Source organism: Symphalangus syndactylus, chromosome X, assembly GCF_028878055.3.
Source record: "Symphalangus syndactylus isolate Jambi chromosome X, NHGRI_mSymSyn1-v2.1_pri, whole genome shotgun sequence".
NCBI classification, from domain to species: domain Eukaryota; kingdom Metazoa; phylum Chordata; class Mammalia; order Primates; family Hylobatidae; genus Symphalangus; species Symphalangus syndactylus.
Genome location: NC_072447.2, coordinates 101,112,502 through 101,184,590, shown reverse-complemented (window position 1 = coordinate 101,184,590; position 72,089 = coordinate 101,112,502). Strand labels below are relative to the sequence as shown.

Here is a 72,089-nt window from a genome sequence, read left to right as displayed (position 1 = left end):
CTTAAGGATTGTATCCAGAATATATAAAGAACTCCTGAAACTCAACAATAAGTAAACACACAGTCCAATAATACAATGAGTGTGAGAAAAGAGTTAACGAGACCCAGTAGGTCTCATTGCTAACTTCTCACACACCTCCAAGAGAACTTGGAGCTGTTATTGATCACTGGACATCCTCTGGGAATGTGGTATTTGGCTGATTCTTCATGTTAACGATTGAGGATTTTATTGTATGCACCTAGAGCAATGTACTATATTATACCATCTTGCTTTGCACTAAATCAAGATTGATGATGTGAACCTGATTTCATGTTGGGGTCTTGAGTTTTGACTGCCACAGCTGGCTGCAGAGCAGAATGTGCTGTGTGACCACCTTTCCATAGAAACTTCAGATCCTGAGACTTAAATGGCCTTCCTCATATAGAGTCTTCACATATGTTTGTCCCATACAGTTCACAGCAGAGATAAAGTATATTCTCTGAGACCCCATTTGGGAAAGTGTTGGTAACCTGTGCCTGACCACTCTGGACTCCACCCAACAGATATTTTGTTACCCTTGTCCTTGCACAGTACACTTTTTCTTTAACAAATGTTAGTCGTGAATAAAACCTGCTATTGAGTTTTGTGAGTCCTTCTAGTGAGTTATCGAACTTGAGGGTGGTCTTAAGACCACTGAGACAATAGAAAAAGTATTTGAACAAACACTTTACCGAAGAAGATAAAAGGATGACTAGGATGACTAGTAAGCACATAAAAAACTGCTTAATAAGATTAGTCATCTGGGCAATAAAAAAATAAACTACAATGAGATACTATTACATGCCTGTTAGGATGACTAAAATTAAAAAGATTGATCATACCAAGTGTGGCAAGGTATGGAGAAATTGAAACTCTCATGCACGGCTGACATTAACATAAAATGGTACAACCTTAGGAGGCTGAAGTGGGCAGATCACCTGAGGTCGGGAGTTTGAGACCAGCTTGACCAACATGGAGAAACCTTGTCTCTACTAAAAATACAAAAATTAGCTGGGCGTGGTGGCGCATGCCTGTAATCCCAGCTACTCGGGAGGCTGAGGGAGGAGAATCACCTGAACCTGGGAGGCAAAGGTTGCCATGCCTGAGCCGAGATCACACCATTGCACTCCAGCCTGGGCAACAAGAGTGAAACTCTGTCTCAAAAAAAAAAAAAAAAAAAAAAAAAGATAAATAAAAAGGTACAACCACATCAGAAAAACAGTTTGGTAGTTTCTTCTAAAGTTATGCATACACCTACCATACAATCCAGCCATTCCATCTCTATGTGTTTACCCAAGAGAAAAGAAAGCATGTGTTCATACAAAAGCTCATATATGAATGTCCATAACAGATTTATTTGTAATAGACAAAACTGAAAACAACTCAAATATACATAAAGAAGTGAATGGATAAACACATTGTTGTATATCCATTCAGTGGACAATTACTGAGAAACCAAAATGAAAGAACTATGGATCCACACAACAATATGAATGAATCTCAAAATAATTATGAGTGAAAGAATCCAGACTAAAAGAGTACTTATTGCCTGATTCCACTTATTTAAAACTGTAGAAAATGTAAATTAATCTATAGTGTCAGAAAGAAGATCAGTGGTTTCCAGATTGGGGACAGGGTATGGGGAGAGGCAGGATGACAATGAGAAAACATTTTGCAGTAATGAATGTATTCATTACTTCAATTGTGGTGGTTTCACAGGTGTATATTTATTTTAAAATTTTCAAAATGTACAGTTTAAATGTGTGCAGTTCATTGTATGTCAATCATACCAAAAACATAAAACTAATCTATGCTGTTTATGAAAAAACGAAGCTTAATGTTATAGACTCTACTTTCTCTACTATGTTCCCAGCAATTGAAATTGTTTCCTCTGCAAACAACAGAGGAAGGTAGAGTTTCTAGACAGTGAGCAAGGAAAAAAGGGCTGGACAGTACAGCTAGAAGTTATACTTGGCGTCTGCTCCAAAGACTGGTTAGAAGGGAGAAAAAAACAGAAACATAAAGGAGCTTCAGGAAAAAATGGGAGGGTGGTGTGTCTAGATGAAGCATGATTGACAAAATGTTCATAATTTGTGGAGTTGGATGATAGGTATATGGGTTTTGTTATAGAAAAAGTGATATTAGCTTAACATGTGACTTAATAGAAGAACTAAAACCCAAAATATTTGAAAGTGATTGTATCCTGGGAATGAAAATGTGGGAAAGAGGGGCAGCCATTCTTTACTGATTGAATTTATAATGATTAAATTTGTATGTTGATCTTTTTTTTTTTTATTATACTTTAGGTTTTAGGGTACATGTGCACAATGTGCAGGTTTGTTACATATGTATCCATGTGCCATGTTGATTTCCTGCACCCATTAACTTGTCATTTAGCATTAGGTATATCTCCTAATGCTGTCCCTCCCCCCTCCCCCCACCCCACAACAGTCCCCGGAGTGTGATGTTCCCCTTCCTGTGTCCATGAGTTCTCATTGTTCAGTTCCCACCTATGAGTGAGAACATGCGGTGTTTGGTTTTTTGTCCTTGCGATAGTTTACTGAGTATGATGTTTTCCAGTTTCATCCATGTCCCTACAAAGGACACGAACTCATCATTTTTTATGGCTGCATAGTATTCCATGGTGTATATGTGCCACATTTTCTTAATCCAGTCTATCGTTGTTGGACATTTGGGTTGGTTCCAACTCTTTGCTATTGTGAATAGTGCCGCAATAAACATACGTGTGCATGTGTCTTTATAGCAGCATGATTTATAGTCCTTTGGGTATATACCCAGTAATGGGATGGCTGGGTCAAATGGTATTTCTAGTTCTAGATCCCTGAGGAATCGCCACACTGACTTCCACAATGGTTGAACTAGTTTACAGTCCCACCAACAGTGTAAAAGTGTTCCTATTTCTGCACATCCTCTTGTATGTTGATTTTTTAAAAGCAATTTTGCAGAAGGAGGATTGATTAGTCAACATCAGGCATGTGTTAAAAAATGTTCACCTTCCCTTGTGAAGTCACTAAGTTGTATAAATCAATTAATGATTAATGCAGTAGTTTAGCAATTTTGATAATCACTTGTTTTTTGACAGCTGAAGTTTTATCAAAATTCTGATTTATCTTTATTTGTACAGTTTGGGTAGAGAAAAAGAATTCTAAATTTGGCAATTATAAGTACTCAGACATTTGAAAGCTCTTAGGCTGTTATTTAAGAATATATAATTTTGGTAGAGCTTTATGAGCCGAAAAGAATTAACATTATATATATATATGTATGTCTTGGGCTCTATATGTATATATGTATGTCTTGGGCTGGGTCTGGTGGCTCACACCTGTAATTCCATTGCTTTGGGAATCAGAAGTGGGAGGTTCCTTGAGGCCAAGATTGTGAGACCAGCCTGGCAACGTGGCAAAACCCCGTATCTGCAAAAAATAAAAAGAAAATTAGCTTGACGTGGTGGAGTGTGTCTGTTTTTCTAGCTGCTCAGGAGGCTGAGGCAGGGTGATCCCCTGAGCCCAGGAGGCCAAGGCTGTAGTGAACAGTGATGGTGTCACTCCACTTCAACTTGGGCAACAGAGCGAGACCCTGTCTCAAACAAAGAAACAAAACCAAAACAAATACCTTGTACTTCTAGGTGAGAGGCATTTTTATCATATTCCACATCACTATGATCTCTCTTTGCATAATAGGGAGAAAAATTTCAGAAATGAGAAAATTGAAGAAAGGAAAAGAATGTCTTCATATTCCTCTTGTTTCATCACTCTACTATGGGTGAATCTTTGATTAAAGGAATATATATATATATATATACACACACACATACACACATATATATATACATACATATATATACACATACAAATATATATATATATCCTAACATCTATAAATTTGGGAGATTTTGGGTTCTAAGGATTCAGAAAAGGGTTCTGAATTCATTGTGAATTCAAAATAGGTGATCCAAATGGTACCCTCACTTACTAAAGAAATTGGTTGCTTATAAACCAAAGAAGATAAAAACACAAGAAATGCTATACTGGATCATATCAGCATCTCTTTAGAAGTGATACTAAATAAATCTTTGTGGGAGGACCCTGTGCTTCTGGTCAAAGTAATTAACCTCAAAATATTTTTCAAAACACCCTCAATATCCCAAAACATCCTTTCATATCTCATTAGGAATCTATAATCACTGAATTTACCCAAATCTTTCTTTGACCTTTTTGAAGTGGGGGGTGTGCGGCAAAGTGTTAAGGGCCTAAAGCTTCCTCCTTTTAAGTTCAGCCTAAAGGTTTCTCCATACCTAGTGAACTGTAACCTAACTGGATGTGTAACCTATTCTTGTACCAATCTCCAGGGTTCAGCCAATCAAAGGCGGCCAACTGTTCAAACTGTGTGCAGCGTAAATAAGACACTCTAACCAGTACAGCTGTTTCTGTATCTCACTTTCATTTTCTGTACATCACTTTACTTCTTTTGTCCATAAATTACCCCCAACCATGTGGCAGTGCACTAGAGTCTCTCTGAACCTATTCCGGTTGCAGGGAAGGGGGCAAGGGGTGGGGAGAGTGACTGCCTGATTCATGAATCATTATTTGCTCAATTAAATTCTGTTAAATTTAATGTATTTCAAGTTTCTCTCTTAATACGTCAAACAAACCTGGGTCGGACTCTTAGATCTTGGACAAGGAATTTCTCTGAACCTCAGTCTCATCATTTGTAAAATACAGATCATTAAAGTAACTACTTCACAAGTATGTTGTGATATTCAAGGAGAAGATTCATGCAAAACACTTAGTATAGGGTCTGACAGTCAATACTTTATATGTAAGTCATTGCCATTTTGTATTTTCAGCATGTATGTTTTCTTGGTGTTTCCATTATTAGTACCAGATCTATTCTAATCATTAAAAGAAAAATTCTTTTTATAATAAAGGCTGAGCTTTAAAAGGATGAAATAGTCAATCATCTACATAATATGATTTCTAAGAGTATCAGGAAAATACTAACCCCTTTGTTCCCCCAGTCCCCACATGAACACAGCATACTCTTCTATTCACTTCCATTCCACCAATAAAGTGCTATCTCTTTGCTGACTTGGTTGAAATTCAGTTCAAAATTCAAATGTTCCCATTGTACATTGAAACAATAGATTAAACAAAGAATCTAAGGCTGATTTTGATTCTCTGGAAAGGAGAGGCTAGCAAATGACTGAATAGAAGAAGCTGGGTCAAGTAATGCTAGTAACTACCAGGAAAATCTAACTCTCCCCTCCTTTACATCGTGGTTAAGGAAGCTATTTAGTGCACTGGTTCTCAAATAGTTCTGACAAATAGAATCACTTGGGTCATTTGCTCAACACTGGACTCCCAGATCTTTCCCCTGGGATTTTGTAGGTTTAGGATAGGGCTCAGGAATCTGAAGGTTTAATGAGCATTGAAAGGATTCCTAAGAGCTGACAAGTTTGAGAAGTGCTGGAGTGATTAGGAGCCCAGGGTTTGGAATCAGACTACACCTGAATTCAAATCCTAGCTCCCCTTCTTGGAGATGGCTGACCATGGAATTAATTAGCCACCCTCAACCTCAGTTTTCCTCCCCGCAAAATGTTGCATTGGGATTAAATAAGTTAATATATGTAAGACATTTGTCTCACAGTGAGCACCGAAAAAATTGTTGGCATTATTATTGTGTTTAGTTTCAATTCATTTATACTTATATATGAATCCTTAGAGTCTCCTGGGCCAGGTGCCAAAGTGGTCAATGATTTTCAAGAATTTTTTGTTTGCTCTCTAACACGTCCTTATCGTTGAAGCCAGAGTTAGAGAAATAAGCATTGTTATTTTGGTTAGCTGTTGTGGGTCACCTTTTATATCTTTATGCCTTATCATGTAAGTTAAGCATTCAGAGTGTCTGAACATTCCAATTCATACCCTCTACCATAGGCACTGGACATCACCTGTCCCTGGAATGTTGATTTTCAAGCCTTCTCTTTGAGTTCCAACTTGAAAAGACCCAAGAACACTCTCTTATCAGTTTCAGTTTAAGCAGGGCTGTGAAAGAGCTTCAGAGTTTGACCTGCATGTTAGAAGGGGTAGGTGTCAGAGAAACAAGAAACAGAAATGGACAGACAGTAGAAGAGAAAGCAGGGATAAAGTTAAAGACAGAGCTACAGCAACAAGGAAAAGACTGAAAAAGACACTGAAAGGCAGATTGACAGTGCCAGATAGAGGAGGGAAGGAGGTGAGAAGGCAAAGACAATGATGGAGAAAACAGACAGAGGCATAGAGAGAGCTAGACATAGGGTTTTACATAGGAATAGAGATAGGCACGGGCACAGAGAAAGAAACCAAGGTATGTGCTAGGATGAAAGCTTCTCTTGTTACTAATACAAGTAGGTTTCATGTAGGGAATTTCCCTGGCAATTGAGGAAAGGGAAAATTCATTCGTTCCACGCAATTTTAAAGTAATTGCTATAGGAAAGGCACTGCTAGGTACCATGTGGAAAATATGAGCCTTCCATCCCCTAGGTGGGGGAAGTAAAAGTGTGATAAGGCAGAATGCAATAAGCAGCTTTAAAATGTGAGGCCCTTTTTAGTCCTGAGAAGGAAAGAATACATGCAGTTGAAGGATGAAGGAGGTGTTACAGCATTGGTGCTGAACCCAGAGGGATGAGTACAGATTCAACAGATGGAGGGGGAAGGAATTTTCAAACAATAGGAAGAGCATTAGTAAAAACTTTGAGCAAGGAAAACAAGGGACATGTTCAGGAAAGAAGGAATGGTATAATTTGGCTAAAGTTTAGGTTATAAGTAGGGAAACAGTGGGAAAAACTAAAAAGTCATTTTGTGTGCAAGAGGAGGAGCTGAAGGTAAGATTGAGGAGAAAGCAAAGGTTTTGGACGGGGGAGTAACAAGCCTGTGGAAGAATGAGGAGGAGGAGGCCTGGAGGGTATAAGTGGAGACATGAAGGAGACTGTTGCTATTGTATGTTCTGGAAGGTAAATCCTATCAAATGTCTCCTGATCATTCCTCCTACCCATTCTTTACTTTCTTTTCCCCAGTGTCTTAGTCATTATTTGGTTGGATCAGTAATGGTTTAAAGTGTTTTTGTTGTTGTTGTTGTTTTTGTTTTTTTTTGAGATGGCGTCTCGCTCTGTTGCCCAGGCCGGAGTGCAGTGGCACGATCTCGGCTCACTGAAGCCTCTGCCTCCCAGGTTCAAGTGATTCTCCCACTTCTACCTCCCAAATAGCTGGGATTACAGGCACGTGCCACTACACCTGGCTATTTTTCTTATCTTTAGTACACACGCGGTTTTGCCATGTGGGCCAGGCTGGTCTTGAACTCCTGACCTCATGTGATCCACCTGCCTTGGCCTCCCAAAGTGCTGGGATTACAGGCGTGAGCCACTGTGCCCAGCCAGTAGTGGTTTAAAGTCTTAATTGGAGGTAGAGGATGAGGTCAAGGAAGGAATTGAAGGTAGCCTGTAGGTTTCTAGCCTGAGTAATTGGGAAGATGGTAATATCATTAACAGAAATTAGTTTGGAGAAGATAGGTTTAGTTTTTGATATGTAGTGTTAGAGATGCAAGTGAATCATTTAGATTATGTCCAGGAGGTGGCTGGATTGTGGATGTGGACATTTGGAGAGAGTTTGGTGCTATTAATATAAAGCCTAGAGGTGGATTATGATGTGTTCCAGGAGAATGAGTGCAATAGGCTCTTTGGGAAGAGTTCTCATATACTTTCCTTTAGCCATGAGGTCCTTTTTTGTTATACTCTGGAACCATGTGTTAAGGTATCATGACTCTCAGTAGTAGATTCAAATTAGTTTCACTCTTCTACTTGATTGTCACGTCTATGGCTAAGGCACCCTTCCAGACCCAGAGGGAAAAGAGAGAGGGAATTAATAGATGGTCATAGACTATAGACAGTAGGATGGCATGAAAGGTGTTCTCTTTTTCCAGGAGAGCATGGTGCCTGCCTGCTTAGATGCGTTACTGTGACTAACGAGCACAGAGTAATAGCAGATAGCGTGAGAACATTTGCGGCAATGTGACGTGACTATGTATCTATCTAGGCTGTCCTACTCTGCCCCTGGAGCTAGTGAAGTCGTGTTCTGCTGATTTGTACAGAACCAATAGGACTAGTAAAAATGGCTAAGACAAAACCCTACTGTCTCCACGTGGGTACTTGCTTCTTCTTGAAGGACTGTTTTTTTTTTTTTTTTTTTTTTTTTGAGATGGAGTTTCGCTCTGTCACCCAGGCTGGAGTGCAGTGGCGTGATCTCGGCTCACTGCAACCTCCACCTCCAGGGTTCAAGCAATTCTCCTGCCTCAGCCTCCCAAGTTGCTGGGATAACAGGCATGCACCACCACACCTGGCTAATTTTTGTATTTTTAGTAGAGACGGGGTTTCACCATGTTTGCCAGGCTGGTCTTGAACTCCTGACCTCATGTGATCTGCCCTCCTCAGCCTGACAAATTGCTGAGATTACAGGTGTGAGCCACCACGGCAGCCCTTGAAGCATTCTTTAACCACCTTCAGCCCTTCAAGATGGGGTGGGAGGATTGGCGGGCTGGGATATGTTGCTATAAATAGAGAGGGAATGAGGCCATAAACATTTGGCTATCTCAGGACCTGTTATCACCTACTTCCCACCATGGTATCTTTTGCTTCCTTCCATCTCCAAAGCCTGCGGGGTATTTACTCCAACCACATTCAATGTAAGGTATCCCTTAAGCACCGCAAAAATGTATGTATCTTTGTCATTTAAAATAGGTACACTCCAAGAATGGGGAATAGGTTCCTGGGTCTTCAGCAAGTTACCTCTTTTACTCTGCCATTTGCTGGATACCTTGAAGTAATTGATCTGGTACAAAGGATCTCAACTGTTAAAATTTATCAGAACGACCTGAGTCGTTTTAAACATACAGATGCTCAGGCCCTCCTTATGATTATGATTCCTTTAGTTTGGGGTTAGGACCCAGGAATGTGTATATTTAACAAGCTTCCTAAGTGATTCTATTCACATTGTTACCAGCAAATTGAATTATTTCCATCTTGACCTTTTGGGACATTAAGTTGGGTCCTATAGGCCTTAGGTCTCATTCCCTAATTGTATTTGCACCATCAATCAATGAGTCTCAAGGAAATCTCACGAAGTGTAACCTTTGAAAATGCATATCCTCAGGTCTCATCCCATATCTACTCTATCAGAATCTCTAAGAATAGCGCCCTGGAATCTGCATTCTTACAAACACCACAGTTATGTGCAGGACACTTGTCTGGAATCCACACTTTGACAAACACTGATCTACATGTGGGAAGTTAAACTTGGCCTCCATTGTCAGGGGTGACGAGGTTTGCAGCACAGTGGAAAGAGGAGGTAGATCTGATTGGCTGTTGAGTCACTCTGACTCAGTGGACCAAAAAGTTCACGGTTTGAATCTCAGCTTCAGTAATGTACTGAGCTGTGGTTAGGGTCAGGCAAATAAGGCCAGATAACAGCTGGAGAAGATTGCTAATTAGTTAAACCTGGTCTAAGGTCAGGCCACCAACTGGCAGGAACAAGATCTTTTTCAGTTGGAGAATACGGATGAGAAGAATAGGAAAGATCTGAAATGCAAGAACTTTTTTTGACTTCTCAAACACCTCTTGTTGTTTATTTGTCTTAGAGCTTAAGCAGTTCCCCTATAACATTATCAGAATTGACTCTTGAATTATTATTCATTGTTAAATTATGTTAGGAATGCATTTGAAATTCAAGAACAAGGTACACAAAGTAGACACTATTTGAAAAGGCATTTAGAGTTCTTTAAAAGTGAGGAAAAAATATTTTTTCAGTGATATTTGAAAAATGGAGGAAATGTTTGTATTTTTCATGGTGTGTATTTTGTGAAACCATCCCATTATTTTATGGTAACATTTCTTCAACTGTGAAAAGCCATGGAAGGTAGGGCTGGTTTTCTTTTCTATTAATGGGGGCACCAGAGCATAGGTCCTAGTGGCACTTAAACGGAATTTGAGATTTTACATATACAGTGGTTTTCTGTTGTTATTGAAACATTTGACTGTTAATTATGACTGAGAGTACTGTCTCCTCTTCCAGTCAATTAGATGGTTAACTTCCTGAGAGCAGGTACCTTGTCTCATTTTTTTTTTTTTTTTTTTTTGAGTCAGAGTTTCACTCTTTCGCCCAGGCTGGAGTAAAGTGGCGCAGTCTCGGCTCACTGCAACCTCTGCCTCCTGGGTTCAAGTGATCCTCCTGCCTCAACCTTCCGAGTAGCTGGGATTGGGATTATCAGTGCATGCCACCATGCCGGGGTTATTTTTGTATTTTTAGTAGAGGTGAGGTTTTGCCATGTTGGCCAGGCTGGTCTCAATCTCCTGATCTCAGGTGATCCACCCACCTCGGCTTCCCAGTCTCATTTTTTATATTCCTCCATCTAGCACAGGATTGTGCACCTAGCAGGCTCTCAATAAAGATTTAACTTACATGAGAGTAATGAGTTAGGAATGGAAGAATTGCACATGTCCACTCCACTTGCACTTAGTTGTAGTCCTAAGACACAGAGCAGCATGGGGTAAGGGATGGTATACTTTGGCACATCTATCCCAGCACTAGCTATTTATATTATGTATCCTTAAGCTGTCTTCTTACTGACACTTCCACTTAATTAGCAACTGCCACCAGAGAAAATAAGGCAATACTGAGTGTTGTAAAAAATACTAAATTTACACTTTTCTGCAGCTACAATCTTAAGTCAGTAATAGAAAGATTAATAGTAGCCACCATTTCTATGAAAAAGAAAAAGAGTTGTTTGCTTCCTAAGACAGAAAGCATTATGCAAATTAGTCCAGACAATCATATTTAATAAGAATTTGGTTTCATTCAACTATCTGAATATTTCCCACAATTCTTATCAAATGTCTGCTTCCCTCTTTGACACACCAGCTATTCTCTGAAAAAGAGCTCCTTAGGTAAACCCAGCCCCACCCACACGTCAGAACCAGGCTTTGTTCTCACTGATAGAATGGGCCAAAGAGGGAGAAGTTTGGGCTGAGAATCTAAACAGTCTTACAGGTAGCAGGCAACAGGGAGTCAGGCAGCCTAGACATCCCAATAGCAAGCATTAGAAGGAGGTACAGATAGTTAAACAGAGCCCAGATGCTATGTTAAGTCCCGCAAGGCCAATGTTTGGTATAAAAGAGGTATTACATGAGATGGCAAGGAACAAGTCATGAGGATAAGGTTAAAAGCAGACAGACTAGGCTGGGCGCGGTGGCTCACGCCTGTAATCCCTGCACTTTGGGAGGCCGAGGCGGGCGGATCACGAGGTCAGGAGATGGAGACCATCCTGGCTAACACGGTGAAACCCCGTCTCTACTAAAAATACAAAAAATTAGCCGGGCGTGGTGGAGAGTGCCTGTAGTCTCAGCTACTCAGGAGGCTGAGGCGGGAGAATGACGTGAACCCGGGAAGCGGAGCTTGCAGTGAGCCTAGATCGCGCCACTGCACTCCAGCCTGGGTGACAGAGCGAGACTCTGTCTGAGAAAAAAAAAAGCAGACAGACTCAAATCATAAAGAGAAATTTTAAACATGGATTCCAAGTTACGCATGAAGCTAAGATGGGTTATAATAAGGCAATGAGACAGCCAAATAAAAACGGCTTCCCGGAGAACCTCCACCTGGCCTGCACACTGGGAGGATGGGGTGGGGCCTTGGGAAGTTCTTGCCATTTGCAAGGGGGAGGAGCCTGGCCTCTCCTGCTCCTGGGTGGTAACCTGGGATTCAATCAGTGAGATGGGGCCTGTTAACAGGAACCCCTCTAGCTTTGCTGAGTTTTTTTTCCTTTTTTGTTCTCACCCTTCTGTGTGTCCACGAGCCTAATCTTTCCTGGTTGTGTGACAAAAACCCAGTTTTTAACTGAACTGAGGAGAAAGTTCTGCAACGGCAAGAGGTCAGAATGAAACCTAAAATAAAGGTGATAGTACTGATCTTTGAGATTATGGTTTCAGAAAAATTGGGGACAGAGTTTAACCCATAAGCAGAAATTCAATGGCTTTAGCTATTGGAATTCTTTAACTCTCAGGGTTCTAAGCTAGACACTGAGATTAATGTATTCCTGTGCTACCTCTATTTAGATAGATCTCTGCTACTATTCCCCAGCACAGCATGAATTTAATCTTTGTGTCTCTAAATATTTTCACTTGCTTATAAAATCTCATTTTAAAATGTGTTCAATCACATATTCATTCAACAAACATTTACTAAATGATTACTATATTTCAGATACTGTGGAATACTGAGGTAAATAAAGCACAGCTTTGGCCTTAGAAAACTTACAGGTTTGTGAAGGAGTCAGCATCTAAAGGGGTGATTCCATAATAGTGTGCTGAAAGAACAAAGAAGAGAGGGGACTTTCATTCTCATCCCGTTAACCAAACGTATTGAGTGCCTTCTGTTTTCCATGCACTAATCTGGGAAAACAGAGGGTGACCCCGAACCTGGACTTGTGATGTCATGAAAAACTTCCAAGAGAAAGTGAAGCTTGATCTGAATCTTGTAAGAGATAACCAGGTAAAAGGATGTGGCAGACAATATCTATTCTTCCCTTCTTACATACAAACAGAATTCTGAATTTTTTGTAAAATCTGCTCACCCCTTTATACAGCATTCTAGGCCTAGTGACCATATAAGAAAAAATCTACTGAGTAGGGCTTTGTTAAAAGTCATTTTTTTTCCTGATAAACTCAGCTGACAGGTTCTTTGCTCTTCTCTTTCTTTGTTGTTGCAATGCAGATATGAAACCTAGAGATGGAACTATCATCTTGAAGCCTCATTACAATAATGTAAAATAAAAGAGATAGTAGGAGTCTCAGACTCTGATTATATCATGCAACTTCTACTTCCTTTGGACTTGTGTTTAAGCTACTGTTGTCACTTTTCTATTGTGCCTATTATGTGTCATTAAACACAATTCTAAATAATAAAGAAGAATACTGGGGACTGGGCATGGTGGCTCACGCCTGTAATACCAACATTTTGTGAGTCTGAGGCGGGCAGATCACTTGAGCCCAGGAGTTCAAGACCAGCCTAGGTAACATGGCAAAACCCCATCTCTAGTAAAAATACAAAAAATTAGCCAGGCATGGTGGCATGCTTCTGTAGTCCCAGCTACTCTTGGGCTGAAGCAGGAGGATCACCTAAACCTGAGAGGTCAGGGCTGTGGTTAGCTATGATTGTACCACTGCAAAGCATTCCTGGTATGGGAAACAATGGCATGTGCAAAGGTATGGAGTTAATGGAGTTAGACGCCTTCAAGGTGAAGAAACTGTAAGTAGACCAAATTGGTTGGGGTTATGAAGGGAAAGTGGCTAGAGATGAAGTTGGAGAGGTAAGTAAAGACCAGTTCCTTGTATCCCATGTTAGGGAATATGAGCTTTATCATAAAGGTTGTGGAGCATCACTTATAATTTTTTATTTATTTATTTTTTGAGACAGAGTCTCAGTCTGTCACCCAGGCTGGAGTGCAGTGGTGCAATCTCAGCTCACTGCAATCTCCACCTCCCAGGTTCAAGAGATTCTTGTGCCTCAGCCTCCCGAGTAGCTGGGATTACAGGTGCCCGCCACCACACCCAGCTAATTTTTTTGTACTTTTAGTAGAGACAGGGTTTCATCATGTTGGCCGGGCTGGTCTCGAACTCCTGACTTCAAGTGATCCACCCGCCTCAGCCTCCCAAAATGCTGGGGTTACAGGTGTGAGCCACTGTGCCCAGCTGATAAATTTTTTAATGACCTAATATTTGCATTTTAGAAAGATCCTTTTATTAAAATATTTAGGACCATTTTGGGGAGGAGAGACTGATGGTGGCAGGTGGACTAGATAGAACACTTAAATAATCCAGGTGATTAAAACCAAAACTAAGATAGTAGAAATGAGAATATGGAAAAGATTAAAATTACTAATTACAGGTCCTTAGAAAAAATTCAAAATATATCAAAGATGTAGAATCAACATAGATTGGATGTGTGAATCTAAAGAGGTAGCTATCTCAAAAAGGAGTCTTAGGTTTCTGTCTAGGATGATCAGATGATTCACCAAGATAGGAAATACAGAAGGAGACAATGGTTACGTGATTATGCAAGCTCTGATATCTCTGATAACCAAAGCAAGTTTAAGTGTTTTGCCAATTGTAGAAGTATCTATCAGAAGTAGTAATTATACAGCCTGTATTAGTTCATTTTCACGCTGCTATAAAGACATACCCGAAACTGGGCAATTTACAAAAGAAAGAGGCTTATTGGACTTGTGGCTGGGGAGGCCTCACAATCATGGCAGAAGGTGAAAGGCAGGAGCAAGTCACATCTTACATGGATGGCAGCAGGCAAAGAGAGAGCTTGTGCAGAGAAACTTCCATTTTTAAAACCATCAGATCTTGTGAGACCCATTCACTATCATGAGAACAAGAAGGGAAACACCCGCCCCAATGATTCAATCATCTCCCACCAAGTCCTTCTCACAACACATGGGAATTACAGGAGCTACAAGATGAGATTTGGGTAGGGACATAGAGCCAGACCATATAATTCTGCCCCGGCCCCTCTCAAATCTCATATCTTCACGTTTCAAAACCAATCATGCCTTCCCAACAGTTCCCCAAAGTCTCAACTCATTTTGACATTAACTCAAAAGTCCACAGTCCAAAGTCTCATCTGAGAGAAGGCAAGTCCCTTTCATGTATGAGCCTGTAAAATCAAAAGCAAGTTAGTTACTTCCTAGATACAATGGGGGTACAGGAATTCGGTAAATACAGCCGTTGCAAATGGGAGAAATTGGCAAAAACAAAGGGGCTACAGGCCCTATGCAAGTTTGAAATCCAGCGGGGGAGTCAAATATTAAAGCTTCAAAATAATCTCCTTTGACTCCATGTCTCATATCCAGGTCACACTGATGCAAGAGGTAGGTTCCATGGTGTTGGGCAGCTTTGCCCCTGTGGCTTTGCAAGGTACAGCCTACCTCCTGGCTGCCTTCATGGGCTGGCGTTGAGTGTCTGCGGCTTTTCCAGGTGCGCAGTGCAAGCTGCCAGTAGATCTACCATTCTGGGGCCCAGAGAACGTTGGCCCTCTTCTCACAGCTCCACTAGGTGGTGCCCCAGTAGGATCTCTGTGTGGGGGCTCCAACCCCACATTTTCTTTCCTCACTGCCCTAGCAGAGTTCCCCATGAGAGCATTGCCCCTGCAGGAAACTGCTGCCTGGAATCCAGGCATTTCCATATATCCTCTGAAATCTAGGCAGAGGTTTCTAAACCCCAATTCTTCACTTCTGTGCGCTGGCAGGCTCAACACCATGTGGAAGCTGCCAAGGCTTGAGGCTTGCACCCTCCGAAGCCACAGCCCAAGCTCTATGTTGGCTCCTTTCAGCCATGGCTGGAGCAGCAGGGATGCAGGGCAACAGGTCTATAGGCTGCACACAGCGTGGGGATCCTGGGCCCAGCCCATGAAACCACTTTTTCCTTCTAGACCTCCTGGCAAATAATTGGAGGGGCTGCTGTGACATGCCCTGCAGACATTTTCCCCCTTGTCTTGGGGATTAGCATTCAGCTCCTCATTACTTATGCAAATTTCTACAGCTGGCTTGAATTTCTCCTTAGAAAATGGGATTTTCTTTTCTATCACATTGTCAGGCTGCAAATTTTCCAAACTTTCATGCTCTGCTTTCCTTATAAAACTGAATGCCTTTAACAGCACCCAACTAACCTCTTGAATGCTTTGTTGCTTAGAATTTTCTTCTGCCAGATACTTTAAATCATCTCTCTCAAGTTCAAAGTTCCACAAATCTCTAGGGCAGGGGCAAAATGCCACCAATCTCTTTGCTAAAACATAACAAGAGTTACCTTTGCTCCAGTTCCCAACAAGTTCCTCCACTCCATCTGAGACCACCTCAGCCTGGATTTCATTGTCCATATCATTATCAATATTTTGGTCAAAGCCATTCAAGAAGTCTCTAGGGAGTTCCAAACTTTCCCACATTTTCCTATCTTCTTCTGAGTCCTCCAAACTGTTCCAACCTCTGCCGTTACCCAGTTCCAAAGTCACTTCCACATTTTCGGGTATCTTTCCAGCAGCACACTGCTCTACTGGTACCCATTTACTGTGTTAGTCCATTTTCACACGGCTGATAAAGACATACCCAAGACTGGGCAATTTACAAAAGAAAGAGGTTTATTGGCTGGGGAAGCCTCACAGTCATGGTTGAAGGTGAAAGGCAAGGAGGAGCAAGTCATGTCTTACATGGACGGTGCCAGGGAAAGAGAGAGTTTGTGCAGAGAAACTCTCATTTTTAAAACCGTCAGATCTTGTGAGACCCATGATTCAATCATCTCCCACTGGGTTCTTCCCACAACATGTGGGAATTACGGGAGCAACAGGATGAGATTTGAGTGGAGACACAGAGCCAAACCATATTACAGCCTCAACTCTTAAAGTTGACATTTATACAAACTTACTATTTTCCAAAAATTCACAAGTAGATTGAGATCAGGATAACAGTATTTTTTCTTTGCATACTACTATGCTTATGCTGTCCTTTAATATTTCTTAGACCACTGATAGAAAAACTATGTAAAAGATAATACCAAAACGGCTGTACTACAGGAACTATAGTAATGTTTTTTGTTTCTTTGTTTTCTATCTCAGCCCAGTTCAAAACTAGGTAAGGAGAAAATGATGAATGGAAAGAATAACAAGGAAAGAAATGTGCCATAAGAGTCATTTAGCAGATGTTATTTTAACGTGTCTGACATAGCTCTGCATAGTTTTACACCTTTATGAGTTTATTGTGATAATGGTGGCAGGAAGATGCAGGCTCCAGGCATTGCTAAGTAATGTTACAATTCTGAGTTTTACTTGATACTTCCTTCCATTAAAATGTTTTCACAAAGTCTGTGTTCTTTCAAGTCAGCCTAGAGAGTAATAACATAAAGCATTGGCAATGTCAAAGGAGATCAAAACTATCCCGGTTCTTTTCCATTTAGATGTTGTCTCTTTTGTTAGGCCAAGCCTGGATTAAGGACAGAGTATAGACTATCACCTGTTGTCAGCTATGTACCTACTAACAGTAAAAATGCTGATGTCCATAGTCTAGTGACAATGACTGGAAAAGGTTGGTATAGTTCAAACTTCTGAACTTAATGGCATAAACCAGGAGCCCATATTTGGACAAAGTAGCTACAGAGCAGTAATCATTCCATCTTAATAGGACTTGGTTTATTGCTACTTGCATCTAAAGGGGGCACTGTAAAAGACTTGGAAAAGCTGTTGTTACTACATATGTGTTGTTGCAATTCTTTTTTTTTTTTTTTTTTTTGAGACAGGGTCTCACTCTGTCACCCAGGCTGGAGTGCAGTGGTGTGATCATAGTTTACTGTAACCTGAACTCCTGGGCTCAAGCAATCCTCTTGCCTCAGCATCTTGAGCAGCTGGGACGACAGGTGCATGCCACCATGCTTGTCTAATTTTTGTATTCTTTTGTAGAGACAGAGTCTCCCTATGTTGCCCAGGCTGGTCTCGAACACGTGGCCTCCAGCAATCCTCCCACCTCGGCCTCCCCAAGTGCTGTGATTATAGGTGTTAGCCACTATGCCCAACCTGCTGTTCCTCTTCTTAAACAGTGGAAGACTGCTTCTAATACATGGGCAGATACAGGTGTGATGGGAGAGAGATATTTGTGGAATAACTCGGTTCTTATAAGCTAGAAATATGGATTAGAAAGTTGTTGACCGTAGTCACTCTAGCTTTATTGGCATTTCAAAGGAAAAACAAAAATAAAGAATTACCTTCCAAAACTTATTTTTTTTGGAGGCCATGCTCCTAAATGAGTTTGTAAAACACTTCTTGGAGTAAAGTCAGAGACTAGGGTAGTATTTGCTGAATTATCATTTCAAAGCTTAGAAACCTAGGCATCAATTTTATTTTTAGCCATCTGTTTAATTCACATCTTTCTTACACAGTGCTCAACGTGGGGAAGGGGAAAGCATAAATCCTACACTCTATGGGACTGGGTAATAAAACACCCTAAGGGGAATTTTTTCCTGATCCCAGGTTATATTCATCTTATATCCAGAAGGATGAGGACTCATTTATCTTTTAACTTTTCTCTTTCCTTACTACTTCATCACAGATGGTTTTTATACAAATGTATGATATGTTTTTGGTTTATCTCAATTATTGTTTCTACCTTTCATTTTCTAGGTTACTTTGCAGAATCTCAAACTATTTTAATTCTAAAGTAGTCTAGTTATATATCAGTATAGAACAAAAAGCTCACCAATCAGAAAGCCAGGAATGAAATGGGTGTACGTCTATGCAAACATTAGAGTGATTTGGGGCCAGACCAGGTGGTGAGGTAGTGGCCATAATGACAGAAGATATACACTATTGCCACTTTGCATGGAAGCAAAAAGATACAGGAAGGCAATGATGCCTTAAGATGTGTATAACAGTAAGGAAAAGAATAAGAAATAAAGCCAGACTCGTAGAAATAGGCTTTTCGTTTTCATTATATTTAAAGGCTCTAGAATGCCATCTGACATTTCTACTAGGAGAAACACTAAATAAAAGGTATGAATACATTTTATTTACATATATGCTTTATACCTCAAATATGAAAATCAGCCCATTTGAAGATGAGCATGCCTAATTGCAACATCAGTGAATTCAAAGTCAACTGGTCTGTCAACCCAGTTTGAAACATTCTATTTGTTTCAAAATCATGTTATTTGCCCTTGTAAGAAGCAAAATACACAATGTTATTTATTTATTTATTTATTTTTGAGACAGAGTCTCACACTGTTGCCCGGGCTGGAGTGCAGTGGCATGATCTTGGCTCACTGCAACATCCGCCTCCCGTGTTCAAGCAATTCTCCTGTCTCAGCCTCCCAAGTAGCTGGGATTACAGGCATGTGCCACCACACCCGGATAATTTTTGTATTTTTAGTAGAGATGGGGTTTCGCCACGTTGACCAGGCTGGTCTTGAACTCTTGACCTCAGGTGATCCACCCATCTTGGCTTCCCAAATTGCTGGGATTACAGGCCTGAGCCACCACACCTGGCTAAACAATGTAATTTAAAAGAAAGTTATGATATATTCAGGCTAAAATAATTTGGCTTTGTCAAATTCAAGAAATGAAAGAATACACAACTCTTTTAAAAAAAAGATGTTGGGGACAGTCTGTCCTTTTTTTTAAAATTCAGAATCAACAACTAATTTATTAAACAATTATTGAACATCTTGTATGTGTCAATCAGTACATGGGCTAGATACTAGATGTGTTAAAAATGAGAAGCAGGCAGGATCCATTTCTGGTTAGGAGAGGAAAAAGGAGATACCATGACAGAATAGTAGGTGAAATTTTAGGTTAAAAGTAGCCTTTAAGCATCTCTCATATCTCACCATGTAGGTGGCTACCTACCTAAAGAGCGGCCCTACTCCATATGGTGGGGAATAAATAGAGCCTCCCAAGTGCCTACCCAGTTTTGCCTCCAATTCTTACATAATGAAAACAATAAGAACATCGTTTTAATTGAGAAGATGATGGGTCTGTATAAAAGCTTGCATGCTTTAAAAAATTCCTGCAATTACTGGCTTTTTAATACTCATGATAAAATACACAATGGCCACATCCTTAGTGTATCTCTCAGAAACCATAAGCTTTTGCTTTACATATTTTAAAATAGACTTTTTTTTTTAACAGCAATTTTAGGTTCACAGCAAAATTGAGCAGAAAGCACAGAGTTCTCATGTACCCCCTACACCTACACACCCACAGCCTTACCCACTGTCGACATCCTGCACCAGACTGGCACATTTGTTACAAGAAAGGGACTTAAATTGACACAGCATTATTACCCAGAGTGCATAGTTAATGTAAATACTTAGGTTCATTCTTGGTGTTGTATATTCTTTGGTTTGGGACAAATACATAATGCTATGTATTCACCATTATAACATCATACAGAATAGTTTCACTGCCCTAAAAATCCTCTATGTTTTACCTATGTATCCCTCCCTCCTCCCACTTCCTTGAAACAACCAATCTTTTTACTTTCTCTATAGTTTTGCCTTTTCCAGAAGGTCCTATGGTTGGAATCATATAGTATGTAGCCTTTTCAGATTGGCTTCTTTCACTTAGTAACATTCTTTTTTAAAAAATTTCTTCTAAAAAAAACTGGGATACATGTGCAGAATGTGTAGGTTTGTTACATAGGTATATGTGTGCCATGGTGGTTTGCTGCACCTATTGACCCATCCTCTAAGTTCCGTCCCCTCGCCCCCAACCCCCAACAGGCCCTGGTATGTGTTGTTCCCTTCTCTGTGTCCATGTGTTCTCATTGTTCATCTCCCACTTGTGAGTGAGAACATGTGGTATTTGGTTTTCTGTTTCTGTGTTAGTTTGCTGAGGATGATGGCTTCCGGTCTCATCCATGTCCCTGCAAAGGACATGATCTCATTCTTTTTGTATGGCTGCCTAGTATTCCATAGTGTATATGTGCCACATTTTCTTTATCCGGTCTGTCATTTATGGGCATTTGGATTGATTCCATGTCTTTGTTACTGTAAATAGCACTGCAATAAACATACGTGTGCATGTGTCTTTATAGTGGAATGATTTATATTCCTTTGGGTATATACCCAGTAATAGGATTGCTGGGTCAAATGGTATTTCTGGTTTTAGATCCTTGAGGAATCACCATACTGTCTTCCACAATGGTTGAACTAATTTACACTCCCACTAACAATGTCAAAGCATTCCTGTTTCTCCACAGCCTTGCCAGTATCTCTTGTTACCTGACTTTTTAATAATTGCCATTCTGACTGGCGTGAGATGGTATCTCATTGTGGTTTTGATTTGCATTTATCTGATGATCAGTGATGTTGAGCTTTTTTTCGTATGTTTCTTGGCCGCATAAATGTCTTCTATTAAGAACTGTCTGTTCATATCCTTTGCCCAGTTTTTGATGGGGTTGTTTTTTTCTTGTAAATTCGTTTAAGTTTCTTGTAGATTCTGGATATCAGACCTTTGTCAGATGGGTAGATTGCAAAAATGTTCTCCCATTCTGTAGGTTGCCTGTTCACTCTGATGATAGTTTCTTTTGTTGCGCAGAAGCTCTTTAGTTTAAGTAGATCCCATTTGTCAATTTTGAATTTTGTGGCAATTTCTTTTGGTGTTTTTGTCATGAGGTCTTTGCCCATGCCTACATACTGACTGGTACTGCCTAGGCTTTCTTCTAGGGTTTTTATGGTTTGGGGTTTTACATTTAAGTCTTTAATCCATCTTGAGTAAATTTTTGTATAAGGTGTAACGAAGGGGTCCAGTTTCAGTTTTCTGCATATGGCTAGCCAGTTCACTTATTAATATTCATTAAGGTTCCTCTGTGCCTTTTCATGGCTTGATAGCTCATTACTTTTTAGTGTTAAATAACACTCCATTCGCTGGATGTACCACAATCTATCCATTCACCTACTTAAGGATAACTTAGTTGCTTCCAAATTTTAGCAATTATGAATAAATTGCTCTAAACATCTGTGTGCATGTTTTTGGGTAGACATAAGTTTTCAACTCCTTGGGGTAAATACTAAGGAGTATGATTGCTGGATCATATGGGTAAGAGTATGTTTAGTTTTTTGAGAAACTGCCCAACTGGCTTCAAAAGTGGCTGCACCATTTTGCATTTCCACCAGCAATGAATAAGAGCTCCTGTTGTTTCATATCCTCAACAGCATTTGATGTTGTCAGTGTTTTGAATATTAGCCATTCTAATAGGTGTGCAGTGGTATCTCATTGCTTTTATTTGAAATTATCTAATTACATACGATGTTGAGCATCTTTTTTATTCTTATTTGCCATCTGTATATCTTCTTTGGTGAGGCATCTGTTCAGATCTTTTGCCCATTTTTAATTAGGTTGTTAGACTTCTTGCTGTTGAGTTTTAAGAGTCTTTTGTATATTTTGAATAACAATCCTTTATCAGATATGTCTTATGTAAATATTTTCTCCCAATCTGTGGCTTGTATTCTCATTCTCTTGACTGTTTTTTACAGAGCAGAAGTTTTTATTGTGAATTAAGTTCACTGTATCAAGTCTTTCTTTCATGGGCTTTGTCTTTGGTGTTGTATCTTTTTTTTTTTTTTTTTTTTTTGACAGAGTCTCGCTCTGTCTCCCAGGCTGGAGTGCAGTGGAGTGATCTCGGCTCACTGCAAGCTCTGCCTTCCAGGTTCATGCCATTCTCCTGCCTCAGCCTCCTGAGTAGCTGGGACTACAGATGCCCGCCACCACGCCCAGCTAATTTTTTTTTGTATTTTTGGTAGAGATGGGGTTTCACTGTGTTAGCCAGGATGGTCTCCATCTCTTGACCTCATGATCCGCCCACCTCGGTCTCCCAAAGTGCTGGGATTACAGGCTTGAGCCACCACACCCAGCCCCGGTGTTGTATCTTAAAAGTCATTGCCAAACCCAAGATTATCTAGATTTTCTCCTATGTTATCTTCTCAGAATTTTACAGTTTTGCATTTTACATTTAGGTCTATGATCCATTTTGAACTAATTTTTGTGAAGAGTGTAAGGTCTATGTTAAGATTCATTTTCTTTTGATGTGGATACTCAGTTGTTCCAGTACCATTGTTGAAATGATTGTCTTTTCCCCACCTAACTGCTTTGCTCCTATGTCAAAGTTCAGTTGAGTATATTTGTGTTGGTCTATTTCTTGTCTTTCTAGTCTGTTCTACTGATCTATTTGTCTATTTTTCCACCAATACTTGATTACTGTCTTGATTACTGTGTAGTCTTATAGTAAGTCTTGAAGTGTTAGTCTTCTTCTTTGTTCTTCTCCATCAGTATTGTGTTGGCTATTCTGAATCTTTTGCCTCTCTATATAAACTTTAGAATCAGTTTGTCAATACCCACAAAATAACTTGCTCGGGTTTGCTTTGCTTTTAAAACTTTCAATTATGAAACTTGAGCCCGAGAAATGCAATGAGCAGTAGAGATATATCTGAGTAATTCTACTCAACCTGCCTAATTTTACTTAATTTGGATAATCAAAGACTCCTACCATTGTTTCTCCTGTTTTTTTTTCATAAACAAGAAACATCAAGAGACATGCCTTAATAGCAAATGACGATACCCACCAGAATAACTAAAAATTTCTAAAGTATTTATTTTATTTCAATATTGATGGTTGCCATAAAGCAAACGTACAATCTGCCTTGGAAACATATAACATAGAGACATCATCAAGCCTGGTCACTTGATGGAAGCAGAAGTGACATTTACTTTTTCTATATATATTTTAACTGTTTTATTTCCATTCACTTACAGAAAAGGAACCATTATTCATTTTCTGTGATCAGAATATAATTGGGTTTTCACCCTTACGTGATTCAGTATTGTTGTGAAGTTGTTCTGTTCGTGAATCCTTCACAGAAGAATGCATCTCAGTCTGTGTATGTGCAATTCTTTTTTTTTTTTTTTTTTTTTTGAGATGGAGTCTTGCTCTGTCGCCCAGGCTGGATGGAGTGCAGTGGTGCCATCTCAGCTCACTGCAAGCTCTGCCTCCTGGGTTCACGTCATTCTCCTGCCTCAGCCTCCTGAGTAGCTGGGGCTACAGGTGCCCGCCACCATGCCCAGCTAATTTTTTGTATTTTTAGTAGAGATGGGGTTTCACGATGTTAGCCAGGATGGTCTCTTTCATGCGCATCCGTGTGAAGAGACCAACAAACAGGCTTTGTGTGAGCAATAAAGCTTTTAATCACCTGGGTGCAGGCCGGCTGAATCCAAAAAGAGTCAGCGAAGGGAGATAGGAGTGGGGCCGTTTTATAGGATTTGGATAGGTAAAGGAAAATTACAGTCAAAGGGGTTGTTCTCTGGCGGGCAGGAGTGGGGGTCACAAGGTGCTCAGTAGGGGAGCTTTTGAGCCAGGATGAGCCAGGAGAAGGAATTTCACAAGATAATGTCATCAGCTAAGGCAGGAACAGGCCATTTTCATTTCTTTTGTGGTAGAATGTCATCAGTTAAGGCAGGAACGGGCCATCTGGATGTGTACGTGCAGGTCACAGGGGATATGATGGCTTAGCTTGGGCTCAGAGGCCTGACATTCCTGTCTTCTTATATTAATAAGAAAAATAAAATGAAATAGTGGTAAAGTGTTGGGGCAGCGAAAATTTTTGGCAGTGGTATGGAGAGATAATGGGCGATGTTTCTCAGGGCTGCTTTGAGCAGGATTAGGGGTGGCATGGGAACCTAGAGTGGGAGAGATTAAGCTGAAGGAAGATTTTGTGGTAAGGGGTGATATTGTGGGACTGTTAGAAGAAAATTTGTCATTTAGAATTATTGGTGATGGCCTCTATACAGTTTTGTATGAATTGAAAAACTAAATGGAATAAGGGAAGGAGAGAAACAGGTATTAAAGATCTAAGAATCGGGAGGACCCAGGACATCTAATTAGAGTGCCTAAGGAGATTCAGCATAGTCCTGCCAGCAAAGATTATTTATTTACTTCAAGAGTCAAGAGTGGCAGTTTAGGGATAGCACCAGGTGTTATCAGCTGTGATGGCTTGGAGAGATAGTGTAAACCGACAGTGTAAACAAGAGCAGGGCATGTATGAGTAGTTGAGAATGGTGAATAGGAGTATGACTAGACAGAAGATAGTAGGGATGACAAGTTTTTTGGGGCACAGTCCAAGTTGGTCTCGTGTCTGGAATGAGACTGGGGCTTAATAAAAAGGAGCGTCCATGCAGCAGCTCAAATGGGCTGTACCCTGTAGCATTCCAAAGACAGGCCTGAATTCTGAGAAGGAAAAGTGGTAAAAGTATTGTCCAGTCCTTTTTAAGTTGGTGGCTGAGCTTGGTGAGGTGTGTTTTTAAAAGACCATTAGTCTGTTCTACCTTTCCTGAAGATTGAGGACTGTAAGGGATATAAAGGTTTCACTGAATACCAAGAGCCTGAAAAAATGCTTGGCTGATTTGACTAACAAAGGCCAGTCTGCTATCGGACTGTATAGAGGTGGGAAGGCCAAACTGAGGAATTATGTCTGACAGAAGGGAAGAAATGACTGCGGTGGCCTTCTTAGACCCTGTAAGAAAGGCCTCTACCCATCCAGTGAAAGTGTCTACCCAGACTAAGAGGTATTTTAGTTTTCTGACTCGGAGCATGTGAGTAAAGTCAATTTGCCAGTCCTGGGCAGGGACAAATCCACGAGCTTGATGTGTAGGAAAGGGAGGAGGCCTGAACAATCCCTGAGGGGTAGTAGAATAGCAAATGGAACACTGAGAAGTGATTTCCTTGAGGATAGATTTCCAGGATGGAAAGGAAATGAGAGGTTCTAAGAGATGGGCTAGCGGCTCATAACCTACATGGAAGAGGTTATGAAATGACGACAGAATAGAATGGGCCTGTGAGGCTGGAAGGAGATATTTTCCTTGGTCTAAGAACCATTTGCCTTGTGTGGGAAGAGATTGATAGGTGGAAGTTTCAGAGGGGGAGTAGGTGGGAGTGACTGATATGAAGGAGAAAAACTGGCCGTGAGGGACAGAAGTTGGAAAGCTAGTTGCTTGTCTAGCCACTTTGTCAGCATAAGCGTTGCCTAGAGCAAAGGGATCTGATGCCTTTTGATGGCCTTTGCAGTGAATAACTCCAGCTTCCTTTGGAAGTAAAGCGGCCTTGAGCAGAGTTTTATTAAAGAGGCATTAATGATGGAGGACCCTTGCGTAGTGAGGAAACCTCTTTCAGCCTATATAACAGCATGGTGGTGCAGAATATGAAAGGCATATTTAGAGTCACTATAAATATTGACGCGTAGTCCTTTTGCAAGAGTGAGGGCTTGAGTTAAGGCAACTAGTTCGGCTTGCTGAGAGGTAGTGGAGGGGGGCAGAGCGGTAGCCTCAATGATCGGTATGGAAGATACTATAGCATAGCCTGCCTTTGCTGGTGAGTGGCGATTAGGCCTGGTGGAACTGCCATCAATAAACTAAATGTGATCAGGGTGAGGAACTGGAAAGAAGGAAATATGGGGAAATGGGGTGAATGTCAGGTGGATCAGAGAGGTATAGTCATGAGGGTCAGGTATGGTATCCAGAATAATGTGGGAGGCCGGATTGAAGTCTGGGCCAGGAACAATGGTAACTGTGGGAGACTCAACAAAGAGTGAGTACAGCTGAAGGAGCCAGGGAGCAGAAAATATATGTGTCAGGTGTGAGGAAGAAAATAGATTTTGGAAGTTATGAGAACTGTAGAGAGTGAGTTGAGCACAGTTTGTGATTTTAAGGGCCTCTAAAAGTATTAGGGCGGCAGCAGCCGCTGCATGGAGACATGATGGCCAGCCTAAAACAGTAGGGTCAAGTTGTTTGGACATAAAGGCTACAGTATGCGATCCTGGTCCTTGTGTAAGAATTCTGAGTGCACAGCCCTGCACTTCAGCTGTGTGTAATGAAAAGGGTTTGATGAGTCAGGGAGAGCTAGGGTGGGGGCAGTCTCTAAAGCTGTCTTCAAGGAATGGAAAGAGGAGTGGGGAAAGGATTTAGGATCTATGGGGTCAGCTAGGTTTCCTTTTATTGAGTTTATATAATGGTTTTATTAGGATGGCAAAACCAGGTATCTAAAGTCGAAAGTATCTAACCATGCCTAGGAAGGAAAGGAGTTGTTGTTTTGTAGAAGTTGCTGGGGTTTGAGAGATCAGTTGGACATGATCGGCAGGGAGAGCACTTGTGTTTTTATGAGAATTATGCCAAGATAGGTAACAGATGAGGAAGAAATTTGGGCTTGACTGAAGTAATGGGGGCTGTCTGTGAGGCCTTGCGGCAGTACAGCCCAGGTAATTTGCTGAGCCTGATGGGTGTCAGGGTCAGTCCAAGTGAAAGCGAAGAGAGGCTGGGATGAGGGATGTAGGGGAATAGTGAAAAAAGCATCTTTAAGATCAAGAACGGAATAGTGAGTTGTGGAGGAAGGTATTGAGGACAAAAGAGTGTACCGATTGGACACCACAGGGTGGATAGGCAAAACAATTTGGTTGATAAGGCACAGATATTGAACTAATCTGTAAGTCTTGTCCGGTTTTTGGAAAGGTAAAATGGGGGAATTGTAAGGAGAGTTTTATAGGTTTTAGAAACCCATGCTGTAGCAGGCGAGTGATAACAGGCTTTAATCCTTTTAAAGCATGCTGTGGGATGGGATATTGGCATTAAGTGAGGTAAGGGTGATTAGGTTTTAATAGGATGGTAAGGGGTGCATAATCGGTCACTAAGGAGGGAGTAGAGGTGTCTTATACTTGTGGGTTAAGGAGGGGAGATACAAGGGGAGGATGTGAAGGAGGCTTTGAACTGGGGGAAAAGGCGACAATGAGGTGTGGCTGTAGCCTAGGAATAGTCAGGGAAGCAGATAATTTAGTTAAAGTGTCTCGGCCTAATAAGGGAATGGGGCAGGTGGGGATAACTACAAAGGAGTGCTTAAAAGAGTATTGACTAAGTTGGCACCAGAGTTGGGGAATTTTAAGAGGTTTAGAAGCCTGGCCGTCAATACCCACAACAGTTATGGAGGCAAGGGAAACAGGCCCTTGAAAAGAAGATAATGTGGAGTGGGTAATCTCTGTATTGATTATGAAGGGGACGGACTTACCCTCCACTGTGAGAGTTACCCGAAGTTTGGCGTCCGTGATGGTCTAGGGGCTTTCGAGGTGATCAGGCAGCATCAGTCTTCAGCTGCTAAGCTGAGAAGATCTGGGAAGGAGTCAGTCAGAGAGCCTTGGGCCAGAGTTCCAGGGGCGCTGCGAGTGACTGCCAGGTGAGTTGAACAGTTTGATTTTCAGTGGGGTCCTGCACAGATGGGACGTGGCTTAGGAGGAATCCTGGGCTGTGGGCATTCCTTGGCCTCATGGCCAGATTTCTGGCACTTGTAGCAAGCTTTTGGGGGAGGAGGTTCTGGAGGAATGCCTGGCTGCTGTGGTTCAGGCATTTGGAAGTTCTTGTGTGCTGGAGATGTGGCTGGGATTTGTCTCACCGTGGAGGCAAAGAATTGCAACTCAGAAATATGTCGCTACTTGGCTGCCTCTACTCTATTATTATACACCTTGAAGGTGAGGTTAATTAAGTCCTGTTGTGGGGTTTGAGGGCCGGAATTTAATTTTTGGAGTTTTATTTAATGTCAGGAGCAGATTGGGTAATAAAATGTATATTGAGAATAAGACGGCCTTTTGACCTTTTAGGGTCTAGGGCTGTAAAGCATCTCAGGGTTGCTGCCAAATGAGTCATGAACTGAGCTGGGTTTTTATATTTGATGAAAAAGAGCCTAAACGCTCTCTGATTTGGGATAAAGAAAAAGGAGCATTAACTTTGACTATGCCTTTAGCTCTAGCCAGCTTTTTAAGAGGAAATTGCTGGGCAGGTGGGGGAAGGCTAGTCACAGAAGGAAACTGTAAGCCGGACCAGGTGTGAGGAGGGGAGGCTGAGGAAGAATTGGGACCTAGCTCAGCCTGGTGAGGAAGGGAGAGGTCAGATGGGTCTGTAGAAAAGGAAGATTAGAAAGACTCAGCGATGCTTGGGGTTGGGACTGAGGGGACAGGTGGGAGGGAAAGAAGGAAGATTTGGGACGAGTTGCATTGGGCACAGAGACTAGAGAGGGACTGATGTGTAAAAGAATGCCTGGACGTCAGGCACCTCAGACCATTGGCCCATTTTATGACAATAATTATTTAGATCTTGTAGGATGGAAAAAATGAAAGTGCTGTTTCCTGGCTATTTGGAACCACTGTCGAGTTTGTATTGGGGTCAAGCGGCATTGTAGAAGAAAATAAGGCATTTAGGTTTTTGGTCAGGTGTGAGTTGAAGAGGTTTTAAGTTCTTGAGAACACAGGCTGAGGGAGAAGAGGGAGGAATGGAGGGTGGAATGTTGCCCATAGTGAAGGAGACAAGCTGAGAGAAAAGAGAGAGTAGAGACATGGAGGGAAGAGGTTCAGGAGTTCTTACCCTCTAGAAAAGTGGGAAAGGGGTTGGGGCACAGAAATAAGGGGTTGGGGCACAGAGATAAGAGGTCAGGGTGTGGAAATAAGGGATTGGGGCACAGAGTTAAGAAGTTGGGGTGTGGAAATAAGGGATCGGGCGTAGAGATAAGAGGTCAGGGCGTGGAAATAAGGGATCGGGGCACAGAGATAAGGGGTCGGGACATGGAAATAAGGGATCGGGGGGTTCTTGCCCCCCAGAAAAGCAGAGAGGGGATAGAGACAGAGAGAAGGGGTCAGGGTTCTTGCCCCTTGCCCAGAAAAGCAGGACTTGATGCTAAGGGTGAAGGACCAAGGCAGGCATCCCTGTGTGATCAAACACCTCTGAAACGTGGGTGAATAATCAGAGAGGCATCCCTGCAATGATTAAACACCAAGGGAAGGCTGCCTTCCTGAGTCCATGACTGGCGCCGGAGTTTTGGGTCCACTGATAAAATGTGTCTCCTTTGTCTCTACCAGAAAATGAAAGGAATTGAAATTAAGAGAAGGGAGAGATTGAAGGGTGGTGCCAAGATTGAAAGGAGAAAGTTGTTGAGGGATAGTGAGAGAGATTGGAGAAGAGAGTAAGAAGAGGCCACTTACCCAATTTAAAATTGGTGAGATGTTCCTTGGGCTGGTGGGTCTGAGGACCTGAGGTCATAGGTGGATCTTTTTCACGGAGCAAAGAGCAGGAGGACAGTGGATTGATCTAAGTCACGGCACCAAATTTCATGGCACCAAATTTCATGGCACCAAATTTCATGCGCGTCCATGTGAAGGGACCACCAAACAGGCTTTGTGTGAGCAATAAAGCTTTTAATCACCTGAGTGCAGGTGGACTGAGTCTGAAAAGAGTCAGTGAAGGGAGATGGGGTGGGGCCATTTTACAGGATTTGGGTAGGTAAAGGAAAATTACAGTCAAAGGGGTTCTTATCTCGTGGGCAAGAGTGGGGGTCACAAGGTGCTTAGTAGGGGAGCTTTTGAGCCAGGATGAGCCAGGAGAAGGAATTTCTTTTTTTTTTTTTTTTTTTTTTTTAGCTGTATCAGAGGTGTAACTTTATTTTTTATTTATTTATTTATTTATTTATTTTTTTTTGTGTTTTTTTTTTTTATTATTATACTTTAGGGTTTTAGGGTACATGTGCACAATGTGCAGGTTTGTTACATATGTATCCATGTGCCATGTTGATTTCCTGTACCCATTAACTCATCATTTAGCATTAGGCGTATCTCCTAATGCTGTCCCTCCCCCCTCCCCCCACCCCACAACAGTCCCCGGAGTGTGATGTTCCCCTTCCTGTGTCCATGAGTTCTCTTTGTTCAATTCCCACCTATGAGTGAGAACATGCGGTGTTTGGTTTTTTGTCAGGAGAAGGAATTTCACAAGACTATGTCATCAGTTAAGGCAGGAACAGGCAACTTTCATTTCTTTTGTGGTGGAATGTCATCAGTTAAGGCAGGAACCAGTCATCTGGATGTGTATGTGCAGGTCACAGGGAATATGATGGCATAGCTTGGGCTCAGAGGCCTGACAGTCTCTATCTCCTGACCTGGTGATCTGCCCACCTCGGCCTCCCAAAGTGCTGGGATTACAGGTGTGAGCAACCGCACCTGGCCTCTTTTTTTTTTTTTAAACAACAATGTGTTTTATTTTAAAGCAAGTCTATAAAAGTAGAAATCACAAAATATGGATTACTCTGACATGTTGGCAAAGTAGGTTATGCAAAGTAGGTTATAGCTGGACTTGAGTTTGGGAGTTCTGTACGTTTGAGGGCATCCAGAAGTGAGAGTCCTTGACCAGTCCTTGTCAATAATCTGTAAACAATAATTTCAAGTCGAATTTAGCATTTTTTAACTACTAAGAAATTGAAGCTTAATAATTTCCTGTGTAACACTACTTAGGTCTGAGCAGATAAGGGCATTTCATACTATTGTTCCTAACATTAAATTTTTTTTGATTTAAAAGAAAAGTTAATAGGAATGATGAGTTTTGGCTTTTTTTTGTTGCATTTTGAACATATGAGGAGTTCATCAATTTAAACTTTTTTTTGTTATTTTTAAAAAGCAGCATATAATCTTTTTACTTCTATGTACCAGTTTTAAAAAAAATCACTGATGCTATCAAAACGTTCAGTACCTGAATCTTAACTCTTACATAGGTGAAAGTAGTTCTTACTGCTGAAACTGCATGGAACATATACCTATATACCTTCTTCTAGTGTTTTTTTGTTTTGTTTTGTTTGTTTGTTTGTTTTACAGAGTCTGGCTCTGTTACCCAGGCTGGAGTGTAGTGGTGTAATCTCGGCTCACTGCAACCTTGACCTCTGGGTTCAAGCAATTCTCCTGCCTCAGCCTCCCTAGTAGCTCGGATTACAGGTGTGTGGTACAATGACTGGCTAATTTTTGTAATTTTAGTAGAGACGGGGTTTTGCCATGTTGACCAGGCTGGTCTCGAACTCCTGACCTCAAGTGATCTGCCTGCCTCGGCCTCCCAAAGTGCTGGAATTACAGGCATGAACTACCGTGCTCAGGCTTCTAGTGTTTATTTTCAATTGAAGGGAACATGCAGTTCCTCTTAGGGAATTTTAGGCCCCATTACCCTATAAAATGAATAGTTTTGAATAATTATTGTGAGAGATCATTAAAAAAAGACAATTTAAAATACTTGATTCCAAATTAATATACACGTAACCTCAAGAAACCCAGTGCTAAAGGAAAACAGCAGGCAACTACTGTTCTGAATTCTTCCATCAAACTTTTCAAGAATAGAGACTGGGTTAATACTACCTTTCTAAAACAAAGCAAGTCATTTTGAAAGCTAAAGAACCCCTGTTAATATAATTTGATTACAAAGTTAGAAAACCAGAATTATATTTCTTCACCTAATTTAGAATTCTGGAAACATATTACCTTAGTAAGCATTAAAGGATACCTCAAATTAACCCGTCATAGAAAATTGTCTCTTGAGCTTTCAAATCCTATACCAATTCTTTACCTTTTGTTGTTTGTTTGTTTATTTATATATTTATTTTTATGTTTTAAGGTGAATTACATGGGGCTATTTGTTTCTCTAACCTAATTTCAAATCTAAGGGCAAAAATAAAATGCATTTTTTTCCTATTTCCGGAAGAAATTGCCTGAAATGCTACTATCTTATGATTCTCTTTCTGTTCAGCTCACAATAAAATAGCGTATTGTTCTTCCAAACTGTCTTATAAGGCAATACTATAAAATTAAATAGATAAAAGTTACCATATAGGCTATGAAGATTGTTTGCTGGTGGTAATTTTTAAGCTTGATTCTGAATAGACTTAATAAGAAGGGCACTTAGAAGAGGTGGCTCAAATTTTGCTTTTTAAGGTGTCTTGAAATTATAGGCTCACTGTCCCAACATTTCAAAAAGCCTTTTTGAAAGGCTTTACCTTAAGGGCAAAGCAGTGATGAAGCTTCAGAGTCATTTCAGAAAAGCACATTGTTTTCCCTCTTAAATCATTGCTTAATACTCCTGGAATGAAGGCAAAGAGAAAACCGAGAATAAAACTAGCCAAGCACTCCAGCAATTGGGCTTCCTGCCTGTTTTCCCTGTCCCAAAGAAAAGGGAGACACCATCTTGCAATAAATACTTTATAGACAATTGGACTTTTGCAATGTCAGTCAGCATTTGATGCCCCATATCTCCTAATTCTTTTTGTTGCCAATAGTTGGCCTGGCAGTGGTAGTTAACTTGGAGCAATTAATCTGTAGATGAGGAAGGGCTTCCTTTAACAGTTGAAGGGTGCTGTCTGGCAGGATTCCAAAGACTTGTAGTGTTTTTAGAGTGGGAATTGCTTCAAGTTCAAGTAACGTTTTGGGTATATCATAGCACCGACTGAGTGATATGTATTGGAGGTAGTTGAGCTGGAAAATATCTGAAAGCAGTCATTCTTTAGCTTTAGCATGACATTATCACTTATGTTTAGGTGGACATCTAGACCCTCATTGGGGGATCTTCTAACTAAAGTAGAGACATTGGATTTCAGGATATTCTTTCGGCAGCCACTGAGATTCAGCTGGGTGATGCTCTCTGACAAATGCGCAACAGCCACTTGCACATGTTTTTTTCAGTGAAGTCATATCACCAGCAGAGATTTAGCTCATCCAGTCTGGAACAGCTGGATTAAGAGAACCCAGAACACCCAGTTGCACTAAATTTGAGTTCTGTGCAAGATTATTGATAATGGGATCTGAGAGCCATAGGTCTTCCAGAAAGCTTAGATTCTGCAGCTTGGAGCCCCGAGACAGAATGCCATGGAGGGCAGACACATCTATAACTGAGTTCAACACATCCCTCTGCTGTATATGCAGAGGGCTGAAATGTTCAACCAATGGTTGGTCATAAATGATTGTTGGCAGTGAAAGGCAACCGGCCCACACTAATCACATCTGGCTTCAGATTTTTACCTGTGAGGTATAAAGTCTGCCACAGAGACTCAACAAATGCTAGGGCAATACCATCTCTTAAAACATCAGAGGCCTTTAGCAGCTCAGTGAGGCGCAGACAGGAAAATATTCCCAAGAGCAGCTCATCTGGAAGGGAGTCTCATGAAACACCTGGAAAGTTCTCTCCATTTAGTTTAGGCCTGTTGATGATCACAGTCTTTGTCATTCCTTTTGCTCTTCAGCCATTTCCTTGGGTGGCTGTGTGATTGGCCCAGGTTTTAGAGCAGTTCCTTGGGGATATTCTTACTGTCTGCCTCCTCCTTCTCCAGGGCGTAGACCCCGATGCCTGACAGTAGTTCAGAAGTCTTGCTGGAATCCTATCCCCACACGAAGCTGGTGGTAACATTGCTACTCTGGTCTGGAATCTCTTAAAGGTGGTTCTTGTGCACGGTATCTGCAGGTTTGGGAGTTTTAAGTACATGCTTTTAATTGCACAGCTTCCTGCCTCCTGGATTCCTGCTTTGGTGCACGGCAGCCCCTAGCTTGCTTAGGAATGCAGCAGCTAGATCTATGAACTCTAGCAACATTTCAAGTGGGATGGGCACTCCCTGTTACTGTTTTTTAATCTCCACTTTTCCTTTCTGGAATTAAAATTATTTAAGTGTATAAATTTATAGGGTACAAGTGTAATTGTGTTACATGAGTAAATTGCCTAGTGGTGAAGTCAGGGCTTTTAGGTTAGCCATCACCAAATAATGTATGTTGTACGCATTAAGTAATCTCTCATTATCCACCCCTCTCCCACCCCACTCACTCTTCAGAGTCTCCATTTGTTTATTATTCCACACTCTAAGTCCATGTGTACACATTATTTAGCTCCTACTTGTAAGAACATGTGATATTTGTCTTTCTGTGTCTGACTTGTTTCACTTAAGATAATGGCCACCAGGTCCGTCCACATTGCTGCGAATGACATGATTTCATTCTTTTTTATGGTTGAATAGTGCTCGATTTTGTGTATATGCCACATTTTCTTTATCCAGTCTTCTGTTGGTTAACACTTAGGTTGATTCCATATCATGGCTATTGTGAGTAGTGTTGTGATGAACATATGTGTGCAGGAATCTTTTTGATATAATTTATATTTTTTTATATAATTTATTTAACTTTGGATAGATACTCAGTAGTGGGATTGCTACATCAAATTGCTACATCTATTTTTACTTCTTTTAGAAATCTCCATACTGTATTTTCATAGAGGTTGTACTACTTTACATTCCTACCAACAGTATGTGAGTTGCCTTTTCTTCACATCCTTGGCAACAAGTTATTTTTTATCTTTTTAATAATAGCCATTCTGACTGGTGTAAGATGATATCTCATTGTGGTTTAAATTTGCATTTTTCTGATGATTAATCATGTTAAGCATTTTTTCATATGCCAGTTGTATGTATTCTTTGAAAAATGTCTATTCATATCCTTTTCCCACTTTTTAAGGGATTACTTTTTATTGTTGAATTGTTTGAGTTTCTTGTAAATTCTGGAAATTAATCCCCTGTCAGATGCATAGTTTCAAATATTTTCTCCCAGAATGACTAAATTTTTTTAAAAAAACTTCCCAAATTAAGTGTTGATTAGGATGTTATATTAGTCAGGGTTCTCTAATAAGACAGAACCAATAAAATATATATACATACATATATACCTATATATTATATATATACATATTTTCTCTATAGAGAAATATATATATACATTTTATTGTCTCTATATATCTATATGTATTTCTCTCTCTCTCTCTCTCGATATATATATATATATATATATATATATATATATATATATATCGAGACAGATATGAGTGGGGATTTATTAGTAAAATCAGCTCACAGGGTTATGGAAGCTGAGAAGTTCCATGACAGGCCATTCGCAAGCTGAAGACCCTGGGATGCTGGTAGCATGGCTGAGTCCAAGTCTGAAGAATGAGAACTCAGGTGTAAGTCTTGTAGTTCAAAGGCCAAAGGGCTTGGAGTTCTGATGTCCAAGGACAGAAGAAGAGAGTGTATTCCAGATCCAGGAGAGAGAGAGAGAGACCAATTTGCTTTTCCTCTCTTTTTGTTCTATCCAAGTGATATGCTTTGGCTGTGTCCCCACTCAAATCTCATCTTGAATTGTAGTTCCCATAATCCCCATATGTCATGGGAGGGACCTGGTGGGAGGTAATTTAATCATGGGGCAGTTACCCTCATGCTGTTCTTATGATACTGAGTGAGTTCTCATGACATCTGATGGTTTTATAAGGGACTTTCCCCGTTTTGCTCAGCACTTCTCCTTGCTGCCGCCATGTGAGGAAGGACGTATTTGCTTCCACTTTCACCATGATTGTAAGTTTCCTGAGGCCTCCCCAGCCATGCTGAATTGTGAGTCAATTAAACCTCTTTCCTTTACAAATTACCCAGTCTCGGGTATGTCTTTATTAGCAGCATGAGAATGGACTGATACACTAGGCCTCCAGCCCATTGGATGGTGCCTACCCACATTGAAGGCAGATCTTTCCCATTTAGTGCATGTAGACTCACACCAATTTCCTCTGGAAACACCCTCACAGACTCACTCCAAAATAATGCTTTACCAGTTCTCTAGATATTCCTTAATTCAATCAAGTTAACACCTAAAATCAATCATCACAGATTTAAAGTAACTGGAATTCTTACACAATGCTGGTGGAAGTGTAAATGGGTAAAACCACTTTGGAAAACCACTTGTCTGTTTTGATTAAATCTAAATATATGCTAAATAATTATGACCCAGTAATTCCAAATCTCACAAAATGAGTACATATATTCACCAAGAAACTTGGGCATCTCAGAAGCATTATACCAGAGCCAGAAAAAATAAAATATTTATACAGAACAGATACATAAACTGAGGTACATTCAGACAACTTGAATACTTAGCTATGAAAATGAACAAACTACTACCATAGGCAACAACATGGATGAATCTCACAAACACCATCTAAGTGAAAGCTGTTGGACATATAAGGCTACATACTCTTTTTACATTTATATAAAGTTCAGAACCACAAAACTTATCTGTGATAAATAGCGAAAACCTTGGGAAAGCAGGGGGATAATGAGTTGGAAGGGGAATGAGGGAAGCCTTTTGAGTTTGAGTAACTCTCTATTTCTTGTGTTGGGCGATGGTTACAAGATGTTTTCATTCTGTGAAATTTCATCGAGCTGTATGCTTGTGATTTGTGTACTTTTAAAATGCATGTTGTTTTATTTTGGCACAAACATTTATTAAAGAAACTTATAAGCAATCCAACAGAACCTACTGAGTTCTATAAAAACTATCAGAATGCATATGACAGGAAATTTATATTATTTTAAACTCTTATGGGGAAAACTTACTACCTACTACACAATGGGTTAATCTCATGAGGCAGGGATTGCCTTTTGATAGATGAGTTGGGATTGGAATTTAGGTGTGTCTGATGTCAAAGCCCATGCTCATAGCCACTATCTTGTACAGCCTTCCATTATGATTAGATATTCTCCTCCTTATCTACTTATGACAAACAACTGTGGTTTCATATCTTTTCCTGTTTTATTTTGTGACACTGACAGTGAAATATTATCTATATCCTTAATTGTGTTTCATGACACCAAAATAAAGTTGAAAAACATCTGTTTGCTCTAAACAAGGCCAAATGACTACTTTTATGCATATATGTATGTATTATTTGTGTGTGTGTGTGTGTGTGTTATGATCACAAAGCTTAGATGTATGATGTATGTGGTATATCATTATCTCTTTTGAATAATTCTTCACTTGGGTCATGGCAGTTTTAATACTTTGCTTGGTATTTGACCACAGCTGAACAGTGAGCAGACAATCTCACTGAGCTGTCTGTGGTCAGCATTTAAGGTTGTTGTTGTTTTGTTTTGTTTTTACCTCCCTCAAGATGTGCTAATTCAGAATCTTTCAGAGTATGCAGCAGTTTAATTTTTTCCAACGTGCATTGACTTGTACACAGAGGCATTAAATTATATCTGTCATTGTTCATCTGTTGCCCAATGATAACATTTGCTCAGTTCCCCAGGAGCGTTTTATAATTCCCGCCTCATTTCAACTCGGTCTTATGTTCATCCCTCTTCCGGTTGTTAATAAATTGATGAAACTGCAACACCACCAGTCAAACATAGGTCTACACCATCGCCCTGTTAACCTTTTATACACACTGAAAGTTGGTCATTTATTTTTACTGTTAGCTTTCCACCTCTTAAATACTTTATAAGCCGCAGCCAAAGTGGCACATGCTCACCCTTTAGATACTGAATTTAATATATAATCACCAAAGAATGTGAGAATTCTATTGTTTTATAGAGGTAAATGCTTTTTTTCCCTAGAGGGTAGCCATTTAGTTTACCTATTGAATATCATAGATAATTATTCTCTATTTTTCCTTAAAAAATACTTTGCCAAGTATTCCAGCTCTTCTCATATATTCACTATTATTCCTTTAACTGACTAAATGCATCTGACATATTTATTACTGAAGACATATTACAGAATAAATGTTCATTAGAAATCTACATCAGAATAATATGTATATATTTTCATTTGCTTACATCAATTTTCTTCACTTGATTTTTCAGAGACTATACTGATAGAATTCCTAAAAGGACAAAAGATTATCTCCAAAGAAAAATGTTTACAAAATTAATACATTCATATGACAGAGCAGTTAAATTTTTGGCTTCCTTAATATTGTAATGCATAGAGCTAGCTGAGAAGACTGTTAAGTAATCGTTATCTTTATTATGGACAACAGTAGATCCTTATTCTGTTCAGGTAGATGCAGCAAACTAACAAATCTTCCTTTATTATAGTCTATGTACTAATTATAGAGTAGCTACAAAAGTTGAAACTTGTTCAAAGTTAGAAACAATGATACACCCACATACTCTCTGAGCCACCTTTCAGTAACCTGCCTATTTCAGAACTTGGTAGCTTCAGCTCATATTATTATTATAGCTTTTGCTTTCTTTTTTTTTTTTGCAAGATACTTGGGAAAGGTGAAATAGAATAGAAAATCGTTACAATGCAATGGTATTTCTGCATTGCCTGTAGGTTTAATATTTTGATTTGTTTCTCACCTAGACACTTGGTTATAAATCCAAATGAATTTTTTTAAATCAGTCTGGGAAGAGAAATGTCTTGAAAAAACCCACCAAGCTTTATTTGTGAAGAATGTAATGAAAAGTTTAAGGAAGGAGAACGAGGACTTACAATACCAAGATTTTCATGAAAATTAATCTGACCTATTGCTAAACTCAAATTCCAAGACTGAGTTTTGAAACAAACTTTCTTATGGCATTATAGCTAATCTGTGATGACTGTTACATAAATAGCTTTTTTTGCACTACAGCAAATACAAGTGTTCTCATTTCCAAATCCCTGAAAAACTGTTATGACATCGAATAAACAAGAATCCTTTTAAAAGAATAGGCCGTTGCTACAATCAAGTCAATTTCAGCATTCTTTTCCCAGAACTATTTTGCATATTGGGTCATACAACAGTTTTAGTCCTAGTAACTGTCTATTTTGGGACCTCACCTACAATCTGGTGACATTATGGAAAAAATATGAAATTAGAACTGTAATATGAATAAAAAAGGCAAACATCTAGAGTTTAAAAGATTATCTTTGTACTTAGCTGCTTTTCATTTATAAAGGTACTTTTTAAGCACTAATTAATCTGCTTAAAACCCCTATGAGCATGGCTGGACTAGGAGAAAAACAGAGTTTTGAGGAGAGAAAAGTGAAAAGTTCCTATTGGAGCTGTATTTTTCCATAGCTCATCTCAAAGCAGAATCTCCTAAATAGGTAAGTCAATTAAATTCCTCTTATCTGAACAGTCAGGCTGTTCAGTAGATAAAGAAATTCCATTTTGCTTGAGACCCCTAGGGATAACCTAAAGCATTGTTCCACAGTAAGCCAACGTCTCAGAATTGAGAAATCAAGGGAGCCCAGGATCATCTTAGATATTTGGACATCTTCCGGATCAGCGATGGAAGGATTTAAAGCCAAATAACACTGGTTCTGACTAGAATTGCACATATTTCTAAGAAAATAACCAGTTGACTCACCATGTCTAATTCCTTGCTGGTCAATAATTCATTTCTGACTATGGCAGTTTCAATCAAACTTTTGGGGTGAAGGAATGCATGTGGGTGTCACTGACTGCCACTGGCAGGCCCGAGGCATAAACAAGAGAGAAGACCAAATAGAAGGGGAGAAGTTGTTGTGGTAGAAGATCACCAAGTAATTCTTTTTTTTTTTTTTTTTTTTTTTTCCGGAGGCAGAGTTTCGTTCTCGTGGCCCAGGCTGGAGTGCAATGGCGCGATCTCGGCTCACTGCAACCTCTGCCTCGTGGGTTCAAGCAATTCTCCTGCCTCAGCCTCTTGAATAGCTGGGATTACAGTATTTTTAGTAGGGATGGGGTTTTGCCATGTTGGCCAGGCTGATCTCGAACTCCTGACCTAAGGTGATCCACCTGCTTCAGCCTCCTAAAGTGCTGGGATTACAGGCATAAGCCACTGTGCCCGTCCCGCCAACTAAATCTTAAGATGCAAGTAATAATTTCCACCACTGGCTCAGAGGGCAGTGAGTTGAATGCACTAGGTGTTAAGGCAATGGAAGGAATAACAGTAAATTCAAGGAACGAAGACAAGAGTATGCTGGAAAGTGCAGGAAGATCACCACATATAATAGCCAAGTTATGGGGAAGCCATGACAGAAACCAAGATATTGCATATAGATAGAATCTCTGACCTATACAAAATATAGCCCAAGAAATATGTCAAATCCAAGTATAACATTGTAGCAAGGAACAATAGTGAAACTGCACACACACACAGAGGCACATCCAGACACAGTACTTATAAATACATGCAAGCACTCCCAATCCTACATTCTTGCTCTATATTTTCCCATAGCATTATTGCTTTCTAACATATACTTCACAAATTACTTATTATTATATACTTGCTCCCTCCCACAGAGAATGGAAACTCTACTAGGGTAGAAAGTCTTGTTTTGTTCATTGATATATGCCTAGGATATACAACACTGTCTGTAACATAATAGGCTCTTGATAAATATTTGTTGACAGAATAAGTTAGGTGTGTGAGGTTTAAGAAATATTTATGGGATGTTTCAGAGTGGATGAGTGAAGGATACAGAGCACACTGAGCTCATTGCAGTGGATTGTTTATCCAAAGGAGGACAAAGTCTGAAGCAGGGAGACCAACTAAGAGACTACTACAGTAATCCAAGGGAATAGATGATGATGCCTCGAACCTTGAAGTTTTTTTTTTTTTCTTTGGGAGACTGAGTCTCACTCTGTTGCCCAGGCTGGAGTGCAGTGGCGCGATCTCAGCTCACTACAACCTCTGCCTCCTGGGTTCAAGCAATTCTCTGCCTCAGCCTCCCGAGTAGCTAGGATTACAGGTGCCCGCCACCACACCTGGCTAATTTTTGTATTTTTAGCAGAGACAGAGTTTCACCATCTTGGCCAGGCTGGTCTTGAACTCCTGACCTCGTGATCCACCTGCTTCAGCCTCCCAAAGTGCTGGGATTACAGGCATGAGCCACCATGCCTGGCCAGTAGTGGAGGTTTTAAGAACTGGTCAGATGGAGGATATATTTTTAAGGTACAGCCAATGGGATTTTAAAAAAAGAACACTTGAGTTGTAATTGACATAGAGAAAGCTGTGCAAATGGTATATCAAAGAAATAATAAAATTGTCATTGTAGATTGTGCTCATTAAAATATATTCAGTTATGGTTTTATTGTGATAATTCACTGAGAGAAATTATGTATTCTTGGTGCCAAGCTGTCCTCTTAAATTGATATCAGTAAACTGTAAAGATTAAATATCTATATGTGCATGAAACAGAAATTATAATGAAAACAAGATCAGTGTGACAATTCGCTGTACCATATTAAACTAAACCCCTTTCAGAAGTTACACTGTATCCTGAGTGTTAAATCATAAGGAGTATGTTGCTGTTTTCACTCATAACAAATCTGTACAATCTCAGTATGGCTAAAATTAGGGCATTTGGCAAGCAAAAAATGTGCTTGGTGACACATCCATATCCTTTGAACAAGAATATTAAGAATGTGCAGGTTTATATCCTAGAGTGTTTCTTGTGGCTATTGTAATTCAAATTGGAAACAATTTAGATATCCAAACTTAGAGTATTTAAGTAAATTATGGCACACTCATACAATGGAATACTAGAGAGTCAATTGAAAGGATGTTGTAGAAGCGTATATATTAGCACAAAAAACCTACCTACATTTTTTTCCATCATATTGACAAAAAAAAAGAAGTTAGAGAACAGCATTACAGGCCAGGCTGGTGGCTCACACCTGTAATCCTAGTACCTTGTGAGGCCAAGATGGGAGGATTGCTTGAGCTCAGGAGTTTGAGACCAGCCTGGGCCACATAGCAAGACTATATATATATGGTGTGGTGGTGCATGCCTGTAGTCCCGGTTACTTGGGAGGCTGAGGTGGGAGTTTCAGCCTCGCGCCTCAGCCCAGGAGTTGGAGGCTGCAGTGCCTATGATCGTGCCACTGCACTCCAGCCTGGGTGACAGTGAGACCCTGTCTCAAAACAAACAAAAAAGAAAACAAACAAAAAAACAACCAGCATTACATGTGACCCCTCTTGGATGGTGATAGGTTAATCTATTTATGAACAGAAAAGTTCTACAAGCATATAACACAAAATGGAAACTGATTATCACTGGTGGGATTATGATTATCCCTATTTTCTAAAATGTTAATACTGTTATAATACAAATGTTTGAATGCATGGAACAACAAAGATTACAATAGACTAAAGGATTTCATGATTTAGAAAGATATACAAGTCTTATTTTCCCTGGAGACTCACCCTTGTTCATGCATCACAGAATAAACTTCCAACAGCATTATTACTGGCACTTCCTGACAACAATATTTCTTATTGAGATTTGTATAAGTAATGAGTTGCCAAATTAAGTATTTTAAACTCTCACGTAAAACTCTTCAAATGTGAGAAATGTGCGGAAATATCCACATGTCCATAAGATTACTTTCAGGGTTTTACCAATTACAATAATAATTAAATGAATAATTAATGTGGATTCTCAGAGCCTCATGTACTTTTTAGTTAGCTATACAAAAGAAGAACTAGGGAGAAAATTCTCAACAGAAACAGCATAACAGAGAGCCAGTATCTTTAATTTTCCTATTAAAGACCCACTCTTTTCTCCATATGGTAAGGCAAATAATGCATATGTGGCCAACTCTGGATTATGCAGGGTCATGAGGGACAGAAACAACGTGGATAATTGAAACCCGCTGATAATCCGGAAACCTAATTTTACCTAATAGTTGCAACCACCTCCTGGACAGAACCCTTTCATAGAGCTGCTAATTATGAGAAGCATAATTGAGTGGTTTGCGTTCATCTGCTTTCAGTTATCCTTTGCAGGTGCTAATGAACAGTGAAATGGTCAAAGGGATGTCAGCCAAAGGAAGTGGTAGGAGAAAATGCAGGACATGGGTAACCCAGAAACTGGATAATCACCCTCAAAATGACTGAGTTAGCTGCACTGAGGATCAGCTATTAACAAAATTCCATGAGGATATATGTCACTAAACAAGATCTTCATATTAAGGGTTTTCACATGTACATATTCAAGCTTGGTTAACATGAATTACAGTATAGTCTTACAAGTTCTCTATACTGTAGTGATTTTCCTTGATGGCAATGATAGGATATTCATCATCAGAGCATAGCTAATCAACTGCAGGCTCCTCTGCTAAATATGGCCAACAGGCTGCTTATGAGTCCAGACTCTGGCAGACAGCCCTGCTTTTAGACCAATGGAAATGTTATTGACTCACCCCCATGCCTTTCTGGGAGAGAATATAAGCATTGCTGGTATCTGATCATTAAAAAAAAATCATTGCTCCAAATTCGTGTTTCAGTAAACAGCATTTTGAAAGTCTTGTTATGGTGCAAACATTTTGTGGCTTATGTTAAGCATTTGGTTTTCAAAAATTGTCAAAAATAAATGTTTTTAGAGTACAATTACTTTCAAATATTACACAATAAACTGTAATATTAGTAACAAAAACTGTATCTATGTTTGATTAGTAAGTAAGCTCTCAAATGGTTGTGAAAGTAATTTCCTTTTGTAAGGATGCACTTTAGGACAAATTACTTGTTACACTCACTAATATTCAGAACTTCAACTGTATCTACATATGATTATTAATGCAGCTCTCTATAGTAGTAACAAAAGTGATTTTCATTTATGGCAGCTGTTTAAAACGAAGTACACTGTAAACTCTCTGGTATTTGTAAGTAAAACTGTGTGTGCACATGAATATTAATAGTTTTCTATAGCAATTGTGAGAGTGATCTCCATTTATAGCAGTCATTTTGGGTAAATGAGATTTTTAATCATTTTAATATCAACTGTTATTTCTTGATCTTATTCTGTGAAAGTGTGTCCTTTTGCCCATATTGTGAGAAAAAGGATGAATGACCTAGTTGTGTATATAATGTGCATTGTTTAACCACTTGAATATTCTGGACTACTCTCTAACTTTTGCTTAAACCTAAAGAAAAAAAGTAATTTTCAATTCAATTACAGATAACATTCACCAAACTATTTAACTGAAAAATACATGTCCCTAAATTTCTGCTTTATTGAAAATTTAGGTAAGCTATAGTCCTCTTCAATTTGTTTTTATGAAATACAATGGCATGAGTAGATGAATTGTAAAATTTATTTATATTGAGCACTTGCTATGTGCCTGACCTGATATTGTTTTATATGTATTGACTCATATAATACAGTTGGCAGTCTGTATCCATGATTCTGCATCTGTGGTTGGATCCAACCAACCACAGATGGAAAATACTGGGAAAAAAGGATGATTGTGTCTGTAGTGTACAGACATTATTCGCTAAATAATACAGTAAAATAGCTATTTACACAGCATTTACAGTGTATTAGATATTATAAGTAATCTAGAGATAACTTAAAGTATATAGGAGGATGTATGTAGATTATATATAAGTACTATACCATTTTATATAACGGACTTTAGCATGCATGGATTTTGGCATCTGATAGAGGACCTGGAACCAACCCCCCATGGATACTGAAGGACCACTGTACTTGCAAAAAAAAAAAAGAAAAGAAAAAAAAAAAGAAGAAAAAGCAACCTATGGGGGAGATGACACATGTATCTGTAATTTATTACAGATGAGAAACTAAGATTAAGTAATTTGTCAAAATTCATCTAGAGCTCATAAGTGGTAGGACTGAGATTTCAAACCAAGCAGTTGACCTCTGGAGTCAAGCTTTATAATACTCCATGCTGTACAGCTTCACTTAGGTTCCTGTTGCCTAAAGTCTGTAGACCAAGTATTACTACTTTTTAAGTTTTCCAGAACCATCTTCCAACTTTTGCATCTGTTCATTTGACAAGTGTGTCTTGCATTCAAATAGGCCCACAGAAACTCTATTTGTGCATAGATTTTGAATTGCTTTCCATGTGTTTATCAACTTGATTTCTCCCTCAGTTAATCATTCTAGTCTTTTAGTTTTTTAATCTTCCCAATTCGATGCCTTCAGTTCCCTCATGGACATGAATTTCTACTAAACAAATAAACAATAAGGAACTTATTATAATACACTGCATTTGCAAAGCACTTTTGCATGCTTGCTCTCATTTTGTTCTCACAGGTTTGTTTGTTATTTTTTAATTATAAAAGCTATTCAAGTATGGCAGGAGTCCTAGAGTGAGAGGCTAAGTTGTGGTAGTACCCACTGTGGATTCAAACATGTCCAGGCATATCTAGATGCCCAACAGGGAAAACACGTCAGGGGTTTATTTATATGGGGGGTTGAGGACTCTGATGTGAGCTATAATACTGGATAAGTTGCAATTGATATCTGCCCACAGCACTAAGACATCTCCCCAAGTTTTGGAAGAATAAGAGCCCTCCCTTGAACAAGAATTCAGTTGAATAGATGGGAAGAAACTAGCTTTTAGGTGACATGTTGGTGAAGTAAACTAGTCTGATCAGAAAAATATGATCTGTGTTAGAGGGGTAAAAGGTGGTTTAGGAAAGCACATATGGATCTGTGCTGTGTTGGAGGCTGAGGGTCAGGATGTTGGTGCAGGGCTATGACAGATAATAGGTCAAATGAAAGAGTTTTAGCATTAGAGTGATCCTAAGAACTTGAAAGCACAAGGCAGTACTATTAGTGGCTTAGAAATACATTGATATACAAATATGGGCAGAAATGAGTATTGAAATGGAATGGAAAGGCAGCCAAGGCTACAACATTGTGGCTGACATCCAGAGGTATTATGGAAGCAGTAGTTGCCGTTAGGGAACAGGTCTGGAGCAGGAAAGGCAGAGATCACAAAGGCCATAGGAAGAGGAAAATGATCACTAGCTATTCATAAACCATGTGAGTTCCTCTTTGAACCTGTCCCACCCTCTTGAACTAGAATAGAGGGATTGGAAGGAGGATTGGATTTCAGAGACTCAGCTGTTAGAGGCTGGGAGACTGATTAGATTTTACTATTATTGTGACTCTCTCAGGCCACACATTCTGTGCCACCTCATTGGTAGAGTCTAAAGTAACTAAGGTTACAAGCATATTGCAGATATGTATAATTACTTTTTTCTATTACTACCAAACCCAACCAGCCTAGACAAGTCTTCATTCAATTTACCACATCCCAATTTTATGTAAACACAATTCCTGAAGTCATCTTTACCGCTACTATTAGTTCTCTTTCTCTTTTCCCACAATTTGTTTTATTATTTTCTTCTTTATTTTACATAATTACTGAGTGCCTATACATGTAAAACACCACTAGGTCACATAAGGAATAGAAAGGGGGATATGACACAGGCACTTTCGGCCTATCAAAGGAGCCAAAAATGCTCACAAATTATAAAATAGCATCCAGATGATGGAGAAGTTTAGGAATAGTACTGAATAATGGCTAAATATGAACCTTCTTATGTTCTAGGTCCCAAGTTGGTAGAGGAGCCATTTTTGTATTCTAGTCTAGTGGCATAGTTAGTTATTAGTCCTGCCTGGATCAGAAAGCAGGAGAGACAAATAGTTATTTCCTTTTTCAAATCTCTTGCATACATACATAAACTTCAGAATTTTTGCTACCTTGGATAATCTTTATGCTGAAGATCATAGATCCAAGGAGCCTCCTTTAAGCTGTGGCTTGGCATGGGGCAAGGGTTGGTCTAGCCTATGGCCTGCAAAGCCTGGAGCCATGGTAACAAAGCTGGTTTGAAGAACTGAAGAATTCATATAAAGAGCCTCGTCAAAAGAGCAGGGAAAAGAGGTAAAAAGCAGGAGTTAAGTAATATGACTGCAATCAGAAGGCTGCCAAGATGGAAGAACCATTCTGAGACATCGGATAGGAGAAGAATTCCAGGAAATATTACCTTTATGTGTTACAATATAGAAGCAGTAGCCTTTTGTGAGGCATCTGTGACCTCACCTGTGGGAAGGAAAGGAATTATTAAAGCACCAAGCCCGATTAGATTCAATCTATGTTACTGTTATTTCTTCCAATTATTTGGCCAACTGATTTTAAAAATCTTTTATTTTGGCATATCTAAATATTGAGAAGTGACATGTCTACTCCTTACAGATTTCTTTTGAGAAGGGTGCTGTTATACTCACCTGATCTTTCCTTTCAATGCAAAGGGAAACAAGATGATGGAGGAGGAGAATTCTCATACTGAACCAAGGGGATGGCCCGTCTAAGCATGTGTTGGAGTTACTCCTAAAGCTTGACCATCTAGAAATGACAAAAATAAATGGATGACTGAATATACATATGACGATCACATTCAAAACAAAAACTGATGTCAATACTGGTGTCAGATAAAGTATAATTTAAGAACAAAAATTTAATGGGACAAAATAAGTTTATACTGATTAACAACAAACAATGAAGATATTTCAGTCATGCAATTTATGCACTAAAAGGTAACATCAAAATTCATTCAGCATATGATGATGTTAAAAATAAAAGAGAAACAGAATTGCAAAAGCTTAACATACCATCACAGCCTCTAACTATCGAGTAGATTAAGAACATGGAAATATGAGTATAGGAATATTCATAATATTCATTGCATTATAGTATGTAATGTCAGGAAATTGGAAATCTAAGTGTCCATCAAGACACTATTGGCTAAGTGTATTATAACCCATACAATAGACTATAATAAAGCCCTTAAAAATGTGTTGTCTCCATAATAACATAGAAAGGTGACTTTGCTATCTAATTAGGTGAAATCAGAGTAAAATGTTTAAGATAATGCTATTTTTTTCATCTTCCATTCTCTAGCCTGAGGTAATGCTATTTTTGTAATCACAAAATATATTTTGTGGATGTATACACATATTCTCTATGTAAATACATAGAGAAATGGTTGCTAGAAGTCAGGAAAAGTCTAAGAGAAACTGTCACTTTTTTATTCTCTGTATATCTAAATGGTTGGCATTTCATATTGTGTGCTTGTATTTTATTTTAGTACATTTAGAAAATAATTGATAAGAAAAAATTATAGACAACATGAGAAGAGCCATAACCATAGACTAAACTAAATCATAAGTACAGAAGAATTTTTCCCAGGAAATTCTCTCTGCAAGTTTACAGACAAATTCCCACACAATGTAGTCTAGTCAAGATCATCAAAAACGATTATAATCGCCTGGAGTGGACTTCAGTTTTTGTTTGCCATTTTTGGAAGAGTTTCTTGAGTATGTTCTGTGGCTGTCCAGCATCAGAACCTCTTTTTTATGTTTGAGGATTTCCTCAGAGTATGAGTATGGAGAGAAGGCAGGGCTTGGCTTCCACTACAGGAACTAAGAAGGCCAGACACTCATCTCTGCCTCCAAGCCTAGGTACATGACCCAGGCGAAACTTATCAGATTCTCTGATCAGGAGCTTGGAATCTAAAATAAAGAAGCAGGAATGGGGAAGACTTCCTTACCGTGGATGTTGACTGCAATATCCAGTATCTAACGGTAGCAATTCCAGTAGTGTACTTAACAGACGGTTTCAATGGCATGAGGTAGGCTGTAGTGCTGAGCCCTATCCTCCTGTGGTTCTTGCATTCATACTGATCCTAGGTCTTTGATCTTTCTATGAATTCTATGAAATATCTGTCATTCTTCCAATAAGCTCCATCTTTGTTTACATTAACCACAATCATTTTCTGCTGCTTGAAATTAAGAACCCTGTCTGTATACCTACTCACTATATGTTATAGTCAGCATAACCCTGGTGATAAAATGTTAACAAGATACACCAAATTTACTTATAAATATAGATGAAAAATATAAGTAGATTAAATTTGATATTACTGGAAATAATCATAACTATATTGGGCTTATTTCAGAAATACAGAGCAATTTCCCAGACAAGCTATTTATATATAACATCAATAGATGAAGATAAATGAGTATCTCCACAGATGCTTTAGGTAAAATTTAATACTCATTCCTTCAATTCAAGAATAATTAATAATTAAGTACTTACTATATGACATATACTGAGTCAGGCACTGTGTTTTGTAGACGAATAAGACATAATCACTTATCTCACGAAGGCTATGGACTAACAGAAAGACAAGTGAACATATGTAAAACATAATGTGTCGAATGCTTTCATGGAAGTTTGCACACATTACTCTGGTGGCACAGGTAACTGACTCTGCCAAGTTAAGAGGTTCAAGAAATGCTTAATGAATAGATGATTTTTGCTGTTTCTTGAGAAGTTTGTTTTACAGAGGAGACATTCCTTGATACTAGAAAGGATGAGAGAATAGATGAAAATGAAGTTATATTATGTGTGGCAGGAAAGGATAGAATAGCAGATTGGATTGCCTAAAAACTTCCCTTCCCACTTTATTTTCTCATCATGGCTACCACCATTATTTAAGCCACTATAATATCTCACCTAGTATCCTGAAATAGTTGCCTAACTCTTCTTTCTGTTTGTACTCTTTCTCTTTCTCCTTTCTAATTTATTCTTTGTATAGCTGAAAAAGTGAGCTTTAAGAACATAAATCAAGCCGTACCACTCCATACCTAAAACTCTTCAGTGGCTCTCTGTTGCTCTTAGAATAAAATAAGATCATGAATTATCTGGCACCTACCCTTCCTTCAACCTCATTCGTGTCATTTTGTCTGTTTCTTATTAAGTTCTAGTATCCATGCTTTTCATTTTGTCCTTGAACACATCAAGCTTTTTCCTGCCTTTGGTCCTTTGGTTTACTGTTTCCCCACCATAACTTTCTCTTAACCCAGCAACCCCCTCCACTGCCTATGTGCTTTTATTTCTTGTCTCACTTTCATCTGTCAGGTCTAACCTCACATGTCATCTCCTCAGTAAGACCTTAACTGGTCATTCTCTTCCATTTACTCTTTGCCACTGTCTATTTTTATTATCATACAACTACAGTCTGTACATCTTTTGTTTGCTTGTTTATTTTTCTACATCTCCATTAGAATGTAAACTCTCTGAGTGCAGGGACCTTGTCTGTCTTACTCACCACTCTGTCCCTACAACTCATACTACTGGCTGCCACATAGCAGCTTCTCAATATAAATGTTCGTTGAATGAATTAACCTTTGCATTGCATAAAGACTTTGTAAATCATGCTAAAATACAAATATCAAACTAGAAAAAATATTTACAATATGTATTTGACCCTTGAACAACATGGGGGTCAGGGGAACTGTTGCCCCGCACAGCCAAAAATCCATAGATAACTTTGATGCCCCCAAAACTTAACTACTAATAGCCTATTGTTGACCAGAAACCTTACCAATAACATAAACAGCTGATTAACACACCTTTTGTATATTATATGCATTATATACCATACTCTTACAATAAAGTAAGCTAGAGAAAAGAAAATGTTAAGAAAATCACAAGGAAGAGAAAATATATGTACTATTTATTAAGTAGAAGTGGATCATCATCAAGGTCTTCATCTTCATCATCTTCGCGTTGAGTAGGCTGAGGAGGGGTAGGAAGAAGGGTTGGTCTTACTGTCTCGGAAATGGCAGAGACAAAAGAAAATCTGCCAGTTCCAACATGTTCAACATGGTCCCAGTTCAAATCCATGTTACCCAAGAGTCAACTGTATAGTCAATGTATGACATCTAGAGGGTTAATATTGGTATCCATGTAGAGCTGCTATATATCAACAAGTAAAAGAATAACAACAAAATCAGATATGCACAGAGAATATGAACAGATAAATCGTAGAAGGAGTACAAGCAGCTCCTACAAATACAAAAATTTCACCTTGTTCATCATAAAAACATAGTTTTAAAAAATTAGGTATTTTATACTATTAGACTGTCAAATATTGATGCAAATGTTAATATGGAGTGCTAATAATCTCATATGCTATTTATAAAAGTGTAGATTGGTACAATCTTTCTGGAAGGCAATTCGATATTATCTTTTAAATTCTTTTTTTTATATACTTTAAGTTCTAGGGTACATGTGCACAACGTGCAGGTTTGTTACATATGTATACATGTGCCATGTTGGTGTGCTGCACCCATTAACTCGTCATTTACATTAGGTATATCTCCCAATGCTATCCCTCTCCCCTCCACCCACCCCACAACAGGCCCCGGTGTGTGATGTTCCCCTTCCTGTGTCCATGTGTTCTCATTGTTCAATTCCCACCTATGAGTGAGAACATGCAATGTTTGGTTTTTTGTCCTTGCAATAGTTTGCTGAGAATGATGGTTTCCAGCTTCATCCCTGTCCCTTCAAAGGACAGGAACACATCGTTTTTTATGGCGCATAGTATTCTATGGGGTATATGTGCCACATTTTCTTAATCCAGTCTATCGTTGTTGGACATTTGGGTTGGTTCCAAGTCTTTGCTATTGTGAATAGTGCCACAATAAACATACGTGTGCATGTGTCTTTTAGCAGCATGATTTATAATCCTTTAGGTATATACCCAGTAATGGGATGGCTGGGTCAAATGGTATTTCTAGTTCTAGATCCCTGAGGAATTGCCACACTGTCTTCCACAATGGTTGAACTAGTTTACAGTCCCACCAACGGTGTAAAATTGTTCCTATTTCTTCATATCCTCTCCAGAACCTGTTGTTTCCTGATTTTTTAAAGATTGCCATTCTAAATGGTGTGAGATGGTATCTCATTGTGGTTTTGATTTGCATTTCTCTGATGGCCAGTGATGATGAGCATTTTTTTCATGTGTCTGTTGGCTGCATAAGTGTCTTCTTTTGAGAAATGTCTGTTCATATCCTTTGCCCACTTTTTGATGGGGTTGTTTGTTTCTTTCTTGTAAGTTTGTTTGAGTTATTTGTAGATTCTGGATATTAGCCCTTTGTCAGTTGAGTAGATTGCAACAATTTTCTCCCATTCTGTAGGTTGCCTGTTCACTCTGATGGTAGTTTCTTTTGCAGTGCAGAAGCTGTTTAATTAGATCTCATTTGTCAATTTTGTCTTTCATTACCATTATTTTGGTGCTTTAGACATGAAGTCCTTGCTCATGCCTATATCCTGAATGGTATTGCCTAGGTTTTCTTCTAGAGTTTTTATGGTTTTAGATCTAACATTTAAGTCTTTAATCCATCTTGAATTCACTTTTGTGTAAGGTGTAAGGAAGGGATCCAGTTTCAGTTTTCTACATATGGCTAGCCAGTTTTCTGAGCACCATTTATTAAATAGGGAATCCTTTCGCCATTGCTTGTTTTTGTCAGGTTTGTCAAAGATCAGATGGTTGTAGATGTGTGGTATTATTTCTGAGGGTTCTGTTCTGTTCCATTGATCTGTGTCTCTGTTTTGGTACCAGTACCATGCTGTTTTTGGTTACTGTAGCCTTGTAGTATAGTTTGAAGTCAGGTAGCGTGATGTCTCCAGCTTTGTTCTTTTGGCTTATGATTGTCTTGGCAATGCGGGCCCTTTTTTGGTTCCATATGAACTTTGAAGTAGTTTTTTCCAATTCTGTGAAGAAAGTCATTGGTAGCTTGATGGGGTTGGCATTGAATCTATAAATTACCTTGGGCAGTATGGCCATTTTCACGATATTGATTCTTCCTACCCATGAGCATGGAATGTTCTTCCATTTGTTTGTGTCCTCTTTTATTTCATTGAGCAATGGTTTGTAGTTCTCCTTGAAGAGGTCCTTCACATCCCTTGTAAGTTGGATTCCTAGATATTTTATTATCTTTGAAACAACTGTGAATGGGAGTTCACTCATGATTTGGCTCTCTGTTTGTCTGTTATTGGTGTATAAGAATGCTTGTGATTTTTGTACATTGATTTTGTATCCTGAGACTTTGCTGAAGTTGCTTATCAGCTTAAGGAGATTTTGGGCTGAGACGATGGGGTTTTCTAAATATACAATCATGTCATCTGCAAACAGGGACAATTTGACTTCCTCTTTTCCTAATTGAATACCCTTTATTTCCTTCTCCTGCCTGATTGCCCTGGCCAGAACTTCCAACACTAAGTTGAATAGGAGTGGAGAGAGAGGGCATCCCTGTCTTGTGCCAGTTTTCAAAGGGAATGCTTCTAGTTTTTGTCCATTCAGTATGATATTGGCTGTGGGTTTCTCATAAATAGCTCTTATGATTTTGAGATAAGTCCCATCAATACCTAATTTATTGAGAGTTTTTAGCATGAAGGGCTGTTGAATTTTGTCAAAGGCCTTTTCTGCATCTATTGAGATAATCATGTGGTTTTTGTCTTTGGTTCTGTTTATATGCTGGATTACGTTTATTGATTTTCATATGTTGAACCAGCCTTGCTTCCCAGGGATGAAGCCCACTTGATCACGGTGGATACGCTTTTTGATGTGCTGCTGGATTCATTTTGCCAGTATTTTATTGAGGATTTTTGCATCAATGTTCACCAGGGACATTGGTCTAAAATTCTCTTTTTTGGTTGTGTCTCTGCCAGGCTTTGGTATCAGGATGATGCTGGCCTCATAATATGAGTTAAGGGGGATTCCCTCTTTTTCTATTGTTTGGAATAGTTTCAGAAGAAATGGTACCAGCTCCTCCTTGTACCTCTGGTAGAATTCTGCTGTGAGTCCGTCTGCTCCTGGAATTTTTTTGGTTGGTAAGCTATTAATTATTGCGTCAATTTCACAGCCTGTCATTGGTCTATTCAGGGATTCAACTTCCTCCTGGTTTAGTCTTGGGAGGGTGTATGTGTTGAGGAATTTATCCATTTCTTCTAGATTTTCTAGTTTATTTGCGTAGAGGTGTTTATAGTATTCTCTGATGGTAGTTTGTATTTCTGTGGGATTGGTGGTAATATCCCCTTTATCATTTTTTGTTCTGTCTATTTGATTCTTCTCTCTTTTCTTCTTTATTAGTCTTGCTAGTGGTCTATCAATTTTGTTGACCTTTTAAAAAAACCAGCTCCTGGATTCATTGATTTTTTGAAGGGTTTTTTATGTCTCTATCTCCTTCAGTTCTGCTCTGATCTTAGTTATTTCTTGCCTTCTGCTAGCTTTTGAATGTGTTTGCTCTTGCTTCTCTAGTTCTTTTAATTGTGATGTTAGGGTATCAAATTTAGATCTTTCCTGCTTTCTCTTGTGGGCATTTGGTGCTATAAATTTCCCTCTACACACTGCTTTAAATGTGTCCCAGGGATTCTGGTATGTTGTGTCTTTGTTCTCATTGGTTTCAAAGAACATCTTTATTTCTGCCTTCATTTCATTATGTACCCATTAGTCATTCAGGAGCAGGTTGTTCAGTTTCCATGTAGCTGTGCGGTTTTGAGTGAGTTTCTTAATCCTGAGTTCTAGTTTGATTGCCCCGTCATCTGAGAGACAGTTTGTTATAATTTCTGTTCTTTTACATTTGCTGAGGAGTGCTTTACTTCCAACTGTGTGGTCAATTTTGGAATAAGTGCGATGTGGTGCTGAGAAGAATGTATATTCTGTTGATTTGGGGTGGAGAGTTCTGTAGATGTCTATTAGGTCTGCTTGGTGCAGAGCTGAGTTCAATTCCTGGATATCCTTGTTAACCTTCTGTCTCATTGATCTGTCTAATGTTGACAGTGGGGTGTTAAACTCTCCCATATTATTGTGTGGGAGTCTAAGTCTCTATATAGGTCTCTAAGGGCTTGCTGTATGAATCTGGGTGCTTCTGTATTGGGTGCATATATATTTAGGATAGTTAGCTCTTCTTGTTGAATTGATCCCTTTACCATTATATAATGGCCTTCTTTGTCTCTTTTGATCTTCGTTGGTTTAAAGTCTGTTTTATCCAAGACTAGGATTGCAACCCCTGCCTTTTTTTGTTTTCCATTTGCTTGGTAGATCTTCCTCCATCCATTTATTTTGAGCCTATGTGTGTCTCTGCATGTCAGATGGGTTTCCTGAACACAGCACACTGGTTGGTCTTGACTCTTTATTCAAGTTGCCAGTCTGTGTCTTTTAATTGGAGCATTTAGCCCATTTACATTTAAGGTTAATATTGTTAGGTGTGAATTTGATCCTGTCATTATGATGTTAGCTGGTTATTTTGCTTGTTAGTTGATGCAGCTTTTTTCTAGCATCAATGGTCTTTACAATTTGGCATGTTTTTGCAGTGGCTGGTACTGCTTGTTCTTTTCCATGTTTAGTGCTTCCTTCTGGAGCTCTTTTAGGGCAGGCCTGGTGGTGACAAATTCTCTCAGCATTTGCTTGTCTGTAGAGGATTTTATTTCTCCTTCACTTTTGAAGCTTAGTTTGGCTGGATATGAAATTCTGGGTTGAAAATTCTTTTCTTTAAGAATGTTGAATATTGGCCCCCACTATCTTCTGGCTTGTAGAGTTTCTGCCGAGAGATCAGCTGTTAGTCTGATGGGCTTCCCTTTGTGGTAACCTGACCTTTCTGTCTGGCTGCCCTTAACATTTTTGCATTCATTTCAACTTTGGTGAATCTGACATGTCTTGGAGTTGCTCTTCTCAAGGAGTATCTTTGTGGCGTTCTCTGTATTTCCTGAATTTAAATGTTGGCCTGACTTGCTAGGTTGGGGAAGTTCTCCTGGATAATTTCCTGCAGAGTGTTTTCCAACTTGGTTCCATTCTCCCTCTCACTTTCAGATACACCAATCAGATGTAGATTTGGTCTTTTCGCATAGTCCCTTATTTCTTGGAGGCTTTGTTCATTTCTTTTTACTCTTTTTTCTCAAAACTTCCCTTCTCACTTCATTTCATTCATTTGATCTTCAATCACTGATGCCCTTTCTTCCTGTTGATTGAATCGGCTACTGAGGCTTATACATTCATCACGTAGTTCTCCTGCCATGGCTTTCAGCTGCATCAGGTAATTAAGGACTTCTCTACACTGGTTAACACTAACACTAGAAGTTAGCCGTTCGTCTAATCTTTTTTCAAGGTTTTTACCTTCTTTGCGATGGGTTCAAACTTCCTCCTTTAGCTCGGAGAAGTTTAATCCTCTGAAGCCTTCTTCTCTCAACTCATCAAAGTCATTCTCTGTACAGCTTTGTTCCATTGCTGGTGAGGAGCTGCGTTCCTTTGGAGGTGGAGAAGTGCTCTGATTTTTAGAATTTTCTGCTCTGTTTTTTCGACATCTTTGTGGTTTTATCTACCTTTGGTCTTTGATGATGGTGACGTACAGATGGGGTTTTGGTGTGGATGTCCTTTATGTTTGTTAGTTTTCCTTCTAACAGTCAGGACCCTCAGCTGCAGGTCTGTTGGAGTTTGCTGGAGGTCCATTCCAGACCCTGTTTGCCTGGGTATCAGCAGTGGAGGCTGCAGAACAGCGAATATTGCTGAACATCAAATGTTGCTGCCTGATCATTCCTCTGGAAGCTTCATCTGAGAGGGGTACCCGGCCATGTTGGGTGTCAGTCTGTCCCTACTAGGGCGTGCCTCCCAGTTAGGCTACTCGGGGGTCAGGGACCCACTTGAGGAGGCAGTCTGTCCATTCTCAGATCTCAAGCTGCATGCTGGGAGAACCACTACTCTCTTCAAAGCTGTCAGACAGGGACATTTAAGTCTGCAGAGGTTTCTGCTGCCTTTTGTTCAGCTATGCCCTGTCCCCAGATGTGGAGTCTACAGAGGCAGGCAGGCCTCCTTGAGCTGTGGTGGGTTCCACCCAGTTCAAGCTTCCTGGCCTCTTTGTTTACCTACTCAAGCCTCAGCAATGGCATTCACCCATTCCCCAGCCTCGCTGCCACCTTGCAGTTTGATCTCAGACTGCTGTGCTAGCAATGAATGAGGCTCCATGGGCATGGGACCCTCCGAGCTGGGCATGGGACCCTCTGAGCCAGGCACGGAATAATCTCCTGGTGTGCCGTTTGCTAAGACCATTGGAAAAGTGCAGTATTAGGGTGGGAGTGACCCTATTTTCCAGGTGCCGTCTGTCACTCCTTCCCTTGGCTAGGAAAAGGAATTCCCTGACCCCTTGCATTTCCCGGGTGAGGCAATACCTCGCCTTGCTTTGGCTCATGCTTGGTGCACTGCACCCACTGTCCTGTACCCACTGTCTGACAAGCCCCAGTGAGATGAACCCGGTACCTCAGTTGGAAATGCAGAAATCACCTGTCTTCTGCGTCACTCATGCTGGGAGCTGTAGACTGGAGCTGTTCCTATTTGGCCATCTTGGAACAAAAACCTAAATTGTTCTTACATACCTTTTGATTCAGCATTTCCACTTTCAGGAATTTTTCCTACATAAATAAACAGAAAAGTTTGAGCACATACAATGCAGTTTTCTTTCATTGTGTGCATCATTAAGAGACTGGTCAACTATATTATGGTGATTTATATGGTGTAATAATAGCATAATAACCTGAAGCATTTCTATATGTAGTGGCTTGTAAGGATTCAGAATATAACCTTGAATGTCATCTTTGTGCTTTTTCTTCTTTTCTTTCACTTCCTGAACTTATTGACCCTTTCCCTAGTCAGTCAAAGCCACTTGCATGGCTTTGGAGATAAATTGGCATAGTTACTGCAAGAATTCAAAGGACTGAGACAATGCCCAAAATCTCCTTAAGCTGATTAGCAACTTCAGCAAAGTCTCAGGATACAAAATTAATGTACAAAAATCACAAGCATTCTTGTACACCAATAACAGACAAACAGAGAGCCAAATCATGAGTGAACTCCCATTCACAATTGCTTCAAAGAGAATCAAATACCTAGGAATCCAACTTACAAGGGATGTGAAGGACCTCTTCAAGGAGAACTACAAACCACTGCTCAATGAAATAAAAGAGGATACAAACAAATGGAAGAACATTCCATGCTCATGGGTTGGAAGAATCAATATTGTGAAAATGGCCATACTGCCCAAGGTAATTTATAGATTCAATGCCATCCCCATCAAGCTACCAATGACTTTCTTCACAGAATTGGAAAAAACTACTTTAAAGTTCATATGGAACCAAAAAAGAGCCCGCATTGCCAAGTCAATCCTAAGCCAAAAGAACAAAGCTGGAGGCATCACGCTACCTGACTTTAAACTATACTACAAGGCTACAGTAACCAAAACAGCATGGTACTGGTACCACAACAGAGACATAGATCAATGGAACAGAACAGAGCCCTCAGAAATGATGCTGCATAGCTACAACTATCTGATCTTTGACAAACCTGACAAAAACAAGAAATGGGGAAAGGATTCCCTATTTAATAAATGGTGCTGGGAAAACTGGCTAGCCATATGTAGAAAGCTGCAACTGGATCCCTTCCTTACACCTTATACAAAAATTAATTCAAGTTGGATTAAAGACTTATATGTTAGACCTAAAACCATTAAAATCCTACAAGAAAACCTAGGCAATACCATTCAGGACATAGGTGTGGGCAAGGACTTCATGTCTAAAACACCAAAAGCAATGGCAACAAAAGCCAAAATCGACAAATGGGATCTCATTAAACTAAAGAGCTTCTGCACAGCAAAAGAAACTATCATCAGAGTGAACAGGCAACCTACACAATGGGAGAAAATTTTTGCAACCTACTCATCTGACAAAGGGCTAATATCCAGAATCTACAATGAACTCAAACAAATTTACAAGAAAAAAACAAACAACCCCATCAAAAAGTGGGCAGAGGACATGAACAGACACTTCTCAAAAGAAGACATTTATGCAGCCAAAAAACACATGAAGAAATGCTCCTCATCACTGGCCATCAGAGAAATGCAAATCAAAACCACAGTGAGATACCATCTCACACCAGTTAGAATGGCCATCATTAAAAAATCAGGAAACAACAGGTGCTGGAGAGGATGTGGAGAAATAGGAACACTTTTACACTGTTGGTGGGACTGTAAACTAGTTCAACCATTGTGGAAGTCAGTGTGGCGATTCCTCAGGGATCTCGAACTAGAAATACCATTTGACCCAGCCATCCCATTACTGGGTATATACCCAAAGGACTATAAATCATGCTGCTATAAAGACACATGGACACGTATGTTTATTGCGGCACTATTCACAATAGCAAAGAGTTGGAACCAACCCAAATGTCCAACAACGATAGACTGGATTAAGAAAATGTGGCACATATACACCATGGAATACTATGCAGCCATAAAAAATGATGAGTTCATGTCCTTTGTAGGGACATGGATGAAACTGGAAAACATCATTCTCAGTAAACTATCGCAAGGACAAAAAACCAAACACCGCATGTTCTCACTCATAGGTGGGAATTGAACAATGAGAACTTATGGACACAGGAAGGGGAACATCACGCTCCGGGGACTGTTGTGGGGTGGGGGGAGGGGGGAGGGACAGCATTAGGAGATACACCTAATGCTAAATGATGAGTTAATGGGTGCAGGAAATCAACATGGCACATGGATACATATGTAACAAACCTGCACATTGTGCACAAGTACCCTAAAACCCTAAAGTATAAAAAAAAAAAAAAAAAAGAATTCAAAGGAAAAGAGTTAATATACACTCTTTGTTTTATTACATTTTGTTTTTGTTTTATTACACTCTTTGTTTTATTACATTTTCTATAGACAAGGCTATAGAAAAACAAAATGGAACGCCCTCTGGAAAGCAGAACATAGAATTCATGACAATATAAAGTTTGAAAGGAAAATAAAAGAGAAAAAACCCTGTCTACTCACTCTATCCCTGGTCCTGAGAAGAGATTAGATTAAAGTCACCTGGGCAGGAGGAAGTATAGGTGTGTGTGTGGGGAAGGGGGCAAAGGACACGTCCTTGGAGGTGGTTATAAGCTAGACACAGAAAGACTAGACATAGAGGAATATGGATGACAGGAGGGAAGCCGTATTGAGGGACACCAACTACTCTATTGGTACCACTGTCAGGGTGCCAAATGAAAGCTGAATTGATACCAGCAAAAATTCATTATTAGTCGAGAGTAAATGGCTATGCTAAGGACCATAACTATGTCATTTTTTATCTATCAGACAAAACTTTGCTTTAAGATCTGCCTGTGGTCCTCACTGATCCTCATCCAGTAGAAGCAGGCACTGAGGTTTTCTGGGTCCCATCTAAACTACTCCTTGTGAATGGTTTTTCTTGGCAATAGCCCAAGACTCATAAGATCCCAAAACAGAGGATGATCGTGATATAGTAGGGAAAGCCTTATTACTGGTTCTTCAGTGGGACTGGACAATAAATGATAGAGAAATCCATTTTTGTGATAGATGAGAAATAGATATATAGCTAGCTAGAGAGATATATACATCAAACTCCTAACAGTGAATGAGATAGAGTGGAGTGATTTAATTCTACTCTGTTCTATATATTTCTGTCTTGTTTGAGTATTTTAATAATAAGCATATATTACTTTTATAATAAAAAGTTTCCTCTCATAAAGAGCAGACAAGTCTACAAGATAATGCAAATGTTGTATTTTATCTGACTTGTTAGTAAAGAGAATAAATTAGGCATTCCTTCAGAAGCACTTAATGTCTACAGCAATTATTTATTAATGTCAGTGCATATAGAATGCTCAGTCACTTGGAGCCAGGACACCTTTAAAACTAACCAGGGTTCAGTAGAAAAACTATCTACTCCAAAATATGTTTACCAAATGTATATCAGTACAACTCTCTCAGCTTCCCATCCTTAAGGCCCATATGTCTGTGGCTATATTTTTCTTACATGTTTCTGCAGTGGGCATTTTGGGGACTTCAGCTTCCACCCATGAAAAATATCTACTATGGGACTTGCCTTCCTTTCATAAACAACTAGAAAGATGCACAAAATATATGAAACAACACTTTTCAGATATTGGACTGTAGGCTGTACAGGCTTTTGATCCCTGAGAGGAAGAAAGTAAATGAGGGGAGACCTACAACCACCTTAGCTTTCTGGTAGAAACACTTTTCTGACAGTGGCACAGGGAGAGGGAATCTCACTAAAATGAGGAGATAGAGATTAGGATTACAGGAGGCCAGTGCAACTAGAATTTGTGAGGCAGAATACTGGATAAGAGGAAGCTACATAGAGAAATGGATCCGGAAATCTACACAGGAGTCTCAAGTCTTTGGCTGAAACCATTCTGTGCATATGTCGAGTGAAAATCCATCAGGATGGGCAAAGAACAACTCTTAGGAAAAGAATAATTACCAGGAAGCTGTAAGCCAAATAGTTTCAAGAGTTCACACAGGGCTGGGAATCATTTTGGCTCCTGCTGGCCAGAAGAGAGAGACATTGTTGAATATCCAGGGCATTCAGCAGAGATCCCAGAAGATCGTACTTTAGTACTTGGGCTAAAAAAATGCTTAAAAACAAGCCTCAAAAGCAAAGATGATTTTCATCTTACTTAATTGTCTGCCAGAATAAAGTCCTATGCTCTTTAAAGGAATACTATAAAATTCAGCCTTCTACACCATAAAATTCATAATGTCCACCATCCAGTAAAATAATTACTTGACATAACAAGAAGCAAAAAAATGTGACCCATAAGCAGAAGAAAACAGGCCCTGAAATGAGAGATGATGGAATTTCTAAACATTATGTAAGTAGAACATTAAATAATTAGGAATAAAAATGAAAAATAATTGGACACTTCTTGGAGTTATTCTCATTCTTATTAAATTAATGAGGACATTAAAACTGCTATGGTATACGTCTTCCATACATGTTAGGAGGTTTAAAAAAGCTATGAGCATAATGAGAAGAGAAATGATAGGTGCAAGAGACCTAATGGAAGTGTTGTTGTGACGAAATATACAATGTCTGAAATGAAAATTACATTGAATGGAATTAACAACATAGACATGGCAGAAGAAAAGATTAATGAACTTGAAGACATAGCAGTAAAACTATGCAAATTGAAGCATAGTGTGGAAAATAAACCCTTAAAAAAGCAAAAGATGTGCCTCAGTGACTGTATCAAGTAATCACCATATCAAGCAGTCTAACATACTTGTAAGTGGAGTCCTAAAAGACTGAAGATGGAAGAAAACATATTTGAAAAAAGAATGGCCAAATGCTTTTCAAATTTGATAAAAACTACAAATGCACATATCTGGGAAGCTCAACAAACTCACAGGAGGAAAAATAAAGTGGCCCTTTGTGTTTGTTTTGCTGTTCCCCGAATCCTGGCTTCTGAACTGGCTTTTATTCTGATTCCTTACCTCTATTCTTCCTTGTTTCTGGCTCCCTGATCTATTTTCTTTTCTTATTTCTCAAAACTGATTGTCACCTGGGCCAAAGCAATGCTAATGTCCATGTTGACAAAGGGGAAGGGTTGTAAATTAGTAAAATCCCCCTTTGAATACCCTGGAACTCTCCCCTTAGGTAGGAAGTTTCTGTAATCTCTACCTGCCACCATGTCATGTTGGACTTTGGCACTTGAGCCAAGTCCCTTGGGCCTTGTGACTTTGTGTTTTTAGGTTTCTTTTATAGTATGTCTGGTAAGATTACTATCCTAATGTTAGTGAAATGGTTTGAATAATAAGAACTGTGTCTATAATTATTTCCATTCCCAAAATGTCTATTCAGTGCCTTGCACATAAGTCAATCAATAAATATATGCTTATTGACTGATTATACCAGTGGTGGCCTTCAAACTCCAGCATGCATCAGAATCATGTGGAAGGTTGATAAATCATAGATTGCCAGGCCTCATCCCTAGAGTTTATGACTCATTACATCTTGGGTGAGGCCTAATAAGTCGCAGTTCTAACAAGTTCCTAGGTAGTGCTGATGTTGCTTGTCCTTGAACCACATATTAGCAATTACTGGTTTAGACTATATTTGTGAAATTCAGCTATTGAGAAATCCTATGTGTATTTTAGGCCTCTCTTTAAATCCTACCTCTTCCATATAAAAATTCCTTCTCTCAGAATAATAGCTCTTCTTTCTAACATATATTTTGTATCCTTTCTATATCTCTTATAGTATTTATCATAGTCTTTATTATTTATAAGTTGTTTATGTAATGTGTTTATCTTGAATACTAGATTGTTTTAGAAGGTAGAAGCCAATTTTGAAGCCATTCACAACTATGTCAATGCTCAGTAAATATGTGTTGATATTAATAGTGAACAAATAAATAACTGCATAGTAGAGACTGGCTGCAGTACTAGTTCTTCAAAAGCTAGACCAGGCTGGGCATGGTGGGTCATTCCTGTAATCTCAGCACTTTGGGAGGTCAAGGTGGAGGATTGCTTGAGGCTAAGAGTTTGAGAGCAGGCTGGGCAACATAGCAAGATCCTTGTCTCTACAAAAAACAAAAAAAAATTTAAAAGCTGGAACAATTAGCAATTGCTATTTTTCCAAATATGTACCATAATGTGTATATTCCTATACAGAGAAAATAAATTGCTTATTATTCAATAAACAGCTAGGTAATGGAAGTGGACATAGAATTAAAAAAAATATATCAGTTCCTGCTACTTTATATGTACCAGGTCAATGAAGTATTAGATTTTGTGACCCTGAATTAAGAATAACTCCAACACAAGATGTTTAATTATTCTTCATGTTTAGTCTTAATTATTATTAGTGGCATATTCTAACTGCTGGGAAAGGCCCAATATTCCTTCAACAAATCCATCTTGTAGAAGGAACAACTCTCTAATGAGGGTAAAGCACACATAATTCTCAAGAGCTAGAGTTTTAGGTGTGAGACACAAAGAAGTAAAAGTTCAAGTTTCAGGTGTGCTCTTACATGAGAGGTGTGATATGAGCCTCCTCCGTGTTGACGGCCCACTCGTACTCCTTTTTTTGGTAAAACTAAGTGTACTTAAGGGTAGTGTCTAGGGCACAGGAGGCAGTTTTAAGCAAGTTCTACTCTTGGTTTTTCATGGAAGATTTTCTGTTTGTCCATCTTACTATCTGGGTAAGACCTGAGGGTGGAAAGAAGACAAGTGTCAAGACTGTGGAGTAATCCTGAGAAAAAAGGCCAAGAAGTCATTCTTCTTACCTCTAGTCTGGGTCATAGTCTAGGATGGAGGTTGGGTATATAAAGAGCCATCTTCATTCACAAGTGGTCCAGCTCAATTTAACCTGAGGCTTTATAGAGATTTAAGGCCACAGCTCTAACCAGAATGCAGTGTGCGCTTGTCCAGTGTATCCTCTGTGCAATATATATGCCTTAGGAGCCTCCTACAGGAGCAAGCGGCATGATGGAACCTGAAGATTTTAAGATTTGAGATCCCAGTCATCTCTCTTCTGGTAAGTGCTATGACAAACATATGTGTCCTATGATGTATCTGATTATAAATATCTCAATAGATAATTTCTTTGTGAAGATGAAATAGTATCATTACTTTTAATTGAACAAGAAAATTGTTAGTAGGATTCATTTTCTCTTTTTAAAAGAAAATTTGATGGCCATGCTATTTCTGTTACAAAGCCTGAGTTTTGCAGTAGATATTATAAATATCACAATAACAAACTGGATTGTTTATCCTAGTATAGGTTACCTATTATTTTATTCTCCTAGACTAGGGGACCCCAACCCACAGGCCACCAACGGATCCTGTCAGATCAGCTGCAGCATTAGATTCTCATAGGAGTAGGAACCCTATTGTGAACTGCGCATGCAAGGGATCTAGATGGCTTGCTCCTTGTGAGAATCTAACTAATAATGCCTGATGATCTGAAGTGTAACGGATTCAAGCTCCCACCCTCCTCCTTCTGGGGAAAAATTGTCTTCCCCAAAAATGGCCCCTGGTGCCAAAAAGGTGGGAGACTGCTGTCCTAGAGGACATGGTTCCTCTTTAAAGTCACCATCTCTGTAAGTTCTCTACCAGTCATTGTGTTGGTATCATGAAGAGTTAGTTTATCATTAGTGCCAGCTTATCAATAAAATCATTTTCATGGGCAAGTGTAAATGATTCTATATTATTGTGAAAGAGCACAGTTGGAATAAATTTTAACCACATTTCTTTTATGCTGAAATGGAAAGTTATTTCCTCAGGTCTTTACTCACACTGAACTATTAAAAGTGTATTCTAATGAGCTACATTCAACTTTTTAAATACGCCATCTTTATTGGTTTCTTTCTATCCTCCATTTCATTTACTGATCTGCATTTCTGTTTATGCCAGCATCCTCTAATAATGCCATGACTTGCTCAGCAAAATCCTACCACTTCTGGCAACTGACCAAGCTTACACAATGTGCTTTCACATAAAAGCTTCCTCATCGCGGACTGCTATGTGAACTATTTTGGTAGGGATTTTATAATGCTGCTTTGTAATTAAATGAATGAAAATTAAGGATCCGATTTCAAATTAGCTTGTGCAAAGTCATTATCTACCATTCTGACCAGAAAAGGCTATATATCATTTGAATAATATGCTAGTGGGAAAGGCATGTCACTTATCCTAAGTCTTAATAGTGTATTCATATTTGAACATAGTCTAATTATATTTAATAAAACGTAGGAATATATATATAAATCATAAATCGCTTATGAAGATTCATTTCTTAAACTAAGATAGCTTGTACAAGCTTCCATGTAATTTACTAAATAAAAATACTACTATAATTTAACCTAAAGCATTTGGAATGAGCTCATCATCATGTATTTTGAGGGAGACATATTTCTGAAGGTTTAAAAATGTTTAGTGATGACGCTGACATTTTTAAAACCGTGAAAACTCAAGTGTGCTTATGTTTGACTATTCTTTCTGATAAAAATACTGAAAAGCAATTGATCTTTCATGGATATAAATATAAAGTGAATCACTTTTCTAAAACAGATAATGTGTAATGTGAACGGAGACCCAAAACACATGCTTTTTGATACCTTCCATAAAATAACATAGTACCTTCTTTTGTATAATGTTTTCTAGGCATAAATTAAAAGTAGCTGAGTGACTATCACAGTTAGACAATTATCCAAATGTTGATTTTGAAAATCCATTAATATATACAATAAATATTATATAGTGTTTACTTTTCACTGCCAAATAAGTGGGATCTGCATTAGCACTGGGTCATAAGTCTAGAAGTTTCTTTTTGCCACGGGTGTGTGTGCCCATACACATACTTGAACACACAGAGTGAGAGAAGTTCTTGACAACTGAAAAGAATTCACCAGTGATCAGTCACTGGTGTCAGGAGGAAGAGGTAGTTAAGGGAGTGCTGGTAAATCCTACCTCCCACGCACACTCTTCTGACAACTGGAATGTGATCCCAGTAGAATGAAAAAGAAGCAAATGTGTCAACTATAATGACAGTAAAATTAATGCCTGAAGGAGTAGCTCAGCCTCTCTGTCACCTGGCCCAGCTGATCATGTAGTTGCTCCGTTTGTATTGACAAGTATAGTGTGTCTATCTGCATTTATATCTAGGAAGTTGTGTGGTTTCGCAGACTTGGATATATTCACCTCTGTTTTACAAACAATTTTATTGAGACTATATAACAATGACCATAATTAGAATACTAAAATTTGGTTATGTTATTATATTCCAAACATAGGGAACTTTGGTCATCAGCTTATAATACAAATACACTTGGAATCCACTTATTAAATGTTCAGATTCAGAACTCAAGTAAATCTATGCCCTTTAGAAAAGTATAACTTTTATGTTGGAAAGTAGGAAAAAGAATCACAATTTAGTAGTTACAGAATCCACTAATGTCAACAGATTTCCATTATATAATAGAACCTGTATTCTTTTTTTTATTATTATTATACTTTAAGTTTTAGGGTACATGTGCACAATGTGCAGGTTTGTTACATATGTATACATGTGCCATGTTGGTGTGCTGCACCCATTAACTCATCATTTACATTAGGTATATCTCCTAATGCTGTCCATCCCCCCTCCCCCCACCCCACAACAGGCCCCGGTGTGTGATGTTCCCCTTCCTGTGTCCATGCATTCTCATTGTTCAATTTCCACGTATGAGTGAGAACATGCGGACTTTGGTTTTTTGTCCTTGGGGTAGTTTGCTGAGAATGATGGTTTCCAGCTTCATCCATGTCCCTACAAAGGACATGAACTCATCATTTTTTATGGCTGCATAGTATTCCATGGTGTATATGTGCCACATTTTCTTAATCCAGTCTATCATTGTTGGACATTTGGGTTGGTTCCAAGTCTTTGCTATTGTGAATAGTGCTGCAATAAACATATGTGTGCATGTGTCTTTATAGCAGCATGATTTATAATCCTTTGGGTATATACCCAGTAATGGGATGGCTGGGTCAAATGGCATTTCTAGTTCTAGATCCCTGAGGAATCACCACACTGACTTCCACAATGGTTGAACTAGTTTACAGTCCCACCAACAGTGTAAAAGTTTCTTATTTCTCCACATCCTCTCCAGCACCCGTTGTTTCCTGACTTTTTAATGATGGCCATTCTAACTGGTGTGAGATGGTATCTCATTGTGGTTTTGATTTGCATTTCTCTGATGGCCAGTGATGATGAGCATTTTTGCATGTGTTTTTTGGCTGCATAAATGTCTTCTTTTGAGAAGTGTCTGTTCCTATCCTTCGCCCACTTTTTGATGGGGTTGTTTGTTTTTTTCTTGTAAATTTGTTGGAGTTCATTGTAGATTCTGGATATTAGCCCTTTGTCAGATGAGTAGATTGCAAAAATTTTTTCCCATTCTGTAGGTTGCCTGCTCACTCTGATGGTAGTTTCTTTTGCTGTGCAGAGCTCTTTAGTTTAATTAGATCCATTTGTCGATTTTGGCTTTTGTTGCCATTGCTTTTGGTGTTTTAGACATGAAGTCCTTGCCCATGCCTATGTCCTGAATGGTATTGCCTAGGTTATCTTCTAGGGTTTTTATGGTTTTAGGTCTAACATGGGAGTCTTTAATCCATCTTGAATTAATTTTTGTATAAGGTGTAAGGAAGGGACCCAGTTTCAGCTTTCTACATATGGCTAGCCAGTTTTCCCAGCACCATTTATTAAATAGGGAATCCTTTCGCCATTGCTTGTTCTTGTCAGGTTTGTCAAAGATCAGATAGTTGTAGATATGCAGCATTATTTCTGAGGGCTCTGTTCTGTTCCATTGGTCTATATCTCTGTTGTGGTACCAGTACCATGCTGTTTTGGTTACTGTAGCCTTGTAGTATAGTTTGAAGTCAGGTAGCGTGATGCCTCCAGCTTTGTTCTTTTGGCTTAGGATTGACTTGGCAATGTGGGCTCTTTTTTGGTTCCATATGAACTTTAAAGTAGTTTTTTCCAATTCTGTGAAGAAAGTCATTGGTAGCTTCATAGGGATGGCATTGAATCTATAAATTACCTTGGGCAGTGTGGCCATTTTCATGATATTGATTCTTCCTATGCATGAGCATGGAATGTTCTTCCATTTGTTTGTATCTTCTTTTATTTCATTGAGGAGTGGTTTGTAGTTCTCCTTGAAGAAGTCCTTCATATCCCTTGTAAGTTGGATTCCTAGGTCTTTTATTCTCTTTGAAGCAATTGTGAATGGGAGTTCACTCATGATTTGGCTCTCTGTTTGTCTATTATTGGTGTATAAGAATGCTTGTGATTTTTGCCCATTGATTTTCATCCTGAGACTTTGCTGAAGTTGCTTATCAGCTTAAGGAGATTTTGGGCTGAGACGATGGGGTTTTCTAGATATACAATCATGTCATCTGTAAACAGGGACAATTTGACTTCTTCTTTTCCTAATTGAATACCCTTTATTTCCTTCTCCTGCCTGATTGCCCTGGCCAGAACTTCCAACACTTTGTTGAATAGGAGTGGTGAGAGAGGGCATCCCTGTCTTGTGCCAGTTTTCAAAGGGAATCCTTCCAGTTTTTGTCCATTCAGTATGATATTGGCTGTGGGTTTCTCATAGATAGATCTTATTATTTTGAGATACGTCCCATCAATACCTAATTTACTGAGAGTGTTTAGCATGAAGGGCTGTTGAATTTTGTCAAAGGCCTTTTCTGCATCTATTGAGATAATCAAGTGGTTTTTGTCATTGGTTCTTTTTATATGCTGGATTATGTTTATCGATTTGCGAATGTTGAACCAGCCTTGCATCCCAGGGATGAAGCCCACTTGATCATGGTGGATAAGCTTTTTGATGTGCTGCTGGATTCAATTTGCTAGTATTTTATTGAGCATTTTTGCATCAATGTTCATCAAGGATATTGGTCTAAAATTCTCTTTCTTTGTTGTGTCTCTGCCAGGCTTTGGTATCAGGATGATGCTGGCCTCATAAAATGAGTTAGGGAGGATTCCCTCTTTTTCTATTGTTTGGAATAGTTTCAGAAGGAATGGTACCAGTTCCTCCTTGCACCTCTGGTAGAATTCAGCTGTGAATCCATCTGGTCCTGGACTTTTTTTGGTTGGTAAGCTATTAATTATTGCCTCAATTTCAGAGCCTGTTATTGGTCTATTCAGAGATTCAACTTCTTCCTGGTTTAGTCTTGGGAGGGTGTATGTGTCGAGGACTTTATCCATTTCTTGTAGATTTTCTAGTTTATTTGCGTAGAGGTGTTTATAGTATTCTCTGATGGTAGTTTGTATTTCTGTGGGATCGGTGGTGATATCCCCTTTGTCATTTTTTATTGCATTTGTTTGCTTCTTCTCTCTTTTCTTCTTTATTAGTCTTGGTAGCAGTCTATCAATTTTGTTGGTCTTTTCAAAAAACCATCTCCTGTATTCACTGATTTTTTGAAGGGTTTTTTGTGTCTCTATTTCCTTCAGTTCTGCTCTGATCTTAGTTATTTCTTGCCTTCTGCTAGCTTTTGAATGTGTTTGCTCTTGCTTCTCTAGTTCTTTTAATTGTGATGTTAGGGAGTCAATTTCAGATCTTTCCTGCTTTCTCTTGTGGGCACTTAGTGCTATAAGTTTCCCTCTACACACTGCTTTGAATGTGTCCCAGAGATTCTGGTATGTTGTATCTTTCTTCTCGTTGGTTTCAAAGAACATCTTTATTTCTGCCTTCATTTCGTTATGTACCCAGTAGTCATTCAGGAGCAGGTTGTTCAGTTTCCATGTAGTTGAGCGGTTTTGAGTGAATTTCTTAATCCTGAGTTCTAGTTTGATTGCACTGTGGTCTGAGAGACAGTTGGTTATAATTTCTGTTCTTTTCCATTTGCTTAGGAGTGCTTTACTTCCAACTATGTGGTCAATTTTGGAATAGGTGTGGTGTGGTGCTAAGAAGAATGTGTATTCTGTTGATTTGGGGTGGAGAGTTCTGTAGATGTCTATTAGGTCTGCTTGGTGCAGAGCTGAGTTCAATTCCTGGATATCCTTGTTAACTTTCTGTCACATTGATCTGTCTAATATTGACAGTGGGGTGTTAAAGTCTCCCATTATTATTGTGTGGGAGTCTAATTCTCTTTGTAGGTCATGAAGGACTTGCTTTATGAATCTGGGTGCTCCTGTACTGGATGCATATATATTTAGGATGGTTAGTTCTTGTTGAATTGATCCCTTTACCATTATGTAATGGTCTTCTTTGTCTCTTTTGATCTTTGTTGGTTTAAAGTCCATTTTATCCGAGGCTAGGATTGCAACCCCTGCCTTTTTTTGTTTTCCATTTGCTTGGTAGATCTTCCTCCATCCCTTTATTCTGAGCCTATGTGTGTCTCTGCACGTGAGATGGGTTTCCTGAATACAGCACACTGAGGGGTCTTGACTCTTTATCCAATTTGCCAGTATGTGCCTTTTAATTGGAGCATTTAGCCCATTTACATTTAACGTTAGTATTGTTAGGTTTGAATTTGATCCTGTCATTATGATGTTAGCTGGTTATTTTGCTTGTTAGTTGATGCAGTTTCTTCCTAGCCTTGATGGTCTTTACAATTTGGCATGTTTTTGCAGTGGCTGGTACCGATTGTTCCTTTCCATGTTCAGTGCTTCTTTCAGGAGCTCTTTTTTTTTTTTTTTTTTTTTTTATTATACTTTAGGGTTTTAGGGTACATGTGCACAATGTGCAGGTTTGTTACATATGTATCCATGTGCCATGTTGATTTCCTGCACCCATTAACTCGTCATTTAGCATTAGGTGTATCTCCTAATGCTGTCCCTCCCCCCTCCCCCCACCCCACAACAGTCCCCGGAGTGTGATGTTCCCCTTCCTGTGTCCATGAGTTCTCATTGTTCAATTCCCACCGATGAGTGAGAACATACGGTGTTTGGTTTTTTGTCCTTGCGATAGTTTACTGAGAATGATGGTTTCCAGTTTCATCCATGTCCCTACAAAGGACACGAACTCATCATTTTTTATGGCTGCATAGTATTCCATGGTGTATATGTGCCACATTTTCTTAATCCAGTCTATCGTTGTTGGACATTTGGGTTGGTTCCAACTCTTTGCTATTGTGAATAGTGCCGCAATAAACATACGTGTGCATGTGTCTTTATAGCAGCATGATTTATAGTCCTTTGGGTATATACCCAGTAATGGGATGGCTGGGTCAAATGGTATTTCTAGTTCTAGATCCCTGAGGAATCGCCACACTGACTTCCACAATGGTTGAACTAGTTTACAGTCCCACCAACAGTGTAAAAGTGTTCCTATTTCTCCACATCCTCTCCAGCACCTGTTGTTTCCTGATTTTTTAATGATGGCCATTCTAACTGGTGTGAGATGGTATCTCACTGTGGTTTTGATTTGCATTTCTCTGATGGCCAGTGATGAGGAGCATTTCTTCATGTGTTTTTTGGCTGCATAAATGTCTTCTTTTGAGAAGTGTCTGTTCATGTCCTCTGCCCACTTTTTGATGGGGTTGTTTGTTTTTTTCTTGTAAATTTGTTTGAGTTCATTGTAGATTCTGGATATTAGCCCTTTGTCAGATGAGTAGGTTGCAAAAATTTTCTCCCATTCTGTAGGTTGCCTGTTCACTCTGATGCTAGTTTCTTTTGCTGTGCAGAAGCTCTTTAGTTTAATGAGATCCCATTTGTCGATTTTGGCTTTTGTTGCCATTGCTTTTGGTGTTTTAGACATGAAGTCCTTGCCCACGCCTATGTCCTGAATGGTATTGCCTAGGTTTTCTTGTAGGATTTTAATGGTTTTAGGTCTAACATATAAGTCTTTAATCCATCTTGAATTAATTTTTG

The 72,089-nt window shown here is 39.2% G+C and overlaps 1 pseudogene; it reads right to left on the bottom strand.

Moving 5' to 3' along the window:
* Positions 1–32,680: 32,680 nt before the first annotated feature.
* Positions 32,681–53,784, bottom strand: LOC129475359 (S-phase kinase-associated protein 2-like; annotated as a pseudogene).
* Between the last annotated feature and the right edge of the window lie 18,305 nt (positions 53,785–72,089).